Genomic DNA, 58264 nt, shown 5'->3' with positions numbered 1-58264 from the left:
CACGGTGAAGGCTGGGTGCATGGTGGGTGCAGGGTTGCTGCGTGTAGCGTGCATGGTGGGTGCAGGATGGGTGCAGGCCAGGCAGCGGGAGCAGGCGTGCCACGGGGATCCCAGCACCCTGTGCTGACCTGAGGGCTCCCCTCCAGCTCGGGGTGTGTGTGGGGGGCGTGTGTGTGACAGTGGTGGGGGGTGCAGCCTGTGCTGCCCCCAAGGGTTGGGCGCAGGGTGCTCGCGTGTGGGCGCCTGGCGTGACTGCGCCCGGGAGGTGAGAGCAGGGGGAAACCGCAGGGAGGCCCGGCATGATTCAACGCCGCGGGGCCGTTTCTCAGAAACCTTCCTGGCTCCCACCGTGCTTCCCAGCGTGGCTGCACCGGAGCCAGGGACACCCCCGCAGCCTCGCCACTGCCCGGGATGGAGGGTGCAGGGATGCAAACGCAGCATGGGTGCAGGGTCCCTAGTGCAGACCCTGCCCCCCCCCCCCCAGACCCCTGCCAGGACCCCCAGCACCACGCGCAAGGGGCTGGATGACGCCTGCAGCACCGTGCAGCGTGCACCAGCCCGTGCCACGCACGTGGCCTCCCCGGGGCTGGTCGGCTCCAGGCACCTTGGGGACAGGATGGGGCGGGGGGGGGGAAGGAAATAATTTTGCATTATCCCCCCTTCTCGCACGAGTTAATGGCAAAGCGGCGGTGGGGACCGCGGCCCCGGGGCTATGGCAACGGTGCAGCACCTGCGGGACGTGCAGGGGTGACATCAAAGTGGCGGCGGAGACGCAGTCTCCCCCCCCGCTGCGGTTTCTGCAGATTTGACTAACTTTCTCCGTTCTGGGGGGCAGGGATGGGGAAACAGCGTCCGGCCCTGGGGAGCAATGAGGGGGGGGGGGGGGGGGCCCGGCTGCGGCTCAGCCCCCTGGCACAGAACCACAGCGGTGGGAAACAAGGCCAAGGGAGGACAGAACCCCCCGACACCCCCAGCCCCATGGTGTCCCCCAGACCCCAGGGAAGCAGCAATGGGGCTGCTGCTGGGGGGAGCGGGGGGGGGTGGTGGTGGTGGAGGATTATCCCCAACACTCACTGCAGAGCAGGGGGGCAGCGGGGGTCGGGGGGGCAGCAGCGCTGCGATGACCCCGGCCCGGCTCCCAGCCCATCTCACCAAGGCCTGCGGTGGGAAGGGGGTCCTGGGCAAAGGGAAGGGGAAACAGGGAGCTGCTGTGGCCTGGGCTGCTCCATCGCTGGGGGGGCATCTGGGCCGTGCTTACAGCTGAGGAGCATCATTTCCAGCCTGGGAGCTCCAGCCTGGGAGCATCGTCCCTGGTCATGGAGCACCATTGCAGAGCCGAGGAGCATCGTCCCCCATCCCACCCTTCGCTCAGCCCCGCCGGCGCCCGGGGTGGAGGATCTGCCCGAGGGGCCGAAGCCGCTCACGTTGGAAGCAGGTTCTTCTAAAAACAATTGTCTGCCGGGACTTTCCTTTCCCCGGCAAGTCTGTGTGTGACAATTGTCAGCCACTCCCCGCGCTCTCACTCCCCCGAGGATTTCGCTCGCTGCCCAGGTGCGCCGGCTCGCTGCGATGCAAATGTGGCGCCAGATATAACCCCGCCGGAGGGAATGGCTGGGTGGCGCGGGAGCACGCGGCTCCCCAGGGGCTTCACTTCCCTCCCGGCAAAGCGAGGGGGGCATCAGGCGTGACGTGAACCTGCTGCCCCCGTCGCGGTGCCCCAGCGATGGCTTCATCCCTGCTTTTGCTGCCCGGACCCACGTGTCCCGCAGGGCGTCCGGGTGGGAGTCCCGGGGCTGCAAACCTCCCCCTCGGTGGTGCCAGCGTGGGGCACGTGGCTCCGCGTGGGGGGCACTGGCGAAGTCCCCATCCCGCTGTCGCTCAGCCCCCCCCCACAGGGAAGCGCAGAGGTGGCCCTGTGCCACGCTCGCACCTTCCCCCTGCACCTCCCCGGTTTTTGGGGGCAGCGGGAGCCCGGCAGAGCCGCCCAGCCCACGCGGAGGGCTGCGAAACGCCAGCGGGTCCTCGGCGGGATGGTGCGGAGGAGCATGAGTCAGTGAAAGGCTGGAGAACTGGGACGAGGAGGAGGTGGCAGCGGTGACTCAGTCCTCCCTCGCCCGCTCTCCCCTCCTGGCACCGCTGGTCTTCGGGTGCTGGACCACTCCCCAAGGGGGAGCAGGAGCCGGCCAGGATGCTCAGAGGATGCAGTTCAGCACCCAGCAGACTTTTATGGGATTTTTCGTGCGTTACAAAGCGTGTTTCAGCACGACAGGGGAAACGAGTTCCTCTCTGCTCTATCATAATTACAGCATATCAGCAGATAAGGATCTCGCTATCATAACACCGACTGAACGTTTTTATGAGCCTTGGTGCTTTAAAGGGGTTTTGGTTCCAGGCAGAAGAGGGCTGACGGGTGTTTTAGCATCAAAACGGCTCTTGTTCAGGGACAAGCCAGGCTGGGGATCTGCTGTGGGATTCGCTGTCCCCCAGCCTCAAGCCCCCTTGGCTGCGAGCGCTGGCAGCGTTTCACCCCGTCCTTCAGAGTTACCTGGCAGTGCCCCAGCGAGGGGAAAATAACTCTTGGCGCTTGCGTTTCACCCGGGCTGGGAAGGAAGTGAAGGTAAAAGAGAAGAAAAAAAAAAAAAAAAGGATCCTCTGACTTTCTTCTTTTTTTTTTTTTCTTTTCTTTGTTTCAAGTGTGTCCAGCTTCTTGTGGTAGAAGGTGTCAGGAGAGTATGAAATAAGTGTGAACAACGTCAACATGGTAAAACAGGTGCTAAAAAAGGGCTGCGGGAGGGTTGGCGTGAGCCACCACCCTCCTCGCCTGCCGGGATGTTTCCGTCTGACTGATGTGCTCCAGCACAGTGGGTGCAGCCCCCGTCATCCCGTGGAAACCCTGAGCCCACCCTGAGCCCACTGGAGCAGCCGTGCTTCAAACACCTCCTGGAGCGGGTGCAGGCCCGTGGGGCTGAGCATTGCCTTCACCCCACGCCTCTGCAGATGACAGGGCGCACCGGCAATCGCTACAGCCCTTGCCTGGAGGAGCAGCAAAGAGCACGGGAAGGAAGTTGAGGGGCGCACGTCCCTTCCACCGTCCCCTTCCCAAACGCTCCTCTCCCCCCGCGCTGCCTGCAAGGGGGATGCCCCGCACGCCTGCGAGAGGGCAGCGTCACTCTCGCACACCCAGCATCACCAGCATCACGCCTGGGATCCCAGGTGCAAACCCGGCCGGGTTTGCCAGCGCCGCGGCTCTGCACCCGGCTGAGGCCACTGCTGACACGCATGTCAGGACTCCTCGCTCCTCCGCACTTCTACCGGAGCGCGGTTTCGCTATGACTGTGCTCGCGGTAACACCAGGGCAAGGAGAGGAGGACGGCACCTCATGACACACCACGTCGCAGGGAGCGAGTCCCAAGGCTGGGAGCGGCCGCCTGACCGCACGCTCGGGCAGGCGCCCCGGGGATCCCACGGGAATCCCTTCTGCTCTCCCGGGGTGAATTTGGGCCATTCCCCTCCCTGGAGTGCTCCTCCTGAGCTTGCTGGGGAGACAAGGAAAGCCGCCGGCAGCCCCAGGGCAGAGAAGGACACCTTTCCTTGGACCATATAGTTCTTCTGTTAACCAAAACTAAAGACCGATACCATTTTTCAGCAGTTAGAGGAGCAGGCCACATTATCTTTAAATCTCAGAGCGTATCAGCACTCCACTGAGTAACTAGTTGGCATTCTGCTAACCGCAGCCATCGCCATCAGCTCGGCAGCCCCAAGTGGAAGCACCACGGCTACGGGCTGGTGGCAGGTTTCATCACATCTTTGTGATTTACAGATCCCAGAGGCGATAGACACGAGCAGCTCCAGCCCCGGCACTGCGGGGTTGCTCCCCCCGAGCTTGCTCCTGCTCATCAGCCAGCATTCACCGCTCGCTTCCCAGCTCCCAGCGTCGCGATCGCCTCTGCTTTCGCGGCTGTGAGGAACCAGCTTTGGTGCGGGAGAGCAGCGAAGCACAGCGCAGCACCCAGGGTCCCTTCAACTAGTACGTAGGTGAGAGTTCACTGAAATTTAAAACAAAATCAATAAACTTGTAAGCGCAAGAGGCTCGTTTCTGAATGCTAAAAGCTAGTTTCCTGAGTGTCCTCTGTGCTGCCTGCTGTTTAGGTACAGTTTATCAGTAAATAAAGAAACCAAGAGACAGACGAACAGCTGGCTGGAGCACATTCAAAGACAGCGGTCCAAACAGAAATGTGTTTCGTACCAAAATAACCAAACCGGGAGCAGAACACATCAGGCTCACAACAAACACCGGTGGTTTTTTCCCCTCTGTTTTCCCAGACAAGATGATTTTCAAAGCTCCTCTGAGCTCACAGACTTTCCCGAGACCGAGCGCAGCCCTTGGCCGTGCGGGCAGGGCCCAGCGGGGCTTGGCCCAGGAAATGGGGCTGCTGGGGGCAGCGCCACGGGATGGGGTGTCCGTGGGCAGACGGGGGGGGGCTGATCCTGGCACCGCACAGGGCCGGGGCGTCCAGCTGTCCAGCCCCGCTCCCAGGACACAGCTGAGGCAGGCTCTGGCCCCGGTTCAGGGAGACGCAGGCACACGCTCAGCGAGCATCGCAGAGCAGATAAACGGTACTCGTAAAAATATATAGATGTATATTTTTTAATAAATGACTGGGTTGAAATTCCACAACATGCGATTGCTCAACAGCAGAGCCGTAACGAGTTACCGCTCATCAACTCCAGACAGCGCAGGGACAACTTCTGTTGGTTCAGCCTGTCTCGAAATCACGACTCTGCCTAAGCAGCGGTGCCGTCTGGGCCAGGCGCTGCGAAAACCTCCCTCCTTCCTCTCAAAAACCTGGCGGCATTGCTCATGCTGAGCTGCTCGGAGGCGCAGTGGTTGATTGCTCACCTTATCTGGGAAGCAAGGGTAGGTGGCTGAAGCCCTGCCTGGCGGTAAGTGAAGGGTGGGACAGTAATCTGAAGAGTGTTTTCAAGGATTCGGTAGCGGCATGAGAAAGAAACCAGCAGTGCTGCGTGACACACATTCGGCAATCTGAGGAGCTTCCTGTGCAAACGACAAGTTACGTTTTACCATGCGTAATCTTACTCATTTCTGTTGAGCCGTGAGGAGCATTTTCACCAGCCACGATGTGTGTGTGTGTGTAACTCGGCCGCTTCCCCCACAAAAACGCAGCAGGAGAGATGGAGTTACCCAAGGAGTTACGCTAACTGACGCGGGGAATTGGCCGAAGCCTTCCCGAGGCCAGGCTGCTGCGCGGAAGGCAATCATCACACGATGGGGTTAAGCCCTGGGTGGAACTGCGGCCTCACTCGCAGAAGGATCGTTTGTCACGCCGTGACAACGGGTATCCATTGGGAAAGAACCAACATCCACCCGCTCGCTCCACGTGCCTCACGATGGGAAACTGGTTATTGGAAAAGATCCCAAACTTATTTTATAACTATGCACGTAACATCACACAAGGGAGCAAAACAGTTCTCCTTACCCCCAGCGATAGCAGGATCTTGGATCGAGCACTGCTACAGCACTTCAGATACTCAAGCACTCTGCAGACTAATTTATCCTTCTTCAGATGTACACTTACTGGGGGAAATGAATATAATTTTCTTTTTTTGTACCTTAAAATTCAGGGAGGGAGAAAGTATTTGAGCCAAAAGAATGAGCCCAGGTCAGAGGGAGGAATGAAATTCAGTATTTCTTGACCCTTGGCACTCCACTAGGTCTGTGGAGCGTGCCCCACTGTGCCCCAAGCTTCCCTCAGGGAAACACAGGGATCGCCACGGATATCGGCACGCAACATTGAAAAAGTACAAAAGCAATGTAGATATCAAACCATATAATGGATGCAAAAAGTCCATCAGAACACACCTAACTCTACATTATACAAAAATACTTTGCAAAGAATAAACATTCACTCAGCAAAACGGTTATCAAATCCATATCTTCAGCACAGTGACTAATAATACAGCTGCAGAGCAATGATTAGATTAAAAGAACTATTTTAAAAACCAGCTTCAAAGTAATGGTAAATACTCATTTTGCAAAACAGCACATTTCACTCCGAGGGATATCCCCAAGTAAAACCAGACAGTGTGATTGAGCTGTCAGCTCCCACACATTCATCTATGCAGATTCTCACGGTGTCTGCTGCCAGGACAGGGTGACTCCTGCTCCGAGCCCAACGCCGTCCGCAGGGACGGTGCGTGCCGGGGCTGGCTGCGGACCGGATGGCACAGCCGCAAGTTCTGCTGCTGGAGATGAGCAGGAGTGAGGCAGGAGCGCAATGCACAGAGCGGTTTTGTCCTCGTTCTTGGCACCCGTCAGAAAGAAGGACTTTCCATCAATGAAAATCAGGATTTCCCCCAGACTGCATGGATGAGCCAACCAATGAGCTCACTGGGTATCCCAAAAATACATACCGTTAAAAAACCCCAACCCCAAAACAGGTCTCATTTCTTATTTTGCTATTACTAAGATGCATGTGGGAGTGACTTTAAAGAAAGTGAATAGAGGGGTAAGAAAAATGAAAGTGTGGTGGGGCCACATGCTCTTTAAGACTTAGGGGAAAACCTTTAAAGAGGAATTGATAATCCCTCCCAGACAGGCGTTTCCCTTGTTTTGGTGATTAGCCATTTGAAGACCATCGACGTTGTAACAGCTAGAAAAAGCTCCTCCTATATACTTCTGAATTCATCTCATCAAGCAGGGAATAAAAACCTTTTGCGCTGAGTTAAAGCATACATTATAAAAACAAACGCATGTTAAAAAATAAAAACATCTTAAATGGCTCTTAATTTTCACAAAAATAAAGTTCATATAAAAATCGGTCTCTGCTCCTGGTATTTTATACAGTACCACTCACCACAGCAGCTAGGCACAGATGCTACAGAACACTGAATTATTTGTAAAAAAAACTTAAAAAGGTGCCACCTCCCTGTGACACTCATTTAAAAACTGGCATAGAAAAATACTCAATAAATTTCTTCATGCTAATTAAAAACCAACCAAACAAGCCTCCCCTCTGATCCTTTGACCTTGGAAAACCTAGTCTTTTATTTGAGTACTACTCTGTGCTCTCCTCGTGCTATGTGCGAGGAAAATTCGTATCGGTCATGGCTTCTGTACCCGCAGACGTTGCACTCAAAGGGATCGCGGAACCCGTGGCAGCCCATGTGGATGGTGAACATCACATAATCCAAAAAGAGGACGCGGCAATGGTCGCACCTGTAGACCCCGATGGCTTCCCCTTCCTTGTTGATGACCTTAAAGGCATCGCGTGGGCATATGGCGGGTGGCTTGATGATGTCATATGGCCTTGGGAAATCCTTCAAGGACTGGAGGCCATTGCGGGCCTGAGCGGGGATCATCTGGCTTTGATGGAAGGTGGGATTCTGCCGCTCCTCGTGGTTGCTGTCAGTGTCTGTGGAGTCTTGGCCACTGTTGTTTGGGGAAAGGCCTCTGTCAGAAGACAGGCTTTTGTCCCTGAGGTGGGCATGGCTCTTCTCTGCGTCCTGCGAGTTGCCATTTGGCACGTCGGCACGGGTCAGCGGTATGGGGTACAGGCTGCTTATGACGGGGACCATTTCCGAGGTGGGAGCTGGCGGCGTCTGCACGAGAGGGCGCAAGGCTTCAGCCCCAAGGTAGGTGATGGCATTGTTTATGGCCTGGTCCATCATGCGTCCTTGCATTATCTCGCTTTCCTTTTCGTACAGGAAACTTGAATTATAATTAACATCAAAACTGTGTCGTTTCTCACCTGAAAGAGAGGAGAGGTATTAAATTACCTGCATGGGTAAAGAAGTGTTTAAGCTCCGTGATGCCTTTCCTAAGTGGCAGTAGTGTCTGGAAAGTAGAGAGGCACGAAATGTTCTCTGCAGAAAGAGACTGTTCACACACACAAGTAGCTTTTGGGTGGGGTTTTTTGGGGTTTTGTGTTTTTTTAAAGCTCAGGCTTGTGAGCAAAAAAATCTAATAGAGGAGATGGTAAGGAAACTTACTGGATGAATTACCATTAAATTTTGTAAATTATTCTGGGATTTAAGGGGAAGAATATTACCAAAGCTTCCATAGATTAACTTCCCTTATATTTTTTTCTAGAAAAAGGTAAATAATCATTAATGAAAATACTTGTAAAAGAGCTAATGGGTAATGAACCAAAATACTCCATTTTCAGTATCAAGACCGCAACCTTTCGTTCTTGACTTGTCCCCCGAGAAGAGACAAGTGCCGGCTGGGATCTGATGCACTTTTCATTACTTCTACCCATCTGACAGAGTCCTCTTTACTGCGTCCTTGGACAATGAAGTCCATTTTCCCCACTGTCCTCTGCCAACTGCAGCTTCCTCTGTACCACGCCTGGTTTCTTTGAACTCCACAGAGTTTTTCAGATAATCTGACACTGGCAGCTCTGTATACGTGTATAGAAGAACAGATTTAGGGTCACTTGATGCAGGGCTAGTGAAAGAGGAGTGAAATGAATTCCTCTCTGGGCTGGGACTTTGAAAGCTCTAGACTAGACAGAATGGGAGGAGAGCTAAGAGTGTACCTGAAATTCTGCTCACGCCTCTTCTAGCAAGGACCAAGGCAAGGGAGGGTGGGCTGGGCAGCACACTGCAACTACTTTTCTCTATGCCAGGTGCAAGGAGGAAATAAAAGTGCACCCCAAAAGGACTAAAGCCACTTTTTTGGGTGAATGTCTAGAAATAAGCAACCGAATTCTGTGGTTACGTAGAATATAGCTTTAAAAAAAAAAAAAGGAAAAAAAGAAAAAAAGAAAAAAGAAAGGGAAAAAAAAAAAAAAAGGACCAGACCAAATGTTTCATGTGCAAGTGACTTGCAAACATCAGATCCACTCATCTTTTAGTTACGGTAACTCGAATAGTGCAGATGTTTATCAGTCACCTGTCAACACCATGACTCAATGTATATGAAACTCATTAGGTTTCACTGCAGAGGCAGAAAACCAGGAGCTCACGTTTCTCTTATAAAACACTCAAAAAGGTTAGTGAACCACAAGAGTGTAACTGCTTCCAACCCTCAACAAAACTTGCTATCCAACTTTACACAGAAGGAAACAAAACAATATAGCACCTTTGTATGACTCATAAAACCAGCTCCAGGCAAGTGAAAGATGTGAACAAATTTGAAATTAAAAAAAAAAAAAAGGCAACAAAAGCAAAAATAGACAGGACTCCCCAAATTTTGGGTTAGAATTCACTGTTATAAGGTAAGACACAAAAAGCACAACTTCTGGTCTCACAGTATTCTGTTATTCCCCTATCCTAGTGGCTTTTTAAAGTCCTCACAACAGCCCATTCTGTCTCCCTTCGACCACCAGTTATATCAAATGAAATGCAAATACCCATATGCTTTCCTAACATATGTTAACATGTCATGTTGCTGTACGCTTTTAAAAGGCCACGGCACATCAGATGTGGACTCCTTATATGAGAGGGCAAGAAATCAGGCTGTAAGCCAGACTGCAACGTTCCCAAGATACTCTGGGCAGAAAAGGCATTCCCTAAAGGGTAGCTTCTCTCCCTCTCTGTCTCCCCGGTCTCAGCAGACACCCCAAGGCAAGCACGCGTCTGATTTTGATACCTCAGTGTGTTTCGATGCCTATATTTAGGTAGACTGAATCTGCCTGAAAGTGCTAATCGTATATCCAGAACGTCAAGCTATGGCACTGTATCGCAATCAAGTGGATGGGGGGGCGGCAGGGGGGGGCACTCTTGATTGTTTATTTTGTTTTCTCTCAGTGAAATACAGGAAACCTTTCCATGCAAAGAGACAAAAAGCCGGATTAGTGCTTTGCTCGACACCGACAGCCATCAGTCAGGAGAAAGCTGGTATCAATGATCTAGAAAAAGGGAAAGGCGTATATGGGGACCAGTGAATGAGTAAGATGGACCGTGCTGAAAGCAGTTGATGTTTTATCTTTGTAGCCGGCAGGACAATGTAATAGATTACCCTGAGTTCAGCTGCTCTCTGCACCAGGCAAAGTGCCACAAAGTTACTGAAAAACACTACATTAAAAATTAAATTTACAGGTTCTCTGGTGTTCGTTCACAAAGCAGCCACTGGTTAGCAGAACTTCTTTCCTCTTTTTTGTTTTGTTTGTCTCGGTGCAATGCAAAAGCTTTCCCCTTCAAAATTCACACATGAGCCATAGCGTATGACACATACTCATGTGCTGCTCAGTGATGCTTTACTTACTCTAAAATGTACATAGATTTTTGCAGCCTGATGAGGTGTGGACACTGGAAACAGGGAGTGAACCTGCTTCCTGCCGCTGTGCTAACCAAAGCAGACCATTTCTCGTTAGACTTTGCACACTAGGGGATAATGGTATTTGTTACTGTGTCAGAACGGCACTAGCACTTTTACCACTATGAGAAATACATTTTTTACTCCCGGTCTCAGGGAGAACTTGTTTATAAAAAGGAAGAAATAGAAGTCTGTGGGTCAAGATACTCAGCTGGTGTGAGCTGGCAGAAATGCATTGACTCCACCGGTTACTTTGACTTGCGCCAAGCGAAGATACAGCCCCATGAGTGTTTCACACCAGCGGTGAAGTACCACCATCCACTCTACTGGGCTATTTTTATTTGTTTGTTCTGTGGGGTGTTTTTTTTTTTTTTTAATCTGTTCATTAATCAAACCAGGAAGCACAAAAATCCAGGGTTTGTAGATTTGGTCCATATACATGCAAAAATAGAAATCCACAACAAAATAGGAAACACAAAGTCCTAAACTTCCATTCAAATCCTTGTTCCCTCATAACTAAAGGAAAAGCTGAGGACAAAATCTTTGCAGGAGAAGCCTTTGAAGGGGGGGGGCTAGTGTAGAGGTTAAGTCAAGTATATGGTCTGCTGATCTGTGTCCTCACTTGAGGCTTATACTTGCGCACACAAGGTAGCTACTGAAGATGAAAATGTGAAAAAATAAAGTGGGCAAGACTCCTGGTGCTTGTATGAATTTCTGTGGAGCCCTCAAATAATAATAAAGGTGGGTTTTTTTCTGATCAATAGACTTCATTCACAGAAATGAGCCAAACAAAGATGCCTTGTTACTATATGTCTCTATCCCTTCTTCCTGACAAAATGAAAAATCAGCACCCATTCTGAGAACGCTGTTTCCCAAGAAATCACAAAGCTGTCCTGGCACATTCGCACTCCTACACTTACAGTTCAGAAAGTCACAAAAGTCAAATCAAGGTCAGACAGACTGCTCTTGCACACATACTTCCCGGGGATAAAAGGGACTGAGTAATTTTTTCACACATCACCTAACAAGAACATGCCAATCACATAGGTTCTAGAAAAACAGTAAGTTTCAGAAACTGGCTATCTTGTTCCTTTAGGTGAACTGCCCTGGGTCCTCCAACTGGTCCCCAAAACCCCTTGCGTGACGCAGTATCCGTTCATGCCAGCTGCAGACCACGTTACTGAGCACAACCACAAATCAAAAAAGGATCCATTCCATACGGTAACAAGTACGCTGGTAAAACAAATCAGAAAACCACTAGCACTTAATTTTAAGTGTATGCTGAGTGGTTGCATCCTGCTGCAGATGTGTTTAATAAAATGCAGAGACTGAATTGGTAGCAATAGTAAAACAAGACCGGGTGAAGCTGATCTCAGTGCTAAAAAAAGGAAGCTAAAGATTTTCAAAAACATTTGCGTTAGTATTACTGTTTGAATCACTGTGTGACATGTAAGGTCTAAATCACACAGTCAACAGTTTCAATATTAAGTACCCAAAGGCACTCCGATGGAGTGTGCTGGTGTGACTTCACTGCTGTATAAAAAGGTGACCTTTTAAAGCCATACTAGTGTCTAAATAAAAGTTACCAGCTTTCTTAGATGAAAGTCCAGTGCTACCCACCAAATCCAGTAGGAGCTACATGGCCTTCAAAAACAAAGTTGCTTTTACGTTTACATGGATTTAGCGGCATACCTTTACCCAGGTTTGCACGTTCAGGACAGGTCCTCAGACCATCCCTCTGAGGGATGGCAGCCGCGGGTCCCTGCCTGCACACTCAGCCCTGTGCTTCTCCCCTCCCCAGTCATGTATGTGAACACACAGGCCCCTATTCTGAAGGTAAAGCTTATATTGAGAAAAAATAAGTACTCGGTACCTTATATAACCATACAGAACATAACAAATAAGGCATTATTAGTACTAATATCATATAACTGCTGACTAAGTCAGGTCTTTGCCCAGGACACAGGAGTTGCATTTTATTTTCTTAAAAGTTAATGAAATAAGACTAGCCAAGAGGATCAGGCGTTGACCAAAACCCCAAACCTGCCAAACTAGTATTTAAGATCCCCAGCATGCAAAACTCTGATCATATAAAATTAAATGCAAAGAAAATGCTATGGAAACATCTTGTTGCTTAAATTACCACAAGAAAGGATTTGATATTTTAAAATCATATTCAAATTCAGCAGGATGACTAACAGCAATCCAATAATTTTCTGTCTTTAGGCCTTTATTCCACACATACATCCTGCAAGTATCCTCAACTCCTGCTGACTAGAAAGAGCACTCAGCTCTGAACAGCATTAAGCCTTTCTGTTCTTTTCCTGTAGAGAACCTAGCAGAGAACATTTCAAATGCACAGGTACAGAAAACAATACACAGAAGCTCGTAAAATACATTTATAAATTGCCTAGACAAACAGACACAAAGCACAAGAGGAGCTTCCATCCAGGTTAAGTATCTAACAGAATATAGTCTTTTTAGTTTAATCAAAACCCTACAACAAATCAGTAAAAACACATCAGAATAATCAAAGTTACTTTATTTATATTATTTTGTATTAGATTAGATTATAAGCTTGAGAAGGATATTTAAAATAAGCAGAGGCATTGCACTATAGGTTACCAACCTGCACATATTTAACTGTTGCACATGAAAAGGTTTTTTGTTCTTACCAATAAATTTCTGAGGCATTGAGCTTTTTCGCTTTGCCACGTTGCTTGCTAGCCTGTCCAGCACAAGGGCTCTTTCACTCCCCATCTCTGCCTTGATGTGCCTTGCCTCCACGCTTGCTAGTTTGGAAAATGTGAAAAGAAAAAAAAAGAAAAAAAACCAACACGTAGGTGAAAAGGAAAAAGAAAAAAGTAAAAAAAAAAAGGAAGAGATGAATGGTTTAATCTCCGGAGTTTGCCACACTAACTGGGAGGAAACAGTTTGGAGATCTGATGTAAACTTGTTTTGCTTTTTCTGTCGTTCTTGCTCTTCGCATCTTGGGCACCAGTTGCGGTCAGTGGAACCAAGCACAGAAACAGACACTGATCTTGCAGTCCCGAGCTCATGCAAGGAGAGCATAAACCATACAAACCCAATATCTTCATTAGCAAGAGGAAGTGTAAAATAAACTGGCTGGAAGGGTTGGTTACAAAACGTAGATGGAGGTATAATCTCTGTTAGCCTTTCTTTTTTATTCTGAGTAAGACTGTGTGACACCTGCAGACTGACACAGTGCTTCCAAACTTCAATGTAAGATATTCAGTGCTCTTGCTACACTTTTTAGATATCAGTCATACTTAGATGTCATCTTAACTAATCACTAAGACACTTGTATGAAACATATCAATGCTCCATTAAAATAAAAATAATATAATCTTTCAATATTCCTTTCTAACTGGTTTTTTTTTTCAGATGTCATTATCACTTTTTTTTTTCCCCCTAAATGCTGCAGCTAAAACTAATTAAGAATGTTTTCTCTCTGGCTCACTTGAAAGCATTAGCATTAGGCCTTTTAAAGCTCACTACAACCTCCAGAATTTCGAATTTTAGGAAAAGCACATGTGCCCTACGATCACTCCCTTGAGACAAGGCCACTGACTGTTTTATGGATCTTATCATTTTCCAGAGTTGTCCTTCAGCCCTGCTAACCAGTGCCCATCATTTCACGGAAATTACTGCTTGCTCTCATCTCCTGGAGGCTGCACAGGCTTTTGAGCTGGATCAGCCAAGCTGAAGGACTGCCACCTCATATCACTACTGCCAGACTAATACTGAATATAACTGCTGCGGCTTCCCCCCAAAAAGCGGGTTCTCGCCTGAAGAACAAGTATCGGTAGTGGTACTTTTATATTAAAAAATAGCACTAAGAGTTTCAGCATTAGGGACCCCTATGATGAAAACCAGGCACATTTTAAGAGACTGCCCATGGAAAACGAAGACAAGGAGGGGTAATTTACCTTCCCAAGGTAATACAAAAGGTCAGATCTCACCATGAAAGAATCGTGGTTGCTGTGTTACTGTACTATTGCACTAGCATACCTGAATATATGAAGCATAATCTACATAACAGAGAAATAATGCCAGAGGAAAACGATACAAACACTTTGGTATCACTTCAGTGCTGCTAAATGCAGTTTTAGTAAGTATTGGACTTAAATTGCAGTTTGCTAAGTACAGCAAGTGATAAAAATGCAGTATCATCCTTCCCAGCTCAGTGTGCAGCATTTCCCTATAAATTTCAAAGTCAGTCACTCCTTACTTGTTTATTATTGCTGTTATTGATATCATATGAATTTCAGTTGGCACAAACCATGACTCACCAAACCTCAGCCAGAACTATTTGTTAATGTTTGTTCAGCATTTTGAAAATGTAAAGTGCTTCATAAGTGCTCAATGCCACAAATACTAGCTATGCATATGACTCAGGATGGATGGGATAACAGGGCTCAACTCAGCACTGCCTCAGTCCTGTTTCAGCAGGCTGTAACCCCATGATATACATGATAACCAGACCCGCAGAGGGCATGCATACGCAATGCCTTAAAGGTAATAACATAGTGCTTTTCTACTCTGATTTTTATTCCAAGTTACTCTAGGATGTTTAGAGGCTTACATAAATCCAGTCATCAACTACTGAAATGCACCTGCTTCCAGCATGACATACCAAGACACTACGTAACAGTTTACATAAAGTGAGACAAAACATCAGATTAAGTTGAAACTATAAGGGAAAGTTAGGTAGGCAGAACATAATCACCCGTTTGGATTTTGGCCAGAAGCTCGAGTTAATTCTTGAGAATAATATTATGTGGTTTTTAATTTCAGAACTTCTGTTTAACTCTCATGCTCCAAAAACTGGAATATGCTTTCTGAGCTCTTTATACTATCTTTAGATACCTGCAGTTCAAGCTTTGAACTATCCTCAACCCAGAAAGCTTGTAATCTTCACAAGATCATTGCACAAGTCATTAATAATAGTAATCCATATTTTTAAAACTGACAACCCACAACTACCCCGAACAAGATGATTATACAAACAGTGCTGTATATTCAAAAATTTACGTTGTAAAGGAAAGAAACCAACAACCCCCACAATTCATCCATGTCATAAAAGCAGCTCCCTAGTCCCTGCCATTTCTTCATTTTTCTTATTTTGTTCTTCTAGTTCCTCTTTTTCTCCCTCTTTATCTTCATGAGTTGTACTCACGTTCTATTAAAGCTTTATTTTCATATTTTCAGAGTCTTCCTCTCTATTTTCTGACAGAACTCAAAGAGTGAAGTTTCTTTAAGTCCCCTTAGCCAGCCCTAGAAACATGCTGGAAGCTACACGTAGGATATCTGTGACTACTTGTCTTGTCAATGTTATTTATGTGCCACCAAGGGAACTTTATTAAATTAGTGTCAAGAGGGCAGACAAGCGGCTTCCTGCAGAGGTAACAATAGTCTTCACTCAGACGAGATTGCTGAAGAGACAGTAACTATTGACCTACATAATATGTTCTGGGACATCTGTAACCATCAATCTTCCAGCTTGATGTCTGTCTGCCATTTTATTTTAACGCTAAGGGTCTTTTCTTTCACATTAGGATTTTCTACTCCTTGCTAATGGCCGTTTTTTCCTAAAGAAAAAAATACTCTCTATTTATAGGCCACAAAATTTCTTTAACAATGTGTTCATAATACAGCCTTAGGGAAGTAGACTCTGCTCCCAGTGAGACACAGGTGGCTACGCTGCTTCTCTCCCACAACACTGCTCTCTCTCCCCAAAAGCTAACTTAAAAAGATCTCACCCACCTCTTTCTTCTGGGGTTCAACTACCTGGCCAGAAAACAACACAAACTCTAAGGATCCTGAAAGAAACTCTGTAGACCAAATAAATCACCCTCCTCCCTCTTGATCAGTGCTCTCGAATGTGCCTCGGGACTTCCCTGGAAAGCCAAGCTCCTAATCAGGGTATTTACGCAGCAGTAGGATGGGGCTTAGCCCCGATGTCCTGACCACTTCTAAACGTGGGTCACCCTCTCCTACTTACCTAACACTAGTGACTGGTTACGGCCTTCCCTGATTACCACCTGAGATGTCTCTGTGGTGCTTCTGCTGCCTACCTCAGTAGTGTGTATATTTCAGTTGTGATCTTACATTTAGAAAACACTTCCAGAAGAGAATTTGTGTGTAAACATGATTTATCCATGATGAATGACTACTTATGTTTTCTTGTAATCGCTGGGTGACAAGCCACCTCTCTAAAACAGTGCTGTCACCTAGCCATCATCTCATTCTGTAGATGTACAGAAAGCAGATATTCTTCTTCCAGCCTAGAGCACGAACACACAATCATTTCGCCTGTACTGAATTGTTTCCATAGTGTGGTTTCTGTCACCCCGTAAATGTGAGTATAATTTTTAGAACATGCGGGCATCATTAACAAAACCCTAAAGTACAAAGCACAGCCCAAATTAGAGGCATTGCTTCCTGTAGCATCTCTATGTGGTCACTAAATAATGGAGAGTGGAACAGAGAGGTGGGTTACTGCGCAATGAGAACAATGTGACCAGAGATTGTTATCAGGGACTGAGCAACGCTATAACAATATTGTTACATAAACCCTTTCTTTCAGAAATATTTCCACACTGTTACATCTGGAACATGCAAGCCTCGTACTGAAAAGCAACTAGAACAGTTACTAAGGTCCTGATGCTTTTCAGTATTTTAATTAGTTATTGGATGATGGCACGTAGAGAATACTTGCGCTTAAAGATGGCTCCACATCAGAAGGTTGCAAGGACTTCAGAAAAGCACCAAAATTCAAAGTGATGCAGATAAATAGGAAAATGGTCAGAAATCAAAAAGCCATGTTTGTTAAACACAAGTGCAAAATGCTACACTTAGGGGAAAAAAAAACCAAATCAAATGCAGTAAATGAACTCCGGAGGTCCTTTCCAGCTTTCCCTCTCTCTGATTCTGTCATCTAACATAGTGCTGATATCGGAGAACTGAATGGAAACACCTCAGCAAGACCAGAGTTCCTGTTTTTCATAAAACTTACTACTCCACTAAAAAAACTGCAATATTTTTTAAAGTGCGAAGGTCTTAAAGGCATAGGGTACAGCCACATCATGTCGTACTGGAAATTTACATTTCCTCTGTGACCAATTTAAGGCACACTGTACTACTGCAGTAAGTACTACGTAGCAGATTCTGGATAAGTGAAATGTTGCTATTCTGAAATGAATATAAACCATGAGAATCATTTAAAAGCAGAAATCTATAGTAGGTATCATGTTTTCCATTTTCACATGGTGGACATCTCGGAGTGATTGCCATCATGGGAGTATGTACTGTAACATAAAACCACAGTTACAATATGTATGGGTTCTCATGAAAACCAAAACTTGCTGACATTCTGATAACCATTTACTTTTACTAATGCTCTAAAAAACATGTCATTTGCTGAAAAGAAGATAGCCCATGAAAAACTATAAAACTCTAACTTCATTAAATCATTGTTTCTTTATGGCGGTTTTTGTGTGTGCATGTGTCATAAAGCCTGATACACCAACCTACTCACACTGCACAGGGTACAACGCTTGTACCCACAGAGTTATTACCATATATCAATGGGTCTTCACACTGGTTTTCAGGCCCGGCTTGTGATGATGTCTGCAGAACCTTTGGTTGATCATCATATCACTAAATACAGGTTGGGGTTTTTTTAAAATTTAATATTAAAGGGCTTTGGTAAACATTGTCATTGCTCTAAGTATATTTTTACATTTTAGTTTTCTTCTCTGAAAACTCAGTTTAACCTTTCCCTTGGAAAGAAGGTTTTATTTGAAATTCACAATCAAAAGTAGAAATCTCGATTCCTTAAAATTATTGTTTGGTTTTTTTAAGGCTGCATAGCACAAGAATGGGAACCCAAATTCTGAAATTGTATCAGCTCTGCTACAGATTAATCGCATAATCTTTTGGGAGGTCCCAACCACTCCCTGACTCTGAATCGGACAAGTAATTCTCTCCTGACTTACTGGTATATTGTGGGACAAGTTCCTTTTAGGACTTGAAATATTCAGGTGATGCAGGCTCAAAGATTATGGCAGTTATTTTTCACTAAAGTATTTTCAGAACTGCAGCACTGAGACTGTGAAAAGGAAACTAGGAAAAAATGCGTTTTGATAAATTTTACCTTTGGCCTTTTCCACAGAGAGCTCTATATTTAAGGCAGTCCCTTACCTCTCACCGCCTCCTAAGCTGATCTATCAGTGATCTTTGGGACACCGGCCCATTTCCATGCCCTAGATCCCTGCCACTAAAACTTCTGCAAATCCTAACCCATTTTGACCAATAGTTCTTATTCTAAAGAAAAGGAAGCATCAAACGGACTGAAACATGTGAACAACTGTTGTCAACAACCATAGGCATCAACTGATCCAGTAAAATAAGCCACATAATAGCATTAATGTAGGAATAATTTAATTTACTGTGTCACCTACAGAAATGCTGTGTACAAGCTATTTTAGATGTTTTATTCAAAGTAACTATGAAGTAAAAAAGTGATTAAAATAAAAGCATTCTTTAACTAGTTGCCTGAGGGATGCGTTAAACCAGACCCTTTTATAAGATGTTACAGCCCCTTAGGTTACTGAAAATGACTGTAGTAAAAACTGTTCTCAGGCTGTGAATTAACAGCTTACCAGATGCCCCTTTTTTAAGCACTGTAATGTACCAAAAACCCAAAACCACTGTAACGTGATAAACTCACCAGCCTCGCACATGCCAGCATTCTGCAAATAAGTACGGCACCGCTCCTTGTGCTCCTCTAATGAGCTCCTTTGCTTGTAGCTCCTTCCGCAAAACTCACATTTGTACGGCTTCTCCACTAGAAAAATAAGAGCACAGTATAAAATAACCACAAGAGACTACTAAAACACTGTCTCCCTGACATTCAAGTATATAGTTACTAATAGCATATATTCAGCTCATGGAGAATGCTTTACATTTCTGCTCAGTTTATGAGCACTGTAATCATCCCCAAATTAGGGTTAGATGAGGGTGAAACCCACTGGACACACAGAGCTCCTCTTCATTCCCTCAGCTCAGCACCAGAAAAGAAGAGGACTTGCAATGAGACACTGTTCCCAGGAGCTCAGGTTCCTAGAGTCCCGCTCTAGCTGACAACTTTTCTTGGCATAACTTCCCTAGGGAAGACCAACTGTACCGCTGCTAAACGAGGACTGGAACTGCCCGACCTAGGTCCTGTCTATACAGAATTTTTCAAGGATTTCATGAAACCGATGAAGTTAAACCAAACCAAAACCACATGTGAGGTTCATTTCATTTCCAGAGGCATTTATTGTAAAGCAAATTATGTTCCTAATTCATTTAAGCTAAAGCAAACCTGTCTGTAACTCAAGATATCCACATTGCTTTTCCCAGTGCCTCATACACAAGGACTGGAAGCACTTGCTAAATGATCTCATTACTGTTTTGTGAACAGACATCCCCTAACACACCCAGGCGCAGTATCATCCCTGTACAGCACAAATATAACTAGCCTTGCATTGTAAACTGTTCCAAAAGACCATACTCCCTGCTGCTAAGGCAATTGTTCACTTATTGATGTAATCTCACTTGAGGAGATTTTCTTTATACTGTTTAATAAGCCAGCTCTTAAAAACTTCAGTCACAATAACCACACAACGTTTTTGAAGCATGGTGTTTTTAGCATTGTGCTGGTGGGGGACAGTCACCACCGCTGGGCTGGGTCTTGATCAAATCAGAATCTCATTTATCCATGTCAGATAATCTCATTTTTAGCTGTGATTCTTCATGAGGTTGAACTTTTTTTTCTGTAAAGTGCAGTGCAGAGATAACATCTATCATGCAGAATAAACATTTTCTTTCTAGGCCCCTGTATAACACAGGATATACACAAATCAAACAGTAAACACAACCTGGCTCTTGCAGAACTGGGGAAACTAAGATTAATCAATTTATACCTGGTTTGCTATTCAAGTCACCTCAGCTCTGTGCCTCCATTTCTCCCATCAGTAAAATGGATGGAACACCCTACCAGTCTTGCGAAAAACCACTGGCATTTGTGGAGCATGCTAAGACGTTCAGATGAAAGGCACTACACAACAGCGAGGTGTTAACCAGCAATAGTCATGCTGTCCTGGATGATGCTCGTAGAGCTATCCCACAGCTCAGGACAGGAACGGAAGGAAGTCCCAGCAAAGCATGTCTTTGCACTACTCCTCAAATTCAGAGCTTGCTGGCATAGCTAGCTCCACTCATCTGAAAATACCAAGGAGTTTTTTTGTGCAAGCAGGTATGGAGGCTGGCCATTTCCCACAGCACGCAGCTGTGACAGCGGGTTTCCCGGTGCCCTCTTTCTGCATTAAGAGCGGCGCTGAGTCCCACGATGGTTCCATCAGCACAGCAGGCAGAGCAAGTGGTCACTGCTATTTGTCGACTCTTCAAAACCAGACCGGCTGAGCAAACTTTGCTGACTGACTCTTTATTTTCCACGCCTAGTGTCCTAGTGACACACATCTAAAACACATGAAGTGTCTTTGAAGTCACTTACCAGAATGTGTCCTTAAGTGACCTGTTAGCGCATCCCTCCTTTGGCAGGCATAACTGCAAAGATGACATTTAAAAGGTTTTTCCCCTGTATGTAGTTTAATGTGGCGGAGGAGGTTACCCTTCTGAGTAAAGGAAGCTCCGCACTGATTACACTGGAATGGCCGTTCACCTTAAAATGACATACAAAAAAGGACATTTAATGGTTACGTGGGTATCATGCTATCCTCATACCCTTTCCTTTTTGGAAAAGGAAAGAATTAGATACTGGATCAATTTCTTTCTATAGAAACACACACAGCCCTTCCGTTTTCAGTGGGAGTTACATGCAGCTCTGGTGTCAGAGCTTCTTGTAACACATGTACGACTATGGAAAACACTGTACAGTTTTTCCATGGAAATAAGTGTTCTGGAGGAGGCTGATTCCAACAAGCTAGCAATTTTGAGAAAAAAAAAAAAAAAGTCTTATCTTATTGCAGGTTGAAACCTAAGATGCTCATTGGTTTGTTGCCAAAGTATAGCACAAAGAGAAATACATATACAGACTGGAAATGGCAGCACAAAACCAATCATCTAACTTGTGTTTTGTGGCTGAAATACTTAAATGAGATAGTGCCTTTCATCCAAAATTCTTAAAATGCCTCACAAACATGCTTTTACTAACATCCAATCCTGATAAGAAGAGAGGTGGGTAAAGTGAGGCACAGAAAAGTGAGTAACTTGGTAGAAATCACATGAGGCGTCAAGGACAGAACAAGGAAATCCTGATGTTGGTATCCTTTTTTAAAATAAGTAGTCTAGATTACAAATTATTATCTTTTCAGTATTCAGCTCTTACAAGAATAACGTAGGGATATTTACCAGTGTGGCTACGCTTATGAACCATCAAGACATTGAGGCTAATGCAGGCTAATCCACAGATATCACAATTCATTTTTCCACTAGCTGGCCTGACGTTGTCATATGAACCAGAATGTCTTTCCAGTTTAATGCTTTCATATTCATTATATTCTCTGGGATAGGTGTAAGGCATTTCAGATTCTTCTGGGTTTTCCATAGGCTGTGAATTTAAAGCACTCTCCTCTCTTTCACTGTATTCACCTTTCACTTTAACCACATCATCTGCAGGTAAAACAAAGCACAAAAGTGAAAAAATGCTCATCTTAGGCACAATGAAGTATCTTAGGAAAAAACTCACCAAAAATTACATAAAATTACATTATCAATCTTCCTAAAAGTTTTACTTAAACACCCAAAGACGAAGAAATGCAGCTGAGACACGAATCTTCATGTTTCATGTACATGTAATGATACTCACAGTGAGATAACCTTTAAAAATATTGACCTGCCTGTTAATTACCTTTGATGGATAATTTCCTTCTACAGATTATAAAAATATAATACAGTGCAAACTTCTCCTGCAATTACAGGGTACTATTCAGGATTCAAAAGAAAGTACTTATTCCCACAATCAGCCAACAGAAATTAGCATCTCAGGCTGTTCCTGAGAATTGGAAGTACAACAGAAAGGCACAAATTAAAAAGGATACTTATATCTTCCTGTGGAACCTCCGGTGCTTGAAACATGCCTAAGAAATATTTCTGATCCAGTATAAGACTTCCAGTGCTCCCATAGTATAGATTCTCATCAGTTAAGCCTAATCAGTAATCTTAATTTTCCCTTGCAAATTGCAATTTTTATCCAAAGATCTCAAATGTGTGAGGAGCATCTGATAATCTTGGTATCTGTACCATAAGGTTACTATGTGAGTAAAACTAGCAGAGGTAGGGTAAAGATTTCCTGCTAAATAAATGTATCCCAGAAAAGTTACAAGATTTGTCCAAAGTCATATTGCAAGTATGTGGCAAAGAACCCAAAGAACCCAAAGACTTGTGAAGATCAGCATCCATGGCCTTGGAATAGGTTCCTGGACCTGTAGCCATGTCCAGAGAAAACCAAAGACTTGGCCTCAAATGAATGCAATTTCAGGACAAGAGGAGAATGTAACAAGTAGCTAATAATTTACTAACAATAATGCTCCTGTGTAAAAATATAAGCAAATCGGTCACACTATATAAACAGCTGATGATTCCCAGTTTATGTTTCTGAATTTCTTTTCCACTATTAACTCCAACCTTACCAGCGCTTGTATTAAAAATCCTTACTAATTGATAGGACAGCTTTTTTCTGCTTAAAGCTGACTTTTCCATCTAGACAGGAGCTAGGCCATGGCTGAAACCTGAGTTATGCCTCAAGCTGCCAAGTGAAGAAAAGCACTAAGAGATAAAATACATAGTTTCCTGTTTGAAAGTATTGTTCTCATGGCCACCTGCTTCTCTCTCAAACTGAGGGTTAGACAGTTAAATGTGGCACTTAATCACTTGTCCTTTCTCCAAAGTACAGAACATGGACTGCTGAATATGTATTAGCTCTGGTTCTGAGTAATAAACCACATCAAATGCCAAGAACAAACAATGGGTGACAGCGAAAATGAGGTGGCAACATAAAAGCAGCACTGAAAAATAAAGATCTGGCAACCAATGCTTTCATGAAATTAAAATTTTCAACTATATTTTAGTGATAAAATCACTCCTCTGGCCTAAATGTTTGCACTAAGCCCAGCCAATCTATCTTACTTTGGGTTGAAGTGAGGTGGAAGAAACAGGTGGGTGACAATTTCTTCATCCTATGCAAGAATCCACAGCAGTGTGGAAAACTCATGAGATTCCTCTTGGTACACTCCATAGATGACAATATCCACAGAAGGATGGGGTTTTTTCCCCATATTATGTGCTTTTATCCCCCTATCCTAGATGCTTTTTAGAGTTTGGTATTGGGACTGACTGCCCTGGTCCCAGAAGAGCTCACACAGATTCACGTGTTTGCTCAGAGGGTCACGGGGATGTCTGGATTCCCCTACAAAAAGGCCGTTTTTCCCTGCACCTTCTTTGGTACTAGCTCTGCCTCACATCCTGGAGATTCCTACTTCCACTGAAACAGGGTTTCCTCTGCAGGTACTTTCTGCTGCCAACTTCACGTCTGAGGGCGTGAGGGTGATCCTGCTATCAAGACTCCTTCAAAATTAGTTTATGCATCCATTTCCATCACTCTAAGGAAAAATTATTGCCAGTTGCTGAAAGCAGCTCTCAACAGAATCTCTTTTCCAAAAAAAAAAAAAAAAAGAAAAAAGGTTGGTTGGTTGGGTTTTTTTCCCTCTCAAAAGGAGGCAGCTCCAAAATAATTTGCTACATCCTGCATAGCATGGTAAAAGGAAGTACACATTGCAGCTGCACCTTGTTGGTACTTTCAGAAACAATTTCAATTCCCACTTTCTACTTAACGTCTCACCTTTTGTCTGCATCAAATGCAATTGCTTAGCCGTGGAGGACTAACTATAAACTCCAACTGAGAAGACTTTTCTACCGTTTTCTACTGTTTCTCACCACAAGTTCATGGCTCACAGCTTTTCACTCTTTTACAGAGTTATGCCAGTGTTCATGTAGCATAGCATGAACACTGGTTTGAGTTCCCCATGGCAAGCACTTGCTGACTGGCACAAACTGGGCAAGCCATCCTATGGTTCCACTGCGGAAAATAATTACCTCTGCATTTTCCATATTGCATGCTGACTGCTTGCAATACTTGTGTTTTCTTTAGTAACAGAGAAGGATGCACCTGAGTTCTGATCAAGGCTTTTCCACCACTGCTTTCCCCCAACAAACATCACTGCCGCTCCAGCTGTCGGTGATGTCCCACCAAAGCTCGAGTGCTTTTCAGTTTGCATGTAGGCATTTGAAGAACCTCAACGGAAAGATACACCTTCTGATGACTGAGAACAACAGACAGCAGAAGCCACTAGGGAAGAGGCTTTTTTTAACCAAATAAATGTTAGAAGGGTTGGAATTTTTCTGTCCTAACACACCTGTTACTGTTTAGAGTCTACTCTGCCTTCCTGACAACAATACAGAAGAAAGCTCTGGTACAAAGCAGTCCAAAGCAAAGACGGCTCAGTAGAGGTCAGCCTAAAACTAACCAAGTGGTTGTAGAGGTCTGAGGCAACCAAATTCCTTTTTTCAGCCCTGACTTTTGCTCTGTGTATGGGCACGCACAGGGAATATTGTGAGATCAGGAGATTGGCAGCTGTGTGGAAAGGTTTGTAACTGTCACTTAAAAATTGTATTGACATATTTTAATGAGATTAGGGAGCTTCCAGGCTGGTCTGCCTTAACCAAGAGGAAGGCAGCTCTAACTTCAAGTAGTAAAGGAAAAACACACAATTATCCCTAACAATACTAACAAAGTTCCCCCAGTTGAAAAAAGGAGTGCTATCATCTCTTCTATGCTCAGGAAAGTAAAGAGGTTGTAAGAGGAAAAAAACATTCATGGTGTCCAACTCAGGTAACTATTTTTCTTGAGGCAGTTCATGAAGCTAATATACACTGCAGAAAAAAATGTAGATTTTACACAACAAAGTACCAGTGTGATGCGTTAAGGCTGATGCACATGGTTTCATTTCCTGGGGAGATGATTACAAGATGAAAGACATACTCCAGAGTAATATTTTTGTTTCACCTGAAACATTGTAAAAACAATGGGTTCTGGAAAAACTCCAAAATAAAGCTGTGGTGGCAACTTCAGACTGAGTCACCACATGAACAGTGCTTGTATATGTGCTATAAAATGCATGAATAAAAAAAAGAAGTCAATAGCAGCAAACAGTTAGGACAAGCAGAGTGTTACCTTAGTTATTCTCTCTAGAAGGAAGTCTTGGAAGGAAAAACCCCCAATTACTATATTTAATCCAAGACCTTGGCATCAAATATAGAGAAAAGAACGTAAGTTTTGTACTGTTGTTAAGCAAAGTTTACCGGTAGTGTTATGAAAAGCACAAAGAATAAAACTCAGAAGCTATTAAAGACAACGGCACAAAAGGGTGATGTTGCTCAAGTGTTTTACAAGGAGTGGGGTCATAATCATGAAATCCTCAGCACATGCAAAAAGTCAACTGGATAACAAAGAAACTTAATCATCTTAATGTGGCATTTTAATGATGCTGCTGATTTGCTATGCCAATTCAGAGATAATGAGCCCCTAATGCTACAGATGTTCAGCCAGACTAAAGAAAAAAAAAGGAAAAAAGAAAAGCTTTTCTTGTATGCCATTTCCTAACTATCCAATTAAACAAATTGTGAAAGCATATAAATAGTTTACCAGATTTTGACAGCTGTTAATAGGATTCAGATGCCGAAGAACAAGAAGGGAGTCTATACGTGTGCATAATGAAGGATTCTTGTGACTACCTGGATTTGACAGGTATTAACTGATGATTCATCACCGTTATCTCCACAAACTGTCCCCAGAAATAGCAGTATAAAAACAAAAGCTAGTGTACTCATACTAGAGTTGGTGTCTTCCCAGAATGTGAGATTCCTTTACCTAAACCAGCTTGAAAAAGAACAGACATGTTTCAGAAACCGAAAAAGTTAGCGGAGTTTCTAGATTAAAGTCAGAATCCTGCATGTTTATGAAAAACACCTCTACAATGGAATTAACGCACTGTGGGGGAAGATATGTCACGAATTAAAAAACATCCATATTCCTTAATGAATAAAGAGAGGTTTGCAGTGCGTCCCATCAAAATTGTAAACTGAAAAAAAGCAATGCTATACCAAAGCTTTTTTCCTTAAATAACAAGAAGAAAACAATTACATGTCACATCCATGTATATATTGAAAATTTGGAGACTATAAGTAATGGGGAATTAGAAACTGTGAAGTGACACAATAGCAACATGAGATTATTTTTTTTAATAGAGGCAACAGAGAGAGAAGGCAACTTTTCTCCATGTCTGCCTTCTACACCACTGCAAATATCAATTCTAGGAAAGGGAAAGGAGTTCAAGTCTTTTTGGCCATATTCGGCTTTGTTTCTTCCACTGACTCCTGTGACAAGCTCCCTTTTTTTACAACAGAAGCAATGCTTTTATGAGATCATTGTTTGCCAACAAAAGAAGCAGCAATCACCTAGAAGCAGTATCAGCTTTCAGCTAGCCGGAGTGGCAACTACAACTCTCTGGAAATCCATAGATTTCACTTCCTTGACTTACTAAAAATTATTACTTGGACATATTGGCTTTGATTTTACCTTTCTGCCTTCCAGTATTTTCTTAGTACTCTTGTTCAGTATCCATTTTTGTACAAAACCTGAGCATCTATTTTGTTCAGATACTGTATAAAGCATACTTGAGCGGTAATTCCTAAATGAACCACTGCAGAATGCACCTGGTGGAAATTTCACTTCTAAAAATAGGAGAGAAACTTTCATAATTCCCCTTTGCGGAGTGCATGCTCTATGGTAATGAGTTTCCTTGTTTTTATTGTGACTTGAAACAAAAATAGAAACAAATCAAATTGAAATGCAGCACTGAGAATTGGAAAGGAAAAAAACAAAAACCAAACCAACACCAGGCATCATTTTCCAAGCACTCGGATGTGTATTTTCTACTTCATTAATACCAGTGTCTTTCTATCATTAAAACACAGTGTATTTATCTAGTTGTAGAATTAATTACAGCAACAACAACAAAAAATTAATCAAACAACACACATCATCTCCAAGGTCATGTGAGCCAGGAAACTTGAATTATGTAACTGGTTCTTAAAGCATCTTATTTAAATACAAGGATTTTTCTTATAAAGATGTATATTTCTGTGTGAATCTATAATTTCATACCTGATATTTGCCTTCTATTACCAATTTCTACTTGATAATAATCTAGTGGGTTTTTTACGACTTTGATTCAAAAGGTTTCCAAAATATGTTAAAGTTATACTAACAGAAGCTGCAATAAAGGAAAAATGTTATCCCAGATTGAGTGCTACCAAAGCTGGAGTTAAACAGGACAAGGGCACAGCAACACCAGGCAGCAGTGGGCCACGGGTTAGGGAAGTAAATGAAAAATAATGCATTTAACTGACACTACAAAGAGAATTTGGGGAAGCAGAATGTTATTACCTGAGTCAATGTGACTGAGGGACAGAAAACTATGGTTATTACAATGCTAAAACAATAACGGGATTTTATTTTTATTCTTTTAATTACAAAAAAGCATCAATAGCTTGCCATTTTTCCTCAGCTGCCTATACCTGCAGTGTTGCGCAGGAGCACTGAGGATCAGAGGGAATGTCATTCCACATCCCTGGACCAACAGTGCCCAGATCTTCCAAAGCCTGTCCCAGATTAATTTTCATTTATGACACCTGTTAACATTATCCTTTCAAATCTTAATATCTTTAAATTCTCCTTCTTAAAAAAAAAACAAAAGCCCACAGAAAAAGATGAAACTGTACAAGTTCTTTCCTTCTGTTACAGTTAAGATAACATCACTCAGAAAACATTTCTAAAATTACAATTCCTAAAGTCCAGAAAGCCAGATACAATCACAACCGTTAAATCAGACTTCAATTAGACAGTTAATCAGACAACATCTGGACCTAACAGTCAGACTGAAAAAGGCCACATGTTAAATTCAGATAATCGCCTGCATTAGTTATATCAAGGGACCTATTACTAATACGACCACTCAGGCATGATTGTCTCTGGTCAACTGCTTTTTCAAATGAACTTCAAATCTGAGAAGTTGAAAGTGTAGTTTCATTTAGCCTTCTTAAATCATGTCCCAAAAATCTTTCTTACAATGCAATGTACTCTTGAGTTTGATACTAGAAAAATATCATATGAAAATAAAATCTAATACTATGAAGAACAGGAAAATCTATGACAAATATCAATGGAATTTTAACACCTATAAACTGAAGACAGGAGCTTGGTTAAGAGGTTGTTCAACACCATCATCTTCACAAAACTAAGTGTATTGATTTGATTGAATTAGAAAAAAAAATTCAGTAGTAAATAATCCAGATTTCAAAACTTGAATTTTAGATTACAAGTACATTCTCTTCAAATTGAGGTTTTTCTAATTAAATACTTCTGGTTTACTTTTAGCCTGGTCTTCTACAAAAGTGTATGCATCCACTCAGTGTTCCCTTTGTAACATTCAGACCCGTACACCAAATTCAATCTTGTCTGGCAGAGGGGAAGGCTTCTCAGAATTCCTCTAGTCTGACAAGTGGCCTGTTCAACAGATGGCCCAGGAGTACCTGCTTCTCCCAAAATCACTCCTGGAGGTGGTGCTCCTGCATCAGGAGAAACAGCCAGTGCATCTGGCATGCTTGGCAGGTGAGGAGCAGCAACAGACTGTTCAACAAGAATATATGGAATTGAGCTCTGAATTAAACAAAGTTCCTAACAGCTCCTGCAGAGCAGCAGAAGGAACAAAAACAGGAACAAGGACTGGAGCACTTGAATGCAGTGTATCAGGAAAAGGTGTTGAGAATACAGCAAAGCTAGCCTGAGGTACCAGAAGTCCCAGGGCTCAGTTCAGTTTAATATCTTTATCAATGATCTGGACTAGGGGATCAAGTGCACCCTCAGTAAGTTTGCAGAGGACATCCAGCTGGTGGGGACTGTTGATCTGCTTGAGGGCAGGAAGGCTCTGCAGAGGGATCTGGACAGGCTGGATCGATGGGCTGAGGCAACTGTATGAGGTTCAACATGGCTCAGTGCTGGGTCCTGCACTTCGGTCACAACAACCCCATGCAATGCTACAGGTTTGGGGAAGAGTGGCTGGAAAGCTGCCTGGTGGAAAAGGACCTGGGGGTGTTGGTCGACAGCCGGCTGAACATGAGCCAGCAGTGTGTCCAGGTGGCCAAGGCGGCCAACAACTTCCTGGCTTGTATCAGAAATAGTGTGGCCAGCAGGACCAGGGCAGTGATCATCCCCCTGTACTGGGCACTAGTGAGGCCACACCTCAAGTTCTGTGTTCAGTTTTGGGCCCCTCGCTACAAGAAGGACATTGAAGTGCTGGAGCGTGTCCAGAGAAGGGCAATGAAGTGGTGAAGGGGCTGGAGCACAAGTCTGATGGGAGCAGCTGAGGGAACTGAGGTGGTTTAGCCTGAAGAAAAGGAGGCTGAGGGGAGACCTGATCGCTCTCTACAACTACCTGACAGGAGGTTGTAGCTAGGTGGGGTCAGTCTCTTCTCCCAAGTAACAAGCAATAGGACAAGAGGAAATGGCCTCAAGTTCTGTCAGGGGAGGTTTAGATTGGATATTAGGAAAAAATTCTTCACCAAAAGGGTTCTCAAGCACTGGAACAGGCTGCCCAGGGAAGTGGTGGAGTCACCATCCCTGGAGGTATTTAAAAGATGTGTAGACGTAGCACTTGGGGACAAGGTTTAGTGGTGGACTTGACAGCGCAAGGTTAACGGTTGGACTTGATGATCTTAAAGGTCTTTTCCAACCAAAACAATTCCATGATTCTAAAATATGGCATCTAACACACAAGGCAAACTTTGCATAATTCAAAGTCTGTCAGCAACAAGACACAAGCCCTCCGCAAACCAAGCTTCATCAATTCCAATGCTCATGGAACTATTTGCTGCATTTTAGCAAAGTTTTGACTCTTGTAGATTTATTTCTGCTTTCCGAGACCTTTCCGAAAAGCACAAACAGTAGCAAACCTGCCCCTTAAATTCACACATTTTGTGCCAAATGAACAGCCTAGTTTGGGGGCAAAACGTGAGTCATCTTAATTAACTGATTTCCTTTCCACCAACCCATATTTCTAAAAATGGATTATTTTCTACAATGACATGTGATTTGAGTTCCTAGGGCTGCTTTCTTCATCTTCACTTATTTCCTGCTGGGGGGGGAGCGTGGGGAGGGAACACACCACAACGCATCTACCCTGGACTAGATTTTATTTCGATGCCAAAGGAATAAGTATATCTCTCACTTTTAATTTCAAGGAATTATTTTGTATGAATCAGAGATACACATTATAGAACAAGTGAAGAAAAAGTTATGGAAAGGAGTCCATCATCTCTTGAATAACGGCATGCATCCATTCTCCTTCCAGACCTTATCTTGTCTGATAGCTTACACTGATAGTCAGGGTATCTCAAAAGCAAGTTCTATTTTCTGCTAACTATAATGAGTTAATTAGAATAAGAAATAGCTGCAGTTTTCTGATTATTTCAAGGCAATCAGAACATACAAGTTTCTGTATCAGGCCTGGGTGCTCTGAGCCACCGGTTATGCAGGATAGTCCAAGCTGATGTCAATCATTTACAGGCTGTGGTGACACAACTGACGGTGTTGATGTCACTGAACGTGCTTGGCAGCATTCCTGCTGCTGCTCGTACAGTACTGTAGAGCTAAAACAAAGTCAAGAGGATCTTTTGTTGATAACACTCAGATGCAACTTTCAGTTCATACATAGCCACCAAAGCAGAGACCTGACACAGTTAAGCAGTACAGACTCCTTGCCTGGTTTTAACACTTACAGAAATCCCCTGTTAAGTGAACTTCTGCAGCACAGTACTGCTGATGTTGTGAGATAACCCCTGAGTCCCATGAGCGGTAGGGCTCGATCTGGGCTTGGGAGATGTAATATTCTGATAAAAAACGGCACTTCCTTTTCAGGCAGATAAGTGCGTGTGCTAACAGCACCACTGGAACCTCAGTACGCGCCTAAGCGAGGGTTTGTCATCCTCTCCGGTCTCACTCCAGCCTTTTAACCGCCCCCTTTCACACACCTAAATGCAGCAGCAATTAGCATCCATAAACCACAAATGTGGCTTCTATTTCTTTTTATTTCACAACCATGAAAGCTAGCTAACATTCATAACACCCAAAAAGTTGTCTGCCTCAACAGATGAGGGAATTAAGACATAATTAAATACTTGTGCTTGACTGTGACTCCCATAGGAAAGAACGTGGCTTTTTTTAATTTAATTTTTAAATTAAGGACGCTTCAACTTTGGCCACCAAAGGTAACAGTGTTGGGGCCGCATAAAGAAACAAGGGAAATTAAGTGCTTCCTCCCCTATCTGTCTCATTGCTTGTCTCTTTTCAGACCAGATACAGGAAGCACCATGGGAACAGTGTATTTTTATGGTTGCAGGCAAGCATACACCATGTGCACCACAGCATGCAGCTTCCATTCCCTTGAGGCAAAAAAAGGCTTTTTCTTTTTTTTTTTTTTCTTGTTCTCCATCAAGCTTTTAATTAACATATTACTACAGCCTTCTGCCTGATTGTGCCCTATACTTAGCAATCATCATAGGTGAAGCCCTTTTAAAAAGGGTGTATAATAGGACAGGTTGAATTGTTTTTATTGAGTGGCATCTCATGTTTTTTAGTCCGAACGAATAACACATCAGCCAGTGCATCCGCACGCACTCAGAGAAGTACAAATATGGAATTATTAGCTGAAAAAGTGGATTTTCTTATACCAGAAGAGCACCAGTTGTGATGACATCCCAGCCCTATACATTATTTAGTGCCTTTATGAAGTTTCTGTAGCCTTTTGAAAGGACCGCAGTACCACTTTCTGCAGACCTAACATAAAGGCTCCACCAAATTAGGTACACAACTTCTAGATTTGACCAGGCTCCAAATTCTGTTCAAAGTCTCAGAATAAGCCCCCATGATGTATTTAGAGTGTCACCTATTAATAATGCAAGATTCAGAAGAAAAATGTATAATCCAAGAAGCTGGAAGGTTACTACTCACTATGAATGCTCAACGAAATATGGAAAAAACAGACAAAATTGAAGAAAGACATGTTACAAACATTAAGGCAGTGGAAAGCAGGCTATCGAATGCTTGATCTCACTCTACGAGTCAGTGGCCTCACGTTCTTATGATGGCCTTCAGCAGATGGAAAAAACCCCATGGGCATGGATCATGCAGGGGTTCAGGATTAAGAAAAAAAAAAAAGGAGGGTTTCCTGTGATGCAGGCTATCATCAACGATGAATTGTGAAGATACTGAAGCGGAATTGCTCATTCACAAAATGGATGGATCACGAATACCATGATTAACATTTATGAGAACGACACAAACATCTTTCATTATTTCTCTTTAAATTTGATAGGCAATGAGGGTTTTAGTGATCACACCTGGAAAAGTGCCAAATAGAGCTGGTTTGGTTTTTTTTAAACAGGTAGACTTTTCAGGTGTAGGCAGGACATAATCCATTTCCCAAGAGCCATCACCATGATGATATTTCTATTTTGTGATTCTGGAGAATACTACGTATTCATTTTTACCAGGGTTAGTGATCCCCGAACGATAATACTCCCACCAGGGCAGCACTGTCAGAATGTGGTTTCACTTATCTAGAAGTAAGAGAGATAGTTATTGACCCACAAGGACTGCTCAGTGACTAATGTAGCTGCCACTGTTGACCTGCAATTTATATAGTAGGCATGACACGAAAGCTAAGATTATTTCTGAATTTTAGTATCCAACAGCAACTGAACTGGCATTGTTAGGAAGAAATTTAAATGCGCCTACTGATATTCACATAGCCTAGAGTTCTAGTGCAGCGTGCTTAAATATTTAAGATTTATTGTGCTTCCGTATCAGAATGACTGTAGAGAACTGTATGTGAAGCAATGAAGTAAACACAACATATATATATTTTATTTTGTGCCATTTTACACTGAGCTACTGTAGCTATCTTTTTTTGTACAGTTAAACCAGCTTTCTCCTAGCAATCATCTCTTTATTCCTATAGCGAGAATCAAAGAATAGAGCACCGTGGTACTGAGTAGGTTCACGCTCCCTTTATAATGAATGAACTCTCTAATGGTAAGGGAGTCTATCAGAGAGTGCCCTGATGTTTTATTGATATTTATAGCATTATCTTTGAGATGTACATTTTCAGTATTTGCATTCCAGAACAAAATGTAAAGAGACTTTAAGAGATCAGCAGCAATATAAAAAATGAATGGTATATTAGAACAGTATCAATATCAACATTCTCTCACAAGCGTTTGAGTTATACCTGACTTAAATATATGGAAAAGAGTCTGAGAAATGGTACCAAAGCGTAGGATAGTCAAGGAATTGAAGAAAGACTTGCTAGATGCCATGAAGCTGCATCTGCAAGAGGTATAGACAGGGGTCCTGGAATGGGAACGTGGTGAGAAGGTACAGCAATTCCTCTTGGATGGTCAATATTGAGGGGTTTGTGAAAGAAACCCTGTCCTTGCTTCCCTTATCCACAGCTTAGTGACTAGGAGGAGTGAGGGGACACTGGGAAAGAAGAGGTAAAAGAAATGAGCTAGTGCAAGTGGAAATGACATAAGGACTGGACAAATAGCTGGAATACGGCTGTGAATATTTTATGTGCTGTGGGATCTGAGAGATCACATGCTTTCGCTGTGGAAAGGGCTCAAGTGTTCCATGTTCTGTGGATAAAAACATTAAACTTCTCTTTTTAGAGAGAAGTTACCCTTTTTAGGGTAAGCAGAGCAGAATTCACCTGCCCAAGCTAGATTCTACACCACAGAAGTCTCTGCTAAGCTATTCTCCACTGACTATAAATGGAGCCTTGCTAAGAAGCAGCTACTTTGGAGACACGAGGCATTTCATCCTAAGTCAGACACTCAAATTTGGTCAGAAAACCTGTGTGCTCTCTCTCTCCACCAACTGTCAAGAAAGGCCAGACACCAGCACAGTTCTAGACACTGGTGCTGTAGATACCTAAGCGAGATTAATTTCACCATCCTCATGGACTCTTTTGCTAGTGCAGCACTCCTTCGACTGTTTTATGTTGTTTTGTACTTTGTCGATAAATAGATAAAAGTTTAATCTTTAATAATGCAAAAGTTTAACATCTGAACATTTAATTTCAGTCCAAAATAAAGTCATCACGTTTATGTTACAGGGAACAACCAAGGCTACTTGGGCAACCAAAACAGAGACAATTCTTTAGTGATTTACTTGATGCATGTGATACGTAAATGCTACCTCAAAACTACTAACCAAAGCCACAGACATAATTTGTCTTGACACTGCTGTACTGCCATGGACATGCAGTACTTGAAAGACAACATGAAACTGGTAAAACAATGTCTGTCTTTTCCCCAGTATATGTATACCACATCCTCTACCAGGCAGCATTTTTCACTGTTTGTGGTTGAGAACTGGCATAAATGAACACATTCAGCTCACTGGCAGGAATGTTTATTAATGCTGTGATTTCAGTTTACGAACTTCTAGATCCAGGAAGAAATTCAAAGTCTCCTGCTCTACATCTATGTCATATACACATATACGAATCCTGAACTCTGAAGGCCTGTAAGATTGCTGGGTCCAGGAGCTGCTGCTTTTATCTTTTATCTATTAAAGTGAAGAGGGCTTACTAGTTTTTAAAGATACCCAAAAATATGCATTTATGTAAGACCTCTTAAATTAAAAATAGCGCATATTGTTTTCATATTTTATTCATACCAGTGCCTTCTTTCAAAGCTGTATAGGAAGGGTTTACTGTTTAATTTGAACAATAAACACGGTAAACTGACCAACCTTCTGTTCACCCACAGGTTAAAGTAGAGGATTACTGCTACAGTTTTAAATTCTACAAGGCTGAGTTGTCCTGTCAATTTAAGGTAACTTGTCCTTTCTTTCAAAAAAAAAAAAAAATTGTTATTTTTCAGATCTCAGAGTAGCTTAACAACATTATAAAAAGTGAAGTCCTAACACACGCATTTGTGCTATGCAAACTACTTCTAAGAATTTGTATGCTACAACACACATTAAAAGAGCTCACCAGATGCACCTGCTTTTTTATCTTGCTATCCATATTTCATAGATCCCGTAAAAGTGACCTTTGTAAAACGCACGTGAGGTTCCCTGATAGAAAACAACTGGTCCTCCTTTAGAGCATGTTAAACCACTCTAAAATGTAATGGTATCGTTATTCCTTTTACAGACATGCAGGCAAACCAGAGCCATGATCCAGAAAAAAACTTGTTTTCACTCTCATAGCATAATCAGATGAATAAAAACTCCAATATAATTATTATTTTTCAGAATTCAATCTCCACTTTACCTCCTGCTTCTTCATTAGACTGATTGTGTTCCTTCATATCTTCCGCATTATCCATACTTTCCATTTCCTGGGATTTGTTCAGATTACAGTCTGTCAAAACTTCTTGTCCTTCTGAAAAAAAACCAAAACAAAACACCCAACAAACCAATAATTATCTATTTATGGTTCAAGAATATTTCCAGGTGGTTACCTCAAAGTATCTGCAAACTCCCAATGCCCACAATGTTCTTCCTATAGATGTATTAGTTGCAGTTTGGTTGAATGGATTTGTTTCCCAAAGTCATATACAAACTCTTGCACAGAGTACACACCTTTAACTAAGTCTTAAGCTTCTGCTCAGATTTAACTATGCTGGAGATTGTTCTAAATGAGAACAAACCAGGAATAAATTCCAGTATACGTAACTCTATATAACATATGTATTCTGATAACTGCTGTTAGCAGGTAAGCAAGCTCTTCAGAGCACGGAAAAGGAATCACAGCTCTACTTTGTTCATTTGGGCAAAATATTAATCATTCTGGCCCCAGGCCAGGAAACTGCTCAAGCACATTTAATCGGAAGCCTCTTTGAACCCAGTTGCACTCCTCTGCTTGTTTCACGTATGTCTTTTTAAACATCAACTTTATCAGAATGTTTTCTGCTGATCACTGAGGCAGCAATATGTCCTAGAAATGCAAACCTCTCTTCTCTGAAATAAAATCAAATTTTTACTATAGTGAAATTTATTTGGGTGAAGTTTTTCAAATAAAGCCTCTTTCATAAAATCCATAATACAGGCTAACTCAATATTATGTATATCTGTAAATGTCAGATCAGTATTTTGTTTTTAAAAAGCTGACTGTTTTCTTTGAAGGATCCTGTGAATTTTTAAAGTTCACAGCAACATTTTGAAATTGCTGTTAAAATCATTTAAGTTGTTTGACTTATTAACAGTTGGACAGTAAAAAACCCTCAATCCTTTTCAAGCTAAATATCACATTGGATCTGAAAAAAGTTTTATTTTTTGATTAACAAGAAAGTAAAACACTTATCCAACTCACACAAGAGGTTTGTTTTCGTATTTTCAGAAATGCAGTCAACCAGAAGAATCACATTATTCTTGCTTCCCTAATCAAAACTTCCAGCTTTCTTTGGAAAACATTTCCTTTCCCACTATAGTCTTTTTTTTTTCCTCCAGTATCATATTCTAACATTATATTGAACTTCCACAGCTTTATTTCAATTCTAGAATTTACTTTTTGCCTTCAATGCCCATCTTCGTATTTGTGTGTTCTATTCAGTGTCCTGAGAACCTAAACAAGCTGCAATTCATATATTTTTCTCCATTTTAATTTAAAATTTTCAAGAGAGGGTGAAAGAACATAACTTGAACAGCATAGTACCTGCAGCCATGGGCTGTTCCTGAGAATTACTTAGGTCCATACCTGCCTGTGAATCTGCAAAAGACAGAAAAGCAGTCTGAGTTGCTTAATATTTAGAACCATTCATGACACAGTTGTTATAATCTTATAAATTTCTGTTTTCTTGCCTGAAAGCAAAATTGAAAAAGAAACATTCTCAAAGAAATAAATATAAAATAATTGTTATGTTTCATTGTACAACTTCTTTATATCTTGAGCATTGGCATGTACCTGAAAAAGGGATTAAGTATTATTTTCTAACTTAAAAATAATATAGAACAGAATAGCTTGCACTTTCGATTTAACATCTCATTTTGCACCCTATGAGCACAGCATAGTGGTAGTAACTCTATATGAAGTGAATTTCTGTGAAGCAGAAAGTACAAGATATTTTTACATTCCTTTCCAATAAAAAGGGAAAAATCCATTATCTTCATAAGATCTAGTTGGTTTTAATGGGAATGCAAGTCTAATTCCCATTTAGAAATTCTGATAGGGATCACATGTCAGGAATTTTTAAAAAAATTTAGAGGACTGCACATGCGGCCTGGTTTCCAAAAGTGCTGAGCACTCAGCAGACTGCTCTGAAGACAATATATGCTGCAGATATTTACATCTCCCACTCCAGTGCCCAGATTCAGGCTGGCAAGTTTGATTGGAGGCAGCTATCTGACCTGTCCAGTTAAGTCTTTACTCAATGCCTTGCTGTCTTGAGATTTCGTTGATACGAGGGTTGATTTTCTTAACAGTGTCACAGCTACCTGCTTCCTTCCTCCTTTCTCTCCTCTAGCTTTTTTCCCTCTCTTTTTACATGCCAAAAAACATTTTATCATTTTTTAAATTAAAAAAAATAGCTCCAGAACTTGTAAAATTCATTCCTAGCAGTTACATAACAGAAATACACATGCAGTGGCCATGAGGTGTTAACCACTAGTGACATTTACCCCATAATTATCTATCTTTACCACCACTGCATATGGAACATTTTTGTGGTCTCTGCAACGTCAAAATATAAAGCTGTTAACTCTACAGCAAAGAAGCCTAGTATCAGATGAGGCTATCCAAAAATCTGCATGAATAGAGGATGAGCTGATGCATCCAGAGAAGAGAAAAAAAGCAACAATAGAACTATCCAACAAAGGTTGAAAGGTTTTTTTAAATGTTTGGTTCTGTTTTTTCCTAAACGAAAGCATTCAGCTTCCATTTCTCAATAATGGGTCTATGAGTTACATTATGCATGTAGTTCCCATTACTCTTAACTAGCTATTACCAAAGAGCAGCAAGAAAAAACCAACGCATTTAAGGATGGACTCATTAATAATTCAAGCCATCCAGCAGTGGCCTGAGCTCTTCAGGGTGTAACTCCTGACTAGAGACAAGTTGTTAAGCTATTAGCACTTATGAAATGTATCCTAAAATTAAATCAGAGCTCCTATCCTTTCATGCAAATCTAGCATGAATGCAAGCTTTGCATTAAGTGTCTTTTATTAGAGCTAAGAATGTTGCCTTAACTTGTGTCATAAGCAGAGTCACAGAATTAAGTAGCAAAAAGTTCAAACATTTACTAAATCTGTATTTTTAAAATAAATCAGTAAAATCAAGGAACCCCATAGTTACTGCTCGTAATTTGTCTGTTTCGTTTTATCATACCAGGAAAAGTGAGGTCCCAAAAAGCAAATAGAGCAGTTTATACTGCAAATGATGATGGGGAAACATCAGTAAATACATGGTACATTTCTCTCTAGTATTGATTTAATTTTACATTGCAATAATAGATACTTAAATTACACAAACGCTTGTAATTGTGCAAATAATTAATCTTTGGGCAAGACAATGAAATCCCCATGATTCCGCAAATTTTAATTGCATTCAGAAATCCTGTGCAGTTGCCCCATTTGGGTGATAAAGCACTGAACTGGTCAAAGCCCCGAGATTAAGCAGAAAGAGTGCCTGCCGGGTGGGGGGGGAGAGGTGTGGCTTGGAAACTTTACAGCAATTCTGCCATCCCCAGGGTTGCCAGGAGGTCTTGAAATGAAAAATCAGAGCCCCTACGCAGCTGCTTCTAATCAGATAATTCTGCATCTATTTCTGTAGAAATAAGATTGTTTTAGAAACCATTGTATCCCCCAGGACGTCTCCTGAACGCACAGTCACTCCACTCAGGATGCATACGTTGCTAGAGCTTTTTGGGTAAATGGCACCAGCACAAGGTTCTGTGCACAGGGCTCAGTGCAATGCCCCGAACAGTCAACCGACTGTTCTGAGCACCCCTGAATCGCAGCTATGGGGTAACCTGCTGGAGAACAACACTGCCTGAACCGTGCAACCGCCCAGCAGGACCAGTTCATCTACTTAATGCTGAGACGGTCTCTGCATATTTATTTATGTTTTGTTAGTTCCTGCCCACGATGGGCTCCTGGGCAGTACAATCCTTCTGAAGAGATAAGAACAATGACACACTGTATAACGTCTCTCTTTTCTGTTGAGAAATATCCCAGACTTCGTATCGTTTTCAAGCCTCCAAGCTCCACTCATCAGTACTTGGTTTCTTTATGATATTAGTCTCAAGTAACTTCTTACAGCCTTAGTGGTCTCTTAATATTTAACCTCAGGTCTCTTTCCCAAGCAAAGTATTTTAACCCAGATCCTTCACTGTGTCACGTAAGTGTGCTAGAAGGAGAAGGTCTAGGAAGCTTCCATCCCCAATTCTGTACAAATAAGACCATATTTCTACCTAACATTCAGAAAAGCACAATGTGGGAATTCACTTACAGAACACGTTAGTCTTCCCAAGCTTCAAAGAGATCCACTGACTAGGGTGCATGGAAAGGCGACGCTTGTCTGTGTGTGTCGCAGCTGACACACAATGCTCATTTACAAAGCAGAAGTAAAATACATGTGCCTTTGAAACCAATCCTTAGCCATCCTGTGTTCTACGCCAATAGCCAAAGTGAGCAAAAATATTCAAATAGCTTGCTAAAAAAGTGCTATGGCATTTTAATACCTAACTGTATTAATACTTTGTCCTGGTATTTGATCAGTTAATAGAAGCAACAAAACAGACTATTTGTATTTTAACCCCCTTACAATTGATGTTTTTCAAGTAAACGATGGCACTAATCCCTTCCATCGCCAACATAGCTGTAAGCAACAGAACAGGAGGTACATCTTGAATTATTATAATCTTACCTGCTTGCCTCCAAAGTGAAAACCAGAACATTGACTTTTTACTGCCAGCTGCAGTTTTCAACCCAACAGCATTGCAAGGAGGACATCTTTTTAAATCCCGTATGCTCTTAGTCCTCCTATCACAGCATATGGAGCAAATACAGCTTGTTTCCTTGTCTCTGTGTCGTCATAAGAGGCACAAGCAAGCCAAAATAAAACCACACCAATCTCGGCCCCTGCCTACAGGTAAACTACCACAGCCTTATCCCTAAATGCTCGCAGTAGAGCCAGCGCCTTTGCTACGTACAGCAGTCAACCTCTTTCACCCCAGCATGTTTTTCACCTTCAACCCACATTAAAGAGAGAAAGCCTATCTAATTTCCCTGCTGAATGGCCTTCTTCAGCATTTACAGTCTCAACGGCTTTCTGAAGAACGTACCTGGACCAAATAAACTCTTTGCAGGGTCTCTAACACTTTGTTGTTCTTAAGAACCATGTAATGTTTGAAATGACATGGGCATTTTAAGTGCACGTCATTTTGGGAAGAAATCCTGATAAGCAATGTGTAACATTTTTCTCATATTGTAGCATATGATCTTCTGAAAATAGCAGAGTAACTTTTAGTAGTCCAAGATGCTCATCCCAGTGGAGCAAATGGAAACGACAGCACGAGGTCAGTCCTTGTGATCTTTGCAAAAAAATCCAGTCATGAAGAGGTACAACCCAGCAGACCACAGATTTTGGCTTCCTAGACCCAGGTCTCCAACACCTACTCTTGCCAGTGCCCATTTCCCGGTCAGTGACCGTACTGAGCCTCCTCACACCAAGCACAGAAAATCAAGGACAGAAATGTCACCCCTTGGTCCTCAACAGCAAATTCCCTGTCAACTCCAGTGGAACTGAGATTTTCCCAAGACCCATGAGAACAGAGACACGTAGCAGTTATTGTATCCAGAGATAATACTGTATATCACTGTCTTTTACATTAACTTCATCCCACACATAACAAGCTCAAGCACATTAACTGATCCTCATAATCCCCACATACAGAACTAAAACCTGAAGGATTATTTGCATGTTAACTTGTAAGTGTACAAGAAATAGGAACACAAAAAAGAGACTTCTTAAATAATCTCAGCTGTACTGGCAGAAACACGCTTATTTTTCTAATCAGACACTAAAATTACTGACATACCTAAAGAGCTTTCTTCTCCCACAAAAGACATACAGCGGACCCAACTTGATCAAGAAAACAAAGATGCATTTTTAAGTGCCAAACTGCCACAAGACCCATTCTTTCAAAACGTTAGTTATATCTCTAAAGCAGTGATAGTCTCAGTTAAGTCAAATTCTATGAGAGTAAATATTTAAGTACATTTAAAAAACCTTTAGCAAAGGAAAATACATTTTTTAAACAGACAACTACATCTAACTTAAAATAACCAAAAAACTCAAGTCATTGAGTCACAGCGGAATCTAAACTCAAGCCCTTAAAACGATGAGTTGAAATAGTCTAGTAAGAACATCCACCTCCAAACTAATAAATCAAGGGATGCTTTGCAATGCTTCTGCACCAGGCTGGTTAAAAACACTCGTAATTTTGCTTTTCTTCAAAAGCGAATTACACTGTAGCCCAAGATTAACCCGCAACTTGTTTTTTGCTGGCTCTGAAAAAGTTACGTGCACGTTTTACAAGCGAAAAGAAACCAACACGCCCTTTAATTCGTTAAAACCTAGAATACGAACAGTAGATAAAGCCAGCTCCAAAACCCAACTTCATCATACATGTTGTGATGTTTCTGAAATTAAACAGAGAGGGGGGGAAAAAGCCCCGTTCGTTTCCTGTTTAATTGCAACACGCGATTAGATTTCTCCCCCAGAGGCTGCAATCTGTTCGCAGAAAGCGCTGAAGAAGCCGCTTGGAAGTAAGCGGGAGGTGGAGCACGGTACGAGCGCCCCGAGCGGGGTCGGCAGGGAAGAAGGGGGAGCGGGCAGCGCCTTCGCCCCCCGCCCCGGCCCGGGGAAAGAGCGGGGTTGTTTCTCACCTTCCATGCTCCGGCTGCGGCTCCCGGCTCCACCTGCCCGCCCGGGCTCGGGGACTGTCAGCGCGGTCGGCGGGAGTTCACCAGCCTCGCCTCGCCTCCTGCCCGCCCGCCGCGGGCACCGCGACATCCGGCCCGGCGCGGCGGAGGCGCTCAGCGGGCGGAGAGCGGCGCCGGGCGGCGGCGAGCGGAGCCGACCCGCTCCCACAGCGCCCGGCCCCGGAGACTTGCCTGCCTTGGAGCTCGCCGGTGGTGCTAAGCGATGGCTACTTGGTGCAGACACCGGCACGAGTGGCCCCCTTGGGAGGGAAGGCGGCGGAGCACGGGTGGCTGCGGGCAGAGCGTGTGTTTTGGGAGGGCTGAGGGTGGCCCCAGCCGTTTTCGTAGGACAAATGGCATCACACTATGAAGAGCATCTCCAGAACGGGAGGCTGACATCAGTCCAAGCGCCGCGCTCTCCTCCAGCAGCCTGGCGAAGGCTGTAGATGTGGCCATCCTGCAGCAGGGATCCAGGGGCGATGGCCAGCGCATGGCAACCTGAAAGACAGCACGGGCAGATGGTGAACCTTGGGGCAGCAGAGCCAGGAGCACCCCTGCTCTCACACCACACGCTGAGGGGACAAAACAAAACACGGGAACCACCTGTGCTTTAGAGAAAACATCCCTCTCCGTTTCATGGGAGACAAGCTCTTTCCCCACCATCAGAGGTGGCTCCACAGGTAAAGAAGCCATGGCAGGTCCTTAGGCAGGGAAACTGTCAGGAATGGGACCAAGGGTAGCAACTCCAGGAGCAATAAACCAACCTAAGAAGAGTAACCCTACCCTGAGGGCTCAGACACCCTCCCGTGTTGAGGCCAAGCAGCCAGGTAGTCACTCATCTCGAGCTAGGTCAACAGTTCCCTCCAACCCACGCCTCCACTCACAAGTGTATCCGACAAGAAGCGTGCTGCGTTTCCCCCAGCTCCCTCAGGCTGCCAGGTGGGAAGTCATTCTGTGAACAGATCCGCAACCATCACGGACAGCCACTCAAAAATACTACTTAGCGTTTTAGGGAGCCCTTCATCTGTAAAGGCTGCAGCAAGCACTAACACCCAAAATAGCGGGAGAGCCGTTTGTGATGACTTGGGTTAGGTCACTCAAGGGACAATAGCTATTCATAGGGTGACATGGAGCTATTTTGCTCTGCAGACTTCTGACTCACTTTGTTTTATGCTGCAGAGCCAAGTAGCCTAAAGCTTTTATTAGAACTGGTGTGGCAATTGCGCGCTATGATGCCCACACACGTGAAAGAGTGAGTTGTGTTCTACACACTGAATTTCCTTTGTGTGCAATTTGTCCTGGCTCTCTTTACACATCATGTAAACATGGTAATGCAGCCTCAACTGTTAAACAAATGCTGCTTTCTTTGCATTATTTGTTAACAGATCGCATTCCTCAGACTATATTAAAGTTAAATGACTGAGATAAGAGTAAAATAAAACTTAAGTTAGCTGGTTTTCTTAACAAAATAGCATTGCTATTTAGAAGAAAATCAAGTTACAAAATTGTTTAATAAATTAAAGCAAAGATTAATTTAATTCAAAGTACTGGGAGAATTGTTAAATGATAATTTTTGTACATTTAAGACAGCAGTCTGAGAGGAAGCTCACCCTACGCAACGCTGTAAGCAACCTGACCGAGCGCAGGATGTCACAGCCCAGGGCAGGAGGGTGGCACCAGGTGACCTTTACGGGGCCCCTCCAACCCAAACCCTTCTACGATTCACGAGGAAGCGTGAGCCGTGCCAGACCAATGCAGTCTTGACTTCATGTGCAAGCCAAGCACAGACATTTTGTTTCACCCAAAGCCCAGAGCTATTTACCAAGAAAAGGCCTAAAAAGAGAATAGCTGGCCTAGATCTCAGATCAGCAGAGAACACGAGTGCGGAACAGTCCGGATCTGCTGTGCTTCAATATCGACATAGTCCGTGTTTGCAGCTTCAAACTCTGATAAGCCAGAGACAGCTGAGAGAAAAAAAAGGAAAATAACAAACCCAAGATGCTGTAGATGGAAGGCTCTCTGATGGTTTTCAGCATGACAAAGGCAGGTGGGCTTCTGGACCCTTGGGGTATTGCTGCATCCGTTTATTACAGTTTTATACTTATTTCATCACATGCTTTTGGTTTGGGTTGAGGGTTTTTTGGCCCTGCAACTCAACTATATTTTAAAACTGGGAATTGAATGTTTTGGAGTAAGAAGATTGATGGAGGCTTAATGGATTTTGTTGCTTTACTGCATATGCTTTTCCACAAAGGGGTCCAGAAATCAGTACTAATACTCATGCGACTTGAGAATCTACAAGTGGCAAATGAAATTGTGATCTGACCTAATCACTTGGACATAAAACCAAAGAGAGTGAGTGCGAATTACCATAGCTTGGGTAATCAACGCGGAAACATGATTCTCCTGCTTACTTTCTGCATTGCGTCAATGACTGCTTCTTAAATTGACGCTTTTCCATCACTTGGAAAAAAGAGTCTGGAAATACAATGTTAAAAAAAAAAGATATCCAGGATAATCAAGCCCAACTCTCTGCTTGATTCCGGACAATCCTGTATTCCCCTTCCAGAACCGTTTAATAATTAGGAAGGTTTCTTGCTCCTATGAACTTTAAGGAAGCCCTTTAAGGAATCTACTGTGTGACGACCAGAAACCTCATTCTGTTTTCCATCCCAGAATTATTCACGGTGATTTTCTCTTACTGCCAGATTTATTCTCTAATTTAAATCTTTACTTTCCTTCACACTTACCATCAGATACTCAATCACGTCTTCTCTCTGCATTTATTTCAAGGGCAGAAATCAAATGAGCCTGGGTTTGCCAGCCTATAAAAACATGCCACTATGTTAATCGTGGCCCTCCTTGGCATTATCCCCACTTTACATCATCCACCTTAAAGATCAGAGACAAAACTTGTATTCTGCACCTCAGGAATATCTCTGCAGAGCCTTGCACAGCTCATTCACATGAACCTATACTCCTGGAAATCTCTCTCCATATTTCCTAGGAAAAAATATTTGCCTTTTTAATATCTGCTCACACCACAATCAAGTTTACAGTAGATTTTTTTTCCTCTTCTATAATTTCCTACCAACAGAGCTTCTAGCTGCTAGTAAAGATACCTAGTAATTAATAAATACATGACCTCACATTCTGTCCTATTAAATCCTCCGCCACCATTACCCTGTTCTTAAAGATAACCAGCTTCCCCCCCCACCCCCCCCGGCAAGCTTACGAATCTGTAATGTCTGTAACTTAGAAACATCATAGACTTAAAAAGGAATGAGTCATTTGACTAAAGAGACAGACCAGGACCCTAAGTTTATACAGATTCAAAACTGCAGAGAAAGTTTTCTAGTATTTTCTTTTTTTTATTTATATATATTTTCTAATAATTAGCAAGCTGGGGACTGGTGGGCTGTGTAGGACAGTTACATGACAATAGGCTATAAACATCCTTAGGAACAGAGGATGTTCAGACTGAAATATGACTAGTTCATAGCAGACACGTTAAAAACTGAATCATTTTGCCTATACGGCGTAAGCGTGAAATGTTAACTTTGAGTAAAACTGAAAACATTCAACACATGGGAACGCTGGATCTTTTGAGGTGATCCTAATTATGAACTGTTCAGCAGCTCAAGGAAATTAAAAATGAAAACCCTGACATAGTTCTTGTACCTTAACCGAACACTTCAGAGTTAATATCTTGGTCTAAGGAAGAAGCAAGTGTGGCCGGTTCCCTGCAAAGACAGAGAAGTGAAATCATGAGGCAGTGCACACATTTAGTAGAGTGAGTTTTGCAAGACATGAAATGAGAGGGACACTACTTTAAAATGCCACCAGGCTTGAGTAAAAGTATTTTCCATCAATAATTTGATACTTTCTTTTTCACACTTTCTTTGTATGCTTTATTAAAGAAAACTCATAACTTAAGGTTTTTTTTACATGGAAGCATTGAATTAAAACTTTTACAGCTATCTACAAAAAAAAGTATCATTCCTGTGTTGGCTGGTTCCATATTTGTTATGCAAATACTCTTACATCATTTTTGGATACTGGCATGGTCTGGGGCTGCACAATAAATATGATTTAGCTGATTACCAGGGGCTTGGCCACAGTTCCTGACCTTTAGTGTCTCATGATGCGCAGTGTGGTCAAACGCAAGTACCCTCCTCTCCCTGTTCAGCTGCATTTCCTGAGTATTTTTATAATGCTCACTCTAGAAACACAGTATTTGTACTTTTAAGAGTTTAAAAGTCATCAGCAAGTCTTCCAAAACACGTAACTGACTTAAAAACCACTGAGTACTTGAAGTAGTAATGTGGCATTTGGCTCTATTTTTGAGCCAACAGGATATGCCCGGCTCTTATTTTCAGTCTTTCTCACAGCAAGTAGCAGGAATGTTTTTTGTTTTTAAGCCGAAAGTACGTGCCCCATGACTTGTTCCAGAAACCTGCAGACTGCAAAGCTTGCAGTTACCTTACCAAAGCTCTTCGTACTCGAAACGTGGAGCTGGAGACGCCAGCCCGGCAGTTATAGGGCAGGTTCGGTGCACTGAGCAGACCACAGCCTATGCCTGAAGCTATTCCCTCCTCCCCCTGGAGTTTCCTATCCTTGCCCACACAGCTGGAAACACCACCTTAGAGTCAAAAATAAAATTTCGCTATGCACTGTGGAAGAGCAGCGTGGTGGTTTCTCAAGTGCGGGGCTGAGGTGTGACAACGCGGGAGCCCAGGGCGGGGGGGGGGGGGGGGGGGGGAGTGTGCAGCTGGCACCTGGGGGAGCAGGGCTGTCCTTCACTAGCCAAGCTGCCCACAAGGTCTGTGAAGAATTAAAAAAAAAAAAATAAAAATAATAATTTAAAAAGGGATATTTTTAAAAACACAGGGTGCGGATGAGGAAGAAAAGAGGCGGCCGAATGAGTAGCTGGGGACCCCCCTTCCTGCCCGAAGCGCTGCGGTGAGGCGAGGAGAGGCTGCTCGCCCCCGCTGAGGAGAGAGAGGAAAAGGCGGGAAGCGCCGGGGGCGCGCGCGAAGGGCGGGCAGGGCCGTTCTCCCCCCCTCCCTCTCCCCGGGGGCGGTTGGCGCCGCGCGGCGGCCGTTGGCGCGGGGGAGGCGGGGAGGCGGCGCGGCGGCATGGCCGGGAGCGGCGGGAGGCAGCGCTCCCCCCCCGGGGGCCTCCTGCGGATGGCGGCGGCCGTGGTGGTGGTGGTGGTGGCGGCGGGTTTGGGTGCTCTGACTGGAGGTATTGAGGGAAGGAGCGGCAGGGCAGAGGCCATGGGTGCGCTCTCTGAGGCATGGGATCCTCGGAGAGTGGCTGTGGGATGGGGCGGTGGGCACCCCTCTGGGCCGGGCATGGCCGTCTGTAGAGAGCAGTTCTCCTGTGCAGGACCTTCCTTCAGCAGTCGATGAGGAAGCCCCTTTTAGATGGGAAGGTGTGGATCCTGGCAATGCCCTTTTTCCCGCTTGACCCAAGTCCTGAATGGCAGAGGTCAGACAGCGGTCCTAGTCTGCCGCCATGGCCTGAAAAAAGCACAAATCGTAAGGATTTTCACATCTCCTGGGAGCTCTCATAACAGAAACCCTTGTGCCCAGACATCTGCCCTCTGTTTCCCAAAAGGCAAAGGCTGACAGATGCTTGAAGACCCAACACCCTCCCACAGTCTCCATGCTCCACTTATCCAGGTTCTCCTTGGCATCATTGTGAAGAGCCTTAGCTTTCTGGTTAGATTTTGTAACTGGTTTATCAGCTTTTTGTGAAGAGGAAGGCTCACCTAGGTTGGAACCTGCTACGTATGAAGTCAGATTTGCAACCCGGGCACTAAAGCAACAAAAACTGGCAAGTCAGCAAGAAGCGAGAGCCCTTGTTTTTAAGAAAAGGGTGTGGGAACAACAAAAAAAGCAAGGCAAGAGACAGAAACTCGCTAAGACAAAATAAACGTTTAACAATCACACATTTAGGTTGCTCTGTAACATTCTACGTCCTTTTCCCTATAGTGAGAGCTGTACCTAAGGAAGAGCAACAATCTGTTAATTTAATAGAAAATAATGTTTATGGCGATACCAAACATGAAGGTAAAGTTGTCTCTTCTATCTATTTTTTTAGGTCTTACTAGACTTTTAAAATGGAGTTTTAAGGACAGTGATCATTACATAGACAACGCTACACACGGAAGTGACACAACCAGGCTTAGCTAAGAGAAACGATCCCGCAAGCATACAGTAACAACGGGGGGGGGGGGGGGGGTTTAGAAATATATTTCTCCCATGGTGCTACTGTAAGTACTTCTGAAAATATAATGCCTAAACGAGGGTTGCCCACTCAGCAACAGGGTCAAAATTTGGTGCTTTTTGGAACCCTGCACCAGGATTTGTGTGGGACTGAAGCGTCTCCGTCGCACCGTCAGCACCAACCCCACTGTGGACAGTTCCGTGATATTAATAAGAACAAATGGAGAGAAAAGATTCACCTTGTACTTTTCAACTCCAAACAGGACAAATAAACCTTTGCCTTACATTAAACATAATTTTTAAATGAGTATTTTGGCGATTTCATTCAACAGAAGCATTTCATGTCATTTACCCTGTTCTCTTGTATTGCAGTTAACGTGTACGTTAAGGTGTTTACAAACAGCCCATTCCTGGTATGTATGGATTTGGCTCGCTCTCAAGAGGAAGTAATAGATCCCAAGTATTTGTGGATTGGTCCAGATGGAAAAAATTTAGAAGGTTGGTCACTTTGCTCGGACTACAAAGGATTTCCACTCTGCCTGCCTTAGCTGTTTTTTTCCCCGGTCACTAACAGAACAGGCTTTGTACGGCACTTTTTCACAAACTTAGAAACAGCCTCTGCCTTGGCGGGGGGGGTGGGGAGGCAATTGGGAAAATATGCTGATATAGAGAAATAGTTTCTGTTTTCTATTTACAAGGGGAAAAGTCAACCACAAATGGCTAAGTAGATTACTGTACATGAAATCACATATTTTCCTTGTTTCTGTTGATGCCACCCTGCAATAGGATGGTGGGTCCAAATAGTCACTCGGTCCTTCGTCAATTTTTTCCACGAGCTCTGACATTAGACAGACATTCTCTTCTCCCTCTAAAATTTTCAAATGTCTGAGATAGAAGGAAACTTGCACTAAGTCCTAAAGGTCATAAATTTTAGATTCTTTCAGACTAACACGAATCAGTGTCATTATGTACAAGAGCAAAGTCTCATCTTCAAATGTTCCAAATGAGCAGAGCATCAGAAACTGAACATTTCCAGTAATCAAGTGTTTCCTGTTTCTATTCTAGGGCGAACGTATGTGAATCTTACAGAAACAGGAAAGCTGATGGTGATGGGTTTTAAGGAGTTTATGTCTGGAGCCTACACTTGCACTCTTTCTCACAAAATCATAGAAACTATGACACAAGAAGAAAGAGAAATGTTTGAGGCTTATAAATTCATGGTATACGGTAAGGTTACTAGTAAGCTAATGCACACAGCCTTTCCAGTTTGGTGGGTTCGTGAATTGCATGTTTATTGCAAGGCTTGATAAAAAAAAAATAATAATTAGTTAACATTTTATCCCAGAATAGAAAGTAATTTTTTTATCTTTATATAACACGCACCCCCTCTCCCAGTTTTGGAAAAAAGTTTTAAATAACTGCTACCAAGAATATATGGCAACTCAAAGAATAAAATAATCTCTGCCCTTAATAAGAACAAAGCGAATGACAATAATTCCAGTGATATCCAAGATCTGAAAAGGAAGCTGGTGTCTGAGTGCAGTCTCCCGCGAGAGAGATTACCAAACTGAATATACGCTGGCGCAGAATGAGCCCTCTGCCCCAACCGCCCGAGCAGCACGCTCGAGCCTTCTTCCACTATTTGTAACCACCGTTCACCAATATCCCACAAAATAACATTTCCAAAAAGGCTTGAGGAACATTAACTTTCAAAATAATTTGTAAAAGCATTCACTCCCACACCATAACGGCATAGAATATTTTTGCATAATCCCAATTTCAGTCACATAACTTCGTAGCCGCGCTAGTTCTGTGTTATTTCACTGTTTGTCTCCTTTTTTGTTTTAGTATTTGGGAGCAGAGCCCCATAACATAACCACATAAATTCCTGTATGTTTCAAACTAAAATGTCTCTTACTATTTGAGTCAGCTCTGGCAAAGACAAATTTGTTCTGTTATGGTTAATAAGTAAGCTTTATTTATTTGTTTACTTTTGAATAAGAGCCTGTATTTCAGATACAAAGTACACCGATACAGACGATAAGGTTCTGTATAAGACTCAATCTGTGATTACACCGCAGAACTCACAAACTATTTTCTTAAAGCATACAGGGAAGCTGACCACACATATCAGGTATTTGTGCGCTTTACTACAAAGGAGTGCGAGCTAGCAGCTAACGACCGGTTCTTTGAGGAACTAAAGAAAATCTTAAATAACATCATCTCTGATCTGACGTGTCACATCATAGAGTCATCCTACAAATGCCATTCTGTCAAGATACCAAAACAGGGCCTCCTGCATGAACTATTTGTTAGTTTTCAAGGTAACAGATTTGTTTGTTTGTTTGTTTGGGAGGGACCATTTATTTTTATAAACAACCTAAGAGTACTATAAACAACATCTGAAATACATGAAAGTTGAGTATACCTTCGAAAGTTGTTTTTCCCGCTTTCTTTCAGAGTGCCTGTATTTTTTCTTACTAGCCCACAGATGGAGCTAAAATGCAGTTAATATGCTGAATTTGTAGTATTGTACTTCTTACAACCTTAGTGAGAATTGTTACTTTTCAAGGTGTGCAGTTGGATAGGATTGTTGAAAGGAGATGGCCGATAAAATGCCATGGTTTTTTGGGGTTTTTTTTGTAAAAAAGGGAAATGATCATATTTGTTTTTCATTATTTGATTTTTAATAAGTCTGTGACCTCTGTGGTTTTGCTTGATTCTAGGAAACTGCACAGAGGTTAAAAGCAAGAGCCTCACAGTTCCCTTATGGTAATTCTGATGTGGCTGTATTGCCTTGCAAAACGGTTTGAATCAACCCTGATGGCTGCCCTAATTTAGAGATGTTTTATCACTGAGGAAAGGAAGTTATTCATTAATGCTTTGACCATGTTCTCTCCTGTATCTGTTCTCATCATGTGCCAAGAGGAACCATCCAACAGGTTATGGAACAGTTTTGTGGCCACTTTCCCCTCACAGTCAAGAAACATTCAGAACAAACTTAGGACCCAAAGGTTTTAAGTTGGCATAAAACTTCAGCCTTTTCTGTAACCTGAGGGTACTATGTGAGAATTCGGTTCCATTCTTCCTGTCAGATTAGCATTTTTTTCCCCACATAACTTTATCGGTTGACCTCTGACTCTTACTGGAACAAAGCAATTTAAGTAACTGGATAGAAACCACCAGGACCAAATCTGTTTTTTCCCCTTTTATCAATCACTCATTTTTCAACATTCAAATGCGCCGGATCAAAAGAACTGCTTCAAAACACAATCCTGACTGCAGACAGTGACAAGTGAAAGAAAACAAATAAGTCAGTCACCATTCTTCACACATTAGAGGCAAAGTTAAAAGGCTACGATAGGATGAAGTGCTTGAGGTATTTGAGTTCATTGTAATATATTCTTGAAGATGTACATGTATCTTTTTTCCCCCCCCACTCATAGTCAATCCTTTTGCACCAGGATGGGAAGAAGTTTGCCACCAGGTTCCTTATGATTGCGAAGATGCGACAAACATGCGAGTTCAAGAGGTTCTGTGTCGCCCTTGTGTCTTCTCTGCGTAATTAACACAAATCTCTGCCTTAGCAGCTACAGATTTGACTGGTAGTAATCCAGCTTCACCCGGGTTTTACAGGATTCATATCCCGTAACTGATGATTCATGGATTTCAAATAATTCAGTTCAGGATGGAAAACTGGTTTTAAAAGTCAAATTGATCCAGTTTAAAAAAAAAAAAAAAAAAAAAAAAAAATCAGTCTCATTGTTTCCTTTATATTTACTGCTAAGAATAAGGAATTATAACCATTAGTATTTATATTAGCATACTGAACTTCCAGTCCTCTAAATCTTTGATTTGGTAAATGAAATACAATTTGAAGTAGATCTGCTGATTTTGTCAGATTGCATACTGGGTCTGATCCCAGGCCGAAGGAAGACTCCCAGTGAAGGTGACAGGTCAGCGTGTGGGGAAAATCAGGACTATAAAGCATTTACTGATATCTTCGCATCAAGAAAAAAACTGACTTTTTTATTCTTCCGATGTTTCTGAATTTTAGGCAAGAGACCGAATTGGAGAGTTTTTCAATAAACAGACATATGCTTTGAAGCACGAATTTGAAACTGTTCCTACGATACACTACGTGGACAACAGTTTCTCAGTTACTCACATTGACAGTTGTCGACCAGGGTTTGGGAAAAACGATATCACCCACAAGAACTGCGCTAGTTGCTGTGGTAAGTATGAAATACATTGATTTAAATATAGCTTATTAGCTCTGATCACAGATTTCTCTGAAGAGTATTTGGTAAATATCAGTGTCAAAAGTAACGATATTTCCACTCATCTTTTGGAAAGACATTCACATCACAGATTTTTAAAAAACCCAAACTGACAGGAACAGAAAACAAGCTGGCAGTGTTTGTTAGTGCACTCGTAGGTGTAACTATTTCCAAATAGAGTAAGCGGAAGCAGCAAAGTGGGTTTTTTTCCTCCAGGTCACTGGTGAGTGACCACGCTCAAAATACAGAACAAATAAGAAACAATTACATTAACGGTAGTGCTGCTGGAAAACACTGAGCTGTTTTAGAAGCTCTTTTGCCAGCAGCACCTCCTGCTAGTTCTGGAGTTCGGGGTATCTAGTGGGAGTCAGGCTCGGTGAGTTTGGGGACAAGGTGTCACTCACAGTGTCAGGAAGACACGTGGTGTTTTCTGACGGTCCCAGCCCTGGCTGAAACACTGACTGTGTTCTCTTCGCAGTGGTTTGTGATCCCGGAACTTACAGTCCTAACAACGAAGTGACCTGCCAGATTTGTACAAAGCCTCGAGTCAAACAGTATGGAGCAAGATCTTGCTAATAAACTGATGACAGAAATTGGAAAACCAAAGAGCAGCTGTGATTGCATTACTGGTTTTGTGATGTTCTTTTCATTTTTAGCTGCCAATTCTGGAACCCTTAAACAACCGCAAAACATCCTCATTCATGCACCCCTAGATTTTCTGTATTCAGGGGCTGCTTAGACTGTAAAGATGATGCATAAAATGACGTGTTCACGCAAGGTAAAGTAATTCAATGGGGAAAAAAAAAAACAAAAAACCACACCACGTTTGTCCTGTTGCTGTTAGTGCAAAGAGTCTCTTTCTTGGTAGTGACACCAGGGACACCACAGCTTTGTGTGACAGTTTGCTCAGAGAACGTAAAGGAGCCATAAACAATTCAGGGAAAGATGGCAGACAGGAGTAGTGGAGTTACGTACCATAATGACATATGCCAGAGTCTCTAGGAACAATTTCTAGCAGATATTAATGGAAGTATTTAATCTTCATGATTTAAAAACATTAAACGCCCTTCCCTTTATTTTTCCCCATTTGTCCGTGCATGAAATGTTCCAGCCTGCCCTGTGCAGAATTGTACAACGCAGTAGTGAACAGACACCGGCTCGCTCAGGGCTTTCTGCGTTGCTCCACCAGTGGGAGCTCCGCTGATGAGCCACACCAGCAGAGTGGAAAGTGAAATCGGGTCTTCGAGACAAGAGAGAGGGTTAATAACAAATTCTACAGCCCAGCAGTCAGGAGAATCAAGGACCCAGCTTGTACGGTTCTCTTCTTGTCCGCTGCTCCCCAGAAAGAAGCGGTTGTGTCCCGGGGAGGGAAGTGGAGAGGCTGCAGAGTTTCCTCCTGCGTGTTTGCTGCTGCATCTTTTCCTTCAGCTGCATGAGATCCTCATGGCAGAGCTCTGCTGGCCCCAGGTGCTGTGCTCTAGAGCAGATGATCCTCTTACACCAGCTGGAAATTCCTGTCAAGTTCACCGGATGAGTAACGAGTCAAGATACAAATTGCCAAAGCACTGAGATAATGGGAAAGTTTTCTTCCCAGGAAAGACTTATTCCAATCTGCTTTTGAAGGATAGCTGCTGGATCTGCAGCAATTGATTGTTTTGCTCATAAAGCATGATTATTTTACTATTTTCAAGAGCTTCACAAGTGACCCTGACTTCTCCCCAGCCCCTGTACGGTGCAGAGCAGGCTGCTGAGGTGGAGCAACACCGGCTTTTAGAATTTGTTTTTAAGCTTCATAAGCTGTTTGTCCCCTGCCAGGAGCTGCTCCCTTCCAGACTCACTTTGTCGAGGGACACCAGAGAACTCTCACCCTCCTTCCCTTTGTGAAGCACGGACGGCCAACGCGGCCCCTGTTGAAGCTGCTCGTGTGACAGTGGTGTAACCCCCCACAACCCGAGCGAAGGGGACTCTGCGCCTCGCTGCGTGTGCGCACACAGCCACGGAAAGCCGAGTCCGGCTTCCCAGCATGGAGCCGTTCCTTTCTTTTTTGCACTATGTAGGATTAAGTCAAGCAAAAAAAAGCACCTCCTACTCAGTAACTGCAACTTCTTATGGCATCTCAAAATTCCTTGGTGGGTATTCATCCAAAAATCAACCAGATTCAACCCGGTTTAACTTATCCATTTTGACAGGAACACAGCAGGAGATGGTCCAGGCACAGACCACGCTCCGAGCTTTTCAGAATCATTACTTATTAAATACTGACAAATAAAATGTACTGTAACGAGCATTTAAACTGCCTGTAGGCTGATTATCTTAGCTGCCAACTGGACACTCTGTGCATGGCTCAGGCTTATACAGATTAAGCAGACGGGCTCGGCGATTGCTGCCTGCGTCTCTTGGCCTATTTCACAACAGAGGAATGCCGCGTGCATAAGTTATTATGGGGGGAAAAAAAACCCAGTGAGTAGGTACTAAGTGCAATGGCAAGTCACAAATGAACACTTATTCCCTCCTCCTATAAACCGGAGATATAGGAAGTTCTTACAGCGCCTCAACTTTTTCAGTGGGCCTTAAAAGTAGAAAAATAGGTCAAATATTTCAGTATTGCATTGCAGAGGAGTTTGTCTTATTAATTCTGTGGAGACTTTCATGAAAAACTGATGTGAAATGGCTTCACTCTGACCTTTCCTATGCAAGTTCCCTCTCCAGCCAGCCAGAGCTCCCCCCTCCGCTGCCTGTCACAGCCCCGAACGCAGCCGAATCTTTTATTTATGACACAGCATCCCTGGCAGCTCGCTCCCTTCCCTTCTCCCGAGCTGCTGAATCGCTGTCACACTTCAGCTTTTACAAATCGCTCTAATCAGCTCTCACTTCGCCTCACCTTTACTTTTGACGATCACTCTCTACCTCCCCCAGCTGCAATAGCTCACCAGGAATTGCCAAGAGCTTTCCTCCCGGCTTTAAATCCTCTTTCTTTTTTTTTTTTTTTTTTCTATTCTGCTCTGGTTTTACACATCTTTCTCTTGGAAAGGTGGACTGCAGCCGATGCTCTTAGTGCAGCAGGGGAACCCCAAACACTGCTTTAACCTGCTCCAACCACGTGCCTCTAATCTCGCTTTCTGCAAAGGACGATTACAACACCTCAAGAGCAATGATGAATTCTCACAAATAATTAATTCACACCTTCAAACTTCCTGTCCCCTTCTCCGCACAGGCCTCCAGTAACTCAGCCCTTCCCACGCGCTGCACACCAACAGCGCGCGAACACTTTTAAACATCCATGAATGACAAAAATAATAATCATCTGCCAACTGGAAGCTGCAACCCATTGTTTTAATATCAGAGCTGCCTTTTCCCAGCCTGGAACGAACCACTTGAGAAACACTTAACAAACACATGTTAAAGCACTCACTGCAGAGCCGCCGCGCCAGCTAGCCGCTTACAGGACCGCGTCCGCCGGGGTGATGGTGACACCTCCCCTCCAGCCAGAAGGTTGTCTCCTGCCTCCCCACAGCATCTCTCAGCCCACGAGCGAGCTGTTCCTTGGGATTGAAGTCCACAGGAGCCAGGCAGGTCACTGGGCTGCCTGGGACACGCGCATGACACCCCACAGCTCCCTTTGACGTGTCGAGGAACATCGGCCTGCCCCGCAGATGAGGAGGAGAGGGGCTGCGGGCAGGGAGGAGCGGGGCCAGGTGCCCTGAGATCAGCACGTCCCGGGAACTCATCACACCTGGGATTGGGGGGGCTGAGCTGAGGAAACCCTGGGTGCAGCCCCGCTGCTAATCCATCCATCCCCCAGAAATTCCCCCAAGGACCCGTCCAAGAGCCGCTTTGGTGGAAAGCGGCTTGAAAATGAAACCTGGCCGAGAGTTGAGGGTGTCGCTTCTGTCCCCAAGAACCCGCAGCTGGCACTGCTGGGTGGCACGGGGACACCTCGGGCTGCAGCCCCGGGCCTCGGCGAGGACGTGTGTTAGGAGAGATGAAGTCCCACGTGCTCTCGGGGAGGTGGGAGGAGGGCTGGGACATCGCGCACGAAGAGGACCGGCTGCTTTGCTGAGTAAAAGCCAACAGCTGGGAGCTGAGGGGCTCACGTGAAAGGCAAAGTCTATTTAGCTACAGCAGCCGCGGTGAATTCCTTGATGGGACCAATCGTTTATATAAAATTACCCATATTTTCAAGTGCTCTGCTGAACTGGAACCGGGGGGGGGGGGGGGGGAAGAGCTTGTGGTGCTTTCTGGCACCTAAATCCTGGCCTGGAGCGAGGCTGCGGGCAGGCGGTGGGTGCCGCAGCACCCAGCCCAGAGATGCTCCCGCGGGAGGATGGGACGGACACGAGCACCAGCCCCGGCCCGCGGATGCCGATGGCTCCGCGTCTCCCAGCGACGCGGGAAAAGCGCCTGGAAAGATGATGTTTCCCTCTGAGAGGGAAAGCTTTGCAGGTCCCCCTCTTTAATTAACAGGCACAACCTCGTCTTAAAAAAACGGCGGGCAGAGAAGCGATCCCTCGGCTCAGCGATGCCCAGCTTGCACGAGGGACGGGAGGGAAAATTAACGGCAAGTCAGGAGGGGAGCGTGCGGCCAGCTTGAACGCTGAGCTCTTAACCACAGGCACGGGAAGAGATGTGATTTTTAGCTCTGCTTTGGTTTCCTAGCCACTGAAATTAAATTTCCTCTTGCCAAAGTCCAGTGACCACATTTTCTGCGCAGCACCGTTCCTATAACAAGCAACATCATCGGATTAATGAGTCCTTTGCAGGCAGTGAATAAGTATGATTCATTATTGGCAGCAATGCCACTGTAAATGGATTTTTTGTGGTGAAAATAAATAAATAAGGCTACATAACTGAAGGGCCGTTGATGAAGTGTAGACCAGCTTTAATCACAGTGTAATTGCCGCCATCAGTTCTAATTATTTATAAATATTTTTATAATTGTGGAAATTAAACAATTAGACATCCTTCCTTCCCTCTTCTAAATCTAATCAGTTAAAAGTTCAGGATGCGGTCTGGGGCCGCGAATGCTGAACGCGCTTCGTTCACGGACTGAGGGAAAAAACCCTCCACTTTACCTTTCTTCTAAGACACACATCCCTGCGAAAGCAAACGCTCGCCCCCGGCGCGGAGTAGAGCCTCCGTCACCGCTGCTGAAAAGACAGACCCGCAGCAGGCGAGCTCAATAAATAGTCAAATATTCAGCGGAGCCGGGGGCTACCGGAGCCTGGCTGCTGCCCGGGGAGCATCGCGCGGTCCCTGGGCTCCGGGGGGGGGTTCAGGG

The 58264-nt window shown here is 43.6% G+C and overlaps 2 protein-coding genes across 6 annotated transcripts; one reads left to right on the top strand and one right to left on the bottom strand.

The window, feature by feature from the left end:
* Positions 1-4628: 4628 nt before the first annotated feature.
* IKZF3 (IKAROS family zinc finger 3) lies at positions 4629-42563 on the bottom strand. 5 transcript variants are annotated; one of them, XM_075775179.1, is made up of 8 exons: positions 42438-42563; positions 37207-37260; positions 35824-35934; positions 21719-21979; positions 20862-21029; positions 19035-19151; positions 12955-13071; positions 4629-7769 (listed from the first exon to the last, which is right to left on the bottom strand). In XM_075775179.1, exons 1-8 carry the CDS (start codon positions 42442-42444, stop codon positions 7066-7068), a joined length of 1539 nt encoding a protein of 512 aa, XP_075631294.1. In that variant the 5' UTR covers positions 42445-42563; the 3' UTR covers positions 4629-7065. The 5 variants fall into 5 exon arrangements, with proteins under 5 accessions (XP_075631294.1, XP_075631293.1, XP_075631292.1 ...); XM_075775178.1 differs by lacking the exon at positions 42438-42563 and adding an exon at positions 40414-40503; XM_075775177.1 differs by lacking the exon at positions 42438-42563 and adding an exon at positions 39997-40086.
* A 5048-nt stretch (positions 42564-47611) lies between these two features.
* ZPBP2 (zona pellucida binding protein 2) lies at positions 47612-53622 on the top strand. Its single transcript, XM_075775259.1, has 8 exons — positions 47612-47705; positions 48473-48550; positions 49079-49204; positions 49772-49933; positions 50812-51030; positions 52153-52238; positions 52764-52941; positions 53465-53622. The coding sequence occupies exons 1-8, from the start codon at positions 47612-47614 to the stop codon at positions 53560-53562; spliced, it is 1041 nt and encodes a 346-aa protein (XP_075631374.1). The 3' UTR covers positions 53563-53622.
* Positions 53623-58264: the final 4642 nt, after the last annotated feature.

This window comes from Balearica regulorum, chromosome 24 (genome assembly GCF_011004875.1).
Source record: "Balearica regulorum gibbericeps isolate bBalReg1 chromosome 24, bBalReg1.pri, whole genome shotgun sequence".
In the NCBI taxonomy this organism is placed as follows: Eukaryota; Metazoa; Chordata; class Aves; order Gruiformes; family Gruidae; genus Balearica; species Balearica regulorum.
The sequence above is the reverse complement of the archived record's forward strand: the minus strand, read 5'-3'. Positions and strand labels throughout refer to the sequence as shown.

Excerpts from the sequence above, each read along its gene's own strand:
- IKZF3 (XM_075775177.1), bottom strand. The coding sequence starts at position 40,048 with ATGCACCCTAGTCAGTGGATCTCTTTGAAGCTTGGGAAGACTAACGTG. Across the intron at positions 37,261-39,996 it reads TGGGAAGACTAACGTGTTCT|ATTCACAGGCAGGTATGGAC; the intron begins GTAAGTGAATTC and ends TGTCTTTTGCAG. Across the intron at positions 7,770-12,954 it reads AATGCCTCAGAAATTTATTG|GTGAGAAACGACACAGTTTT; the intron begins GTAAGAACAAAA and ends CCTCTCTTTCAG.
- ZPBP2 (XM_075775259.1), top strand. The coding sequence starts at position 47,612 with ATGGCCGGGAGCGGCGGGAGGCAGCGCTCCCCCCCCGGGGGCCTCCTG. Across the intron at positions 47,706-48,472 it reads GGTGGTGGCGGCGGGTTTGG|TGAGAGCTGTACCTAAGGAA; the intron begins GTGCTCTGACTG and ends TTTTCCCTATAG. Across the intron at positions 52,942-53,464 it reads GAACTGCGCTAGTTGCTGTG|TGGTTTGTGATCCCGGAACT; the intron begins GTAAGTATGAAA and ends TTCTCTTCGCAG.